The 72089-nt window shown below is 36.3% G+C and overlaps 2 protein-coding genes across 2 annotated transcripts; both read left to right on the forward strand.

The window, feature by feature from the left end:
• Positions 1-22983: 22983 nt before the first annotated feature.
• LOC133825636 (uncharacterized) lies at positions 22984-23985 on the forward strand. The gene has a single exon (XM_062258550.1). It carries the CDS (start codon positions 22984-22986, stop codon positions 23983-23985), a length of 1002 nt encoding a protein of 333 aa, XP_062114534.1.
• A 2561-nt stretch (positions 23986-26546) lies between these two features.
• On the forward strand, positions 26547-27623 carry LOC133825637 (blue copper protein-like). The gene is made up of 2 exons (XM_062258551.1): positions 26547-26730; positions 27184-27623. Exons 1-2 carry the CDS (start codon positions 26547-26549, stop codon positions 27621-27623), a joined length of 624 nt encoding a protein of 207 aa, XP_062114535.1.
• Positions 27624-72089: the final 44466 nt, after the last annotated feature.

The following is a 72089-nucleotide window of genomic DNA, read 5'->3' on the forward strand; positions in this document are numbered from 1 at the left end:
TACAGGGTGCAACTGTGTTCATACACTGTTTTCTTACCTCTGGTTCGAGGGAGAATTATTATATGAACGACCCCTGAGAACGATCAACCTTTAAATTCCTTGACGGTCACCTGGTCATAACCAAAATATAGGATTCATCAATAAAAATGATAACTGAGGGTTCCCAAACCAAAATCCAGCCTCCAAAATGACCTTAAGGGTCGCGGCCCTCCCTTGCTGCGCCACGACGCGCCCTCCAGACAGAGAGGGCCTTCCCTGCCAGCGCCATGAGCCGCGGCGCACCACAGCCATGCCGCGGCTCAATACCCAGAATTGCCAAAATGGCAGCACGCACCAGAAATTCTCCCCTGTGTTTTTCCTCTCAAACCAGCCCTTCAAACCAACTCAAAACCTCCTCCAAACACTCAATTTAACCTCTAAACATCACCCATAACTCACCCTCATCAAAACCCAACCAAACATACACAAAAACTCCCCTTGATCCCCACTTTCTACATCAAAAACCATAAGCTGAAAACTAAAAGGAAGACAGAGCACAACCTGAATTCAATGGCTAGACCTCACCTTAAAACCAGCTTTGAACCTTCCTCAATGGTTGAACCAAGTCCACAACCTCAGCCCTTGAATTCCCTAGCTTGAAACCCCACTTAGAACTCAAAACTCCAATGAAGGAAATGGAGAAGGGTGATGTACGGGAAGGAAGAAGAATGTCCCTGTTTTGCTCTGTTCTTTCTACAGCCCTCCTAAGTCATATATATCCAAACCCCAAATGACCAAAATACCCTTAAGTCATCAAAAGCTTCTCAAACTATTATAAGGGTAAAATTGGTACTTTCCACTTATCCCGTTAATCATAATTAACGCTTCTCAATTCCCGCTAATCTCAATATTCTCAAACTCCAATAATTCATATCCCGTTACCCTAAAATCCTCGATAACGCTCTAATCATTAAAATCACCCCCGAGACTCACCCCGAGCCCCGAGCTTAAACCTGTTATGACCAAACCGATAAATTATATTTAGAGATCGTCTCATGCCGAAATACTCAAACCAATCCACATTATAATGTGGTCTCACAATATATCATTGACATGCAAACAAGTATACAATTATACCCTCAACGGGCCAAATTACCAAAACACCCCTGTAAACAAATGTGGACTCACAGGCATGCATTTAACATCATATTATAATATAATTCTCATGAACATGCATAAACACATTTAATGGCATAATTAAACAGTTATGGCCCTCCCGGCCTACTAAACCAGCCATTAAACCATATTAGGGAATCCGGGGCATTACACAAGCCAAGGAACCAAGCTGTGATAAGCTAGGGTTGTGATCTACCATTGAAGAGGGCGTGTTGCTGAAATTGAGGTGATTTTTTAGCCATTAGAACTCTTGTTCTTGCTCTGTTTTCTTAGTTGAGTTTCAGCTGGTTTTTGAGTTGGAAAGTTGGGAATTTATTGGAGTTTTGGCTAGGGTTCTTGGGGTTGTGGGGCCTAGGACATGTGGGGATGTTTTTTGGGTTCATTTGGGACTTAATTTGATGTTTGGAAGCTTTTGGTTAGGGTTAGAAATGGTGGAATCAAAGGGAGAAGTTTCTGGGCAACTTCAGGCTGGAGGTAGCGCTACAGCGCCCACTAAGGGGCGCTACAACGCTACCTGATGTGGCTCTGGGGCGATTTTGGTTCTGCCTTGAGCGCTGGGGCACTAGGCGGATAGCGCTACCCTGTTTCTTCAGAACCCCGTTTTGAGTGTTTTTAAGAGTTTTTGGCTCGGGGTTTCAATCTTTAAGGCCCGGGATCGAATCTACTCACAGTGTGAGTACATTTCGGGGTCTCGGGAGTGGGGTTTAGACCAATACTCTATTTTTGTTGATTTTCATTAATCGAAGATTGTATTTGGTTATGACTAGGTGACCGCTAAAGGATTAAAAGGTCGATCGTTCTCAAGGGTCGTTCTTGTTCTAATTCTCGCTCGAACCAGAGGTAAGAAAACTGCACCCCATATGTGACATGCATGGTTGTTCTTAATGCATGTTGGATGTTTAAATGTGAACATTGATAGCATATCAAATGCTTAGCAATCTTGCTCACTTGTGTATGATTATTATTGAGGCATGTCAGGTGATTAAATGTGAGGCATATGATGCACGAGAAACATGTGTTTAGGGCATGCCATGAATGTTGAATATGAGACTGATCAAAGCTTGAGTCTCTGTGAGTGTGCATGATCATAATTGTGCTAGCAACTGTTAAGTAAGCATGTTGAATGCCCTACGTTTGGATATTTGACATATGATATATGCCTGGTAGCATTGCTTACTTGTGCGTGGCATTGACTCATTAGTTAGAATTGGCAATGGTGTCAGTGTCTACTATAAAGCTGTGACTCATTAGTCAAGTTCGGCAGTGGTACTGAGTACTGGTCACATGGGATTGACTCACAAGTCAAGTACGGCCTTAGCGTGTTAACGCAAGCTAATAAAAGATTAGATCTAATTGGCATCTGCATTGAATGAATCAAATGAGCATTAATGTCGGACCGACCTTAAGTTCGATGAAAATTAAAAGCGCTTGTCTAGTCTAAGGGCTAGTTATTTAGAGCCAGAGCCAGAAAGGCTAAGGTGACCTACATGTCACATGGCTGGGAGGGTATGGGACCTCCAGAGTGTGACTCATTAGTCACCTATACAGAGTGAGACTCATTAGTCTTCTATACAGAGTGTGACTCATTAGTCACCTGGACAGAGACAGACTCATTAGTCTTCTATACATAGCGTGACTCATTAGTCACCTAGACAGAGATAGACTCATTATTCTTCCATACAGAGTGTGACTCATTAGTCACCTATGCAGGGTGTGACTCATTAGTCACCCACTCCGAGATTGACTTACTAGTCATTTATTCAAGAAGCAGGTCCCCAGAGATTGACTCATTAGTCATCTATTCCGATGCAAGACCCCATATTCATTTGTTTGCACCTGCTTGCATGCATGAGGAAGGCTATTATTACTAGGCATGCACATTATGATTTGATGACATGTTAATACTGTCCATGAGCATATTGAGTTTTCTTGCTGGGCTTGGCTCACAGGTGCTATGTGGTGCAGGTAAAGGCAAAAGAAAGCTGGACCATCCTTGAGTTGGAGAGCTTAGGTGATGACGTGTACATATGCGGCTGCTCGACTGCCACGGCCGAGGGTTGAAAGAGGAACTAGGATAAAACCATGTTTTGCTGCTTAGATCGGCTGGTTGTAAATATTTTCTTGTAATAGACCTTTAAATTATATTTTTGGGATCCCATTGTATACAGTAAACGTTCTAATGAAACATTATATCTTAACCAAAAAATTTAATCCCTAAACTGCTAATCATACTTAGTTACACGATTTTGGCCAAATGACTCGATTAACGAGTTTAGCACTGTTTACAAGGCACACCTTAACGGTCCCTGGAGTTTAGGGTGTTACAGAGGGACAGGATCCATCTGAGTAGTGGTGGTACGGTTCTGAAATAACGGCGTACATTCCGTATGTAACCTCTTCTGTAGGTTAGTTGTGGGGACAAAACTCCGTGTTTCTCGAGGTGATGTCAGTGTCAGAAACAATTTTTCACGCCAAACCCGGTCGCCTGTTCCGGGTTCATTTACTAACATCCTGATTCATTTACCAAGACACTGGTTTGTGTACCAGAGCCCAGGTTCATCCATTATTGGCCCAGTCCATTTTTAGACTTGGAGGAAACATCATCCTTATTGCCCCCCGGATGACACCTTACAAGGGGTCCGGGAAGATGAAAACATGCCAACTTCGTGGTCCCGACTTACACTCCGAGACAATGTTGGGATTACTGATACTTGGGCCACCTAGACTCACTTCTTCCGCGTCTATTGGGCTCAGTCTGGGCCTTGGGTCCCTTCAAGATACCCATGGACCTTATGTACGGGGTCGCACGTGCGGCGAGGAAACAGGGATAACATATAGGATATTATTATCACATAGTGATAATTAGGGAGACAGAGAGTCATAAAATTATGACTATCATTTCCCTCAATTTAATACAATTATTAGTGTTTTCTTAAATATTTTAGTTGAACATATCGAGCGATAGAAGATGGATGAGTGCTAGGAATCGATGGTCATCGGAGTATAGAAATGGTGTTAAGGAGTTCATCGAAGTTGGTCAAAATGTGATGAACGATCGGAGTTCGACTCGTTGTCCGCACAAGAAATGTGGGAATGTTAAGTTCCAGTCTCTAAATGCAATTATGATGCATTTATTCAACACCGACATCATACAGTCCTACAAGGTATGACAGCTATGGAGAGTAGCTGGCGCCACCACGAGATGTAGTATGAGATGAGGATAGAGATGAGATGGCAAATATCCTTAAGGATGTTTACGTAGAAGAAAACACTCCTGCCGGAAATTTTAATGATCCTTGAAGAAAGTCAGTCATTAATATGGCTTTTGCCGGCGCAAAATTGCGCCTGCAAAGGCTAAGACTTTTGCCGGCGTAAAATTGCGCCACCAAAAGTGTTTTTCACAATCCAGCTTAATTTTTTTTCTCGGCGTGGCCCTTTTTTGCTGACGTAGTTCGTTTTGCACCTGCAAAAATCCTATTAACGACTGACTTTCGCATTCGGTCTTTGCTGACGCAAAAATGTGTTGGCAAAGCTCGAATGGCTTTTGCTGGCGCAAAAACGTACCAGCAAAAGCCATCTTTTTTTGTAGTGCTTTAATGTATAAGTCAGAAATAAAACTCTTAATTTTAAGAGAGTAACAAATTGTAAAATGAATTAAATGTCATTTCTACAAGTAGAATCTACTATTTATAAGCAAAAATCAATTATATATATATTTATCTTGATTGGTCCATGTCATCAAAAAAATTAACAAAATATTTATTTCTTTCTTCAAGATTCTAGATTTGGCGGTATCAAGTTCCACTTCCACTTATATATGCAAAAGTGGATCATCTAAAATTTCGAACAATATTTAGTTGTTATGATTTCACTAGTAGTACTATTAGAAGAGTAAATACCATTTTAGATCCTGTAATTTACAAAAGTTACCGATCGGCCCATGTGTTGTGTTAAATGACAAATCGAACCCTGCGTTTTACAAAATGGAACAAAAGAGTACCTTATACCTAATTTTTGTTCCAAAAATTTCAATTATAAGATCAATTCTCAGATCGTTAGTAATGTGATAAGTTCAGAGAAGCAAAGAAAGTAATCGAGGAGTTAAGAATGAAATATTATATTTGAATTTTTTTTTACCAAATTTGAATATAAGGTACTATTAACTTTTATAACACAATCCAAAATGGTATTTATTATATATAACTATATCTGTTATTAGTCCTAATAAAAAACAAGAGCACGAGTTGATGTGGCGCCTCCCAATTGGAAGGTGCCTTGTAATTTGGTAGCTTTTTACAAGGACACCTCTAGATTGGGAAATGCCACGTCGCTACACAAATATCATCGGCGACATACATATAATTCCCTAAAACAAGTGGTTAAAAGTGGAGTTAATAAGAATGAGTTGTAGTATTCAACCTTTTGGACCAATCAATACATACAAATATGAGGAGTGCATAAATGACAGAGCCAAAAAGAGAGAAGAATATAATGTACCTCCAAGACGGTTTACTGTTATACACAATCAAAGAGGTATCTATGACGCAATATATATAAATGGTCTCTTCTTAAAAGTACTTAGAGTAGGGTTCGTATGACCCTTTAGATTACTCAAATAATTAGTCATGAGTACATATTAATCTTTGCACAAATTAATTTTATGTAATATATGTTATTCCACATTTTGTGAAAGACATGACATGTTTCTTATAACATAAGAATTTTGTCCATAATTCATAAAAATATAAATTTAATATTTTATTTTACCTGATATATATTATTGATTTTAGAATATTTTATTATTTGAAAACACTACTTTACAAATTTTAGAAGAAAAAGAATAATGTAAAATATATCTATTTGGGTGAAGATGAAAATGCCAATTTTTTATTTTTTTTCATGACTGATCACCCATTCCATTTGTTGAGGTGCATTCGTTAATATATATAACCTAATTTATAAGAAAAATAAAAAAGAGTAAAACTTTAGTTGGCACTTGGCACTAATATATCCGAATTTTCTTCACATGCTTATCACGTGAGCAATTTGAAAGGAAAAAAATTACGAAACTAATGTATGCTTTATTTTATTTAAACATTTATTATCTTTGGTTTATTAATAGAGAGTTCAAGATTATTATTATTATTATAAAGCCATAAATTGTGATTTACAAGGGTAGGGAACTTGGGAATGGAAGGGGCCCACATAATCTTCCTAGTCTTGATTCACAGCTCAACTTGACAACTTGGCAGACAAAATAAAAAAACACAAGTTGGCAAAACATATTTGGAGATGGTCGAAAAAATTGATGGGTATGACTCAAAATCTGAATTGACATCGTCTTTATATGTTTTTCTTAAATCACATTATATTATTTATATTAGTTAATACAATAATTACTTTTAATAATAAAATGATGTTAAACTTTATGATAGACAAACATATGATAGAAACACGAAGTGTAGTTGTCGTATTTTTTTTTTGGAGCAACTACAATACATATATTTTTTTTTATAATAACAGTGCATTATTTTTCTATTCTTGGTATTTAGATAGAAATAATTCAAATTTTTTTATATGAAAGTGTACATTGTAACTATATACAACTTCCTATAAATTTTTAAAATTTTTTAAATAATTTATGATTTCGTAAACATGGTTGAAATAACTTGTTGCGCACGTGTTTATTTTTTATATACGAGTGTAAAAATCAGCTGTTTGTATTTAGAATTTCATGAACATTTGTAAAGTATCTTAAATAATTACAATATACATTGTGATATAAAAAAAATTAGAAAAAATGACGAAAATATAGAAAACACAAACTATTTGAATTGATATTGTCAAAAAGAAGTTGAGGCCCTTAATCACTCCCTATATATTTATTAATATGCCACAATTTTAAACCGATTATATTTTTCAAAATTATAAATTTCATTAATGTAAGGTATGTGCATAAAAAAAAGTATTCAAATCGTTATTGTTTATAAAATAATTGATAATTAAGAAGTAGAACAAGGGAAAAGCTTTTACTGACCCCACCAACGGGGATCGGTGGGTGGCTGTTCCCTGGGGTCAGACACATTGGTCCATTTCGAAATAGATATTTTTCATTATGTTAATCAAGATAACACTGTTTAATTATTCCTGTTCTCTTTTTCGATTGAAGTATTTAATGTAAATATTACTGGTATATATAACATTTGATTTTATAATAATAATAGACAATTAATAATATAGATCATAATATAAATACTCCTTTTTTTTGTTACACTAATTGTTCTTCGATTAAGTTATTAAAATTTTCAAATAACAAAAAGACAAAAATAATATAGTCAAAATATAAATCTCAAAGATAGATTTTATAAAAAGTACCAGAAGAAAATTAATCTATTGTTAAATATAAATAAACTCATAGAATTTATTTTTTCTTTTTTAATTTTAATTTAAGATTTCTATACTTGATTTATAAATTTGATATATGCTTTTTTTTTTCTTTTTGATTTGATTTTTATTGAAGTATCAATTAACTGATTATGCATAACTAGTTAAGTTATAAAGAATGATAAAATTAATGTATAGACAAAATATCTTGAGAGAGTACTTATTAAAATTCCTAGTTGTTTTGAAAGTTTGAGCATTGCTATAAGGCACTTATGGCATTCAAATACTACTTTATATGAATTGGTACAATTTGGTATTGACCCCACATATTATATTTAAATTAAAATATATCCTGATATTAAATTGTACTATGTCATATAATATTAACTTAATAATACTCTGAAAGTTTCGGCTAACTTTTTCTTATGTGAGGGAAAAAATTCGTTTTATTATTGGTGAGGTTTTCACCAACACCGGCCTATAATTATAGGCTTCATAAATGCATGCAATATGCACAAATTTAATTAGAGCAAAGACAAAAAAATAAATATATGAGAGAAAATTTTCACATGTTAATGGCTGCTTTATTTGATATTTTTCATATACAATACTGAGTACAATAACTATCTGCGAGTGCTAGTACCATAATTAAAATTTAATTATATGAGAATATATTATTGTAAAACTTATTTGTACTAGTGTGTGCTTAAAGTTTAAACACCATAATTATACATTTAAAAAAAACCATAATAAGAATATAAATAGAATAGTTTATATGGGAATTTAATACAATAGAACTTATCTATATTAGTTATTAGTGAGCGTGTTAACACTACATTTAGTACATAAATGGAACATTATAAGAATTTAGTAATGTAAAAATATTAGTCGCGGTAGTGCTTTATATTACTTATAATATTTCCTATTTATATATTGAGTATAATTCCGATTGAGGCAACATGCAGTCATCAGATTCTCTAACCATTAGCTTCTTTAATAATGTATTTTTATTAATTAATTAAGTTTATTGATATAATTATTCGACTAGATTTTGAAAAACTTTATTGTCTGTTTACTAATTTTACTCTTGTTACTTTCACTTTAAGATCAACATTAATCATATATGTTGTAAAATTTATGTGCTATCTAATATCTTAATGCTTATTTGTGTACTTGATATTCTTAACTTAAGACTCATGACTTATATACTTGTTTATAATTATTATATGTTTGCAAATATACAATTATGACATATGAGTAAACGTATGGTTTTAATAATAATAGTAAACTATTAATATTTTTATGTTTATATATATATATATAAAATATGCATATACATACACCACGTGGGATGGTATAAATTGTACTCTACTATTTGTATTACTATTTATGTAAGATATTATCTAAAAGCATATGAATCATTCGGAAATAAAATTAATAGGATCATCACAAGATAAAATATTAAAGCGGCTTGATACATCAGTCATTGATTTTGATACATTTGATCTAAGAATTTTAGATCTGAAAAAAAAAAAAGAATTAGTGAAGGTAAATGTCTTTCAAACTCTCACTAATGGACACTAAATTTGGAGACTAGAATCATATTTTTATATAGAACTACTTTCTATCAAAGTCTCTGTCACAATTGATGTCAGAATATTTGATAATCAATAATATATAAAATATTAAGTAACTCAATACATAAAAATTGACTAACTGTATTAATGTTGATCATATTAAGAATATTTTTCAATTAATTATAATATTAACTTTAGTAAGGATTAATTAGAATTGTGATTTTTATCCATTATGGTTTTTGCTATTTAATATTATGTATATTTCGGACTACATTAACGGTAATGACTTATTTGTCAAACTATTATATTTATAGATTATAATGACACTAAAAGAAAATGAGTAGAAACATGTGTCGTCTTTTATGCTGTGTTAGACCTAATTAGAATGTCTAACTGTTAAAACTTGTCATCAAATGCTCTATTTTGTAGTAGTGATTCCTTCCACATGCTTTTGAAATAACTAATTAATGACCACTACAATGCAAAAGATCATTATGATTGGTTGCACCTGAAATTATACCATTATTAATTTAAAATATATTAAATAAAAAATTTCAATTGATAAGATTGTATATGTAAAATATATTATTAATGGTGAATGTGTATATTGATTTGTCTCCATTTTTATTAATCAAATATTGTTATCTTCAGGAACAATTTTATAGCGTCTTTTTAAAAGTATATGATGATATTACAGAACAGATTGACTGTTCTTCTAAAAGTCACGTTTGACTTTTAAAATGCTAAAAACACTTTTAACGTTTATTAGGTTTCTAATGCACTTTAAATTTTAGCTCTAATTTTTTTTTAAATTAACCTCATCAACTTTTTGAGTAAGTTTTTGGAAGGCTAAAAATTAAATCAAAGCTTAGCCAACAGGTCCTACATCTTCTTCTTGCTGCCATAATAACGATGGAAATAAGCTTATTAATAATGAAAATCGCTTGACTAAGTCAACGACATTTTCCTAAAGTAGATGCAATTATTTCATTTAGTAAGTACTTGTACAGTTGTGTTCAAGATAAAAATTATTCTGGCCAATATTTATTCATGAAGGTTAAAAAAAGTCAAACAAATAACAAGAAGACAATAATAAATGAAGAAATATGAGAAGAAAAACCAAGAAAAAAAAAGGGGTAGGGGTGGGGGACTAGGGAAGATTCGCAAAACAAAATAACCTTTCCAAATATTGTAAGACTTTGGCCATAAATGAAGCATTAAAAGACATTTACATGTACGTATATGATCTATTGACATTTATCAAGACTCCTAAAGAAATGACACGTGGATAAAACTTGCCTGATTTGTTGACTATTTATACTACTAATTTAAATTATTGAAATTTTATGGTCAGAACTCCTAGCTTGATTGGTAGCCAACTATATTATTATCACATATATATGTTTCCTTTTTTTATTGATAAGATCTAATTATTAAAACAGATCAACTATTTGTGTTTCACTTTTTAAATTTGGATTAGGAAGGCCTTTTAGGGTTATGCGTTAAAATAGAACACAAAAATAGACAAACATAATGACACACAAAAAAGTGCACGGATTAAGCATAATAAAATGTTAACCGTACTGACCATTTTAACAAACGAGAATGTCGCAAACAGAACAATCAATGTGGAATGGGCATAAATAAAGTGGGTTAGGTAAAGAGGGCATTTCTAACTCTTTAACACTGTATATAGTATTGTACGAATACTAAAATTAAATAATTTTAGTACTATATATTTTTTTTTCTAACTACAATATTAAAAATTATACCAAAAAATATATTCTTTATTATTATTTTATTTTAATAAAATAATATATATAAGATATAAATATATATTTTAAAAAAGATATGATATATATATTAAAATAAGAAAAAAAAAAGTATTGCTTTGTGAACAGTGTACAACATATATATATCGTGACACTGTTCGCATATTGGTGTCTAATATGGGGTTGGGTTAGAGACCATTTAAAGTGTACAATATATATATCGTGACACTATTCGCATACAGCTAAATAGTGTCTAACATGGGATTGGGTTGGAGACCATTTAAAGGAATATTAGCATATATATGCCGTTTTGGGGTTGGATTGGAGTTGGCCTGAAATATGAGTTGTCTTTTATGATATAGAAATTTTATTGTCTAGATTTTTAGGAGTATCTTTTTTCATGTTAGTTGCAATTTTAATATTATGGTGCATGGGCTAACTAAGTATGTCCTTAAAAAAGATAATTAACTTTGTTGGTTGGAAGTGATCCATCCTCTCATTTATAGTAATGTAATTTTAATCTAATAAGGTAGATTTTGACCCAAAAAAAAAAAGTAAGGTGGGGCTAGCTAATGATAGTTAGGGGAGAATTTGACCTTTTGCTAATTTATTGTGAAATTAAGTTTACATAACTAACATAATTTAAAAATTATGTCATCTCCCTACTCATTAACTATTATTATAATCATGCCCCCACTATATTACTAAAATTTTCATCATGCATACCCTATTGATGTCGTAAAATAAAAATTATGTGGTGGTAATTATATCCTCTATCCTCTTCGACTCTTTGGTTGATAGCCATTTCGAGTACCACAAAAAAATCGGTAGGTCTTTTTTGGTTCTCTATTATATATGTCTCTCTAGGAGATTTTATTTTAGGAAAGAAAAATTTGCTACAGACACAACATAACAAATAACAAATGAATACAAGAATTAGTCCAAATATAATCATTTAAAAAATTAATAACAGAAGTTGCAAGTACATGAGACATTATAAGAACTATCATCTACAATCTAAAATTATAATGGTTTTTAAAATTTATTTATAAAAATTGAGAATTACAAAGCTAGAATATAAAATAAATAGATAGAAAAGAACTCATACAGACACTCTTATCATATCTCAGTGGTATTAAACACGTCATTGTTTGTTCTAACTACTAGAATTAATAATTTACTTTGAAAAAAAGAACTAACCATAAAAAATAATAATACATATATATATATATAAATATATATATGAAAATAGAGTTTGTTTCCTTAGCCAATGCTCATTTTACCTCAAATTTTTGTTCTTCTTTTAGACTTAGACAAGTGTATGACACAGTTTATTAATTAATAATTGTGATTGAACAAATATGACATATTATATGAATGTGTCTTTTCGTCTAAATTCTAGGAACATACAATATGATGATTATACATCATCTAAACTACATTGTTTCTTTCTATAAGAATAATGCAAAATCAGATCACTAGTAAAGTAGTTAGCAACTTCCAATTTCTCTCTTCAAGGTGTATAAGATATTATAGGTTAATGCTGATAAATATGATTGTATAGGCGAACTTAGCCAAACTCGATCCACTTTAGGTACATAATGACAATATACACTAACAAACAAAACAAGTAAATGTCATGATCAAATAATAGCCAAACCCCTCATCAATATAACATGCGAAAAAATGGCTTTATTAATTCAAACACATGAATTCATAGGCTTTAAACAAAAATTTAGAGGGGCAACATATATTGGTACAGGTACTGTGTACGTATCAGTATATCTCTTTTAATTAGTACATAGGTGTAAATATGTCCTATATTTATTAATTATAAGAGATTCACTACAAGAAAATAAGACATTAGAGGGGTAACAATTAGAGGTGGACTCAGTCCGCCTATATTATACAGCTTATTAGTAGCGGATTAGGGGGTCCATTGCTAATAATGTATTAATATAAAAAAAAATTAATATTTTTTATTAGCGGCAGACTTACCATTATTCGTGGTGGGTAGTCCACTGCTAATACACCAAAGAAAATGCCTAGGAAAACAAAATGACTTTATTTTTAGAATTATTAGCAGCGGGTAATGACCTTTATTAGCGGTAGACTATTCGCTGCTAATACTATTAGCGGCAGGTAATCACCTTTATTAGAGGTGGACTACCCGCCGCTAATAATATTATTAGCGGCGGGAGAATACGAATAGCGGCGGGTCCCACTGCTAATATTCTTGAATAGTTTAAAATTTTATCACAAACCCTCGTCCGCCCCTCTCTCGTTCTCTTCTCTTCACTTCTCGTTCTCTTCTCTCTCTCTCTCTCTCTCTCTCTCTCTCTCTCCAGCAGCAGGGTCAATCTTCTTCTCCGGTTCTCCTTGGCGCCGACAACATGCCATCTTCTTTGGTGCTTTGTGGGTTTATCATTACCAGGTACATATACATTTTGTAATAGCTTTAAAGTTGTTAAGAAGCTTTTGTAATCTTCTCAATAAAATTCATCTCGGTGTGTATGCTTTTTCTTTTTCGAGTGCAAGTATATCACAATGATTTTGGAAATTGAAAGTTTAAATTTTGTTTGATAAGTGAAAATTTTCAAAGCCTGCAGCCCATATATTTTTCCCAGAGAAATTTAAACAACAAATGGTATCATTTTCTTTGAATGTGCGTTTAAATTAAGAACCATGTTTCGACTGAATGTGAACAACGTTTGAATAAGTATTGTATTGCTTGCTCTGTTTTGAATCAATAACGGGTTAACAATCTTTTTTTCTTAATTGGGCAGTTTAAGGATTATAGGATTGGACATTTAAAAATTCATATCGACCTCTCCTCTTTTGAACATGTAAGATTCTAAGATTTAGAAGTTATCTTCAAGTTTCATGGGTTGTGAAGAGATGTGCTAGGATTTTTTGGCAGTGCAGTAGACTCCGTGTTGATTTTTTTACCATATGCTCTTGTGATTGTTGATAAGTATGTATATAAATAATGGCTTTTTGCTTATTGCTCGATTATGTACTATTTTACTTGTTTATTTGTATGTGTATGTATGACAAGTATGTTACGAGGGTTGCAAGTTGCTACATTGTCGAGCATATGCTTTTTCTTGGATGTATTTTGATGACATTGTGATAGTTATTGTAACGTCCCAAACTCCAGGGACCGTTACGGTGTGCCTTGTAAACACTGCTAAACTCGCTAACTGAGTCATTTGGGAAAAATTGTGAACTAAGTATGATTAGCGGTTTAGGGATTAAAAACTTTGGTTAAGAAGTAACGTTTCACTAGAACGTTTAATATATATACTGAGATCCCGAAAATATAATTACAGAGTCTATTATAGAAAATATTTACAACATGCCGTTCTAAGCGGCAAAACAGGGTTCAACCCTAGTTCCACTTTAAACCTCGGCCGTGGCGGTCGAGCAACTGCATATGTACACATCATCACCTAAGCTCTTCAACTCAATGATGGTCTAGCTTCCTCTTGTCTTTACCTGCACCACATAGCACCCGTGAGCCGAAGCCTAGTAAGAAAACATAACACTATACATAAACATTATCAAATGATCATCATTATAATCACACTGAGCATAAAACTTTCAAACCAATGAGTGAACATCACATGATTCAAGAGGGAGAGTGGCTGCTAGGTAAGCCACTAGCCTCCAAGCACTTATTTCATTCATCGACCCTCGAGGTCGGTCTAGCATTAATGCTCTTTGAGTCATTCAATGCTGATGGTCGATTAGATCTAATCTCTGTTGGCTTGCGTGATCCACGCTATGGCCGTTCTGACTAATGAGTCAGCGCTATGTGATCAGTGTCCAGTATCACTGCCGAACCTGACTAATAAGTCACGTCTTCACAGCTGATACTAACACCTTTGCCAATTCTGACTGACAAGTCAGTGCAACGTGACCAGTGCCCAGTACCACTGCCGAACCTGACTAATGAGTCACAGCTTCACAGTTGATACTAGCACCTTTGCCAAGTCTGACTAATTAGTCAGTACCATGTGTAAGTAAGCAATGCTATCAACATGTATCATATGCCAGTTATCCAGGAATAGGGCATTCATCATGCTTACTAACAGTTGCTAGCATAATCATGATCATGCACAAACCCAGAGACTCAAGCTCTGACCAATCTCATACTCATCATTCATGGCATGCCCTAATCACATGTTTCTCGTGCATCACATGCATCACATTTAATCACCCAGCATGCCTCAATGATAATCATATGCAAATGGGCAAGATTGCCAGGCATTCATTATGCTATCAATGTTTACATTTAAACATCCAACATGCATCAATCATAGCCATGCATGTCACATATGGGGTGCAGTTTTCTTACCTCAGATTCGAGCTAGAACGATTAAAAGAACGACCCTTGAGAACGATCAACTTTTAGTCCTTTAGCGGTCACCTAGTCATAACCAAATATAAGGTATCATCAATAAAAATGATCAACATAAGTCCCCAAACCAATATCTAGCCTCCGGGACATCAATCCCCACTTAACCGGCTACTAGGTTCAACCCCGAGGCCTATGGCTTGAATCCCCAAGCTAAAACACATGTTTTTGGGTCAAAATGGCCTTAAGGGCCGCGACCCTCCCCTACTGCGCCGCGGCGCGCCTCCCAGACAGAGACCACCCTCCCTTCCAGACGCCTTGAGCCGCGGCGCACCACAGCCATGCCGCGGCTCAATACCCAATTTTGCCTAGAAAACTCAGCACGCACACCAGACTTTCCCCTGCATTTTCCCTTGAAACCAGCCCTTCAAACTTTTCCCAAACCTCAACCTAACACCCAATTCAACCACTAGACATCCTCTACAACTCACCCTCATCAAAACCCAAAGTAAACATCACCCAAACTTCCATTAATTCAAACTTTCCACAAGAGATTCACAAGTTAAAAACTAAAACTCAAAACAAAGTATGAATCAGAAACTTATGGCTGGACTCACCCCAAACACAGTTTTGAATCCTCTTTAATGGCTGAGACAAGTTCCCTAGCTTCCCCCTTTGATCTCCAAGCTCAACTCCTCAAGGTGGCTCCCAAAATTTGAAAAGAAAGATGAAGGAGAGTTTGTACGGGAGAGAAAGGAAGAAAGGATGAGGTTGGCTCTGTTTTATTCTGTTTCCACAGCCTTCTAAAACTCCCTTAGGCTGATATAAATCCTTAGGGTCAAAAGACCATAATGCCCTTAAGCCAAATAAATCCCTCTAAAATCTTCCGAGGGTAAAACCGTCATTTCCCGCCTATCTCGTTAATTAATTATAATTAACGCTCTCCAATTCCCGCTATACTCAATATTCCAAAATACCAATAAATCATATCCCATTACCCTTTAATTCCCGGTAATGCTCTAATCATTAAATTCACCCCGAGACTCACCTCGAGCCTCGAACTTAAACCCGTTATGACTAGACCGAACACTTACATCTCATGATCGTTTCATGTCGAAAAGCTCAAACCAATCCACCTTATAGTGTGGCTATATTAATTAATCACAATCACGCACCCAAAATATACAATTACGCCCACAATGGCCAAATTACCAAAATACCCTTATAATAATAAATTCTCCTATATGCATGCATTCACCATCATATAATAATATAATTCACGTAAACATGCATATAATCGTTAAATACTATAATAAATCAATTATGGCCCTCCCGGCCTCCTAATCAAGGTCCTAAACCTTATTAGGAAATTTGGGGCATTATAGTTATGTTTCGATAGGTTTCAATGCTATAAATAACATAATGTAATTGTTTCTGTTTTGATGCTTTTGGATTAGTTTTTATAATGTTTCAATGCTCATAAATTTTTTGTGGTTGACCTATTATTGTCAAGAAATTAGGTTAATAGAAACCACTTTTCACATCATTTTAATCAAACATATATATATTGCCATCGTTATATATATATATATATATATATATGTATATATGTGATTAAAAAGTTTGGGAGAATGGCCTCTCTAAGTCACCTGACCATTGCACTAAGAAGACATGGAAGGATATTTGTGAGTTGTTTTTTAGCGAAAGATTTTGGCTCGCTTTGCTAAAAACGAAGCAAACAGAAAATAAATGAAGTATGTAACAACACAAGGCACAAAATCGTTGGCAGCTAAGTGTCACGAATATTTAAGTGAAGATGTTTATTTATATTTACAAAATAACACATTCTAAAACACTTTGTTAACATTTGTATAGGAGTACCCAATGTGCATGTTGTTGATACTTGGAGGGATGTTCATATGAAAAAATCAACAAAAAATTTTGTCAACGAGGCAGCTCAACAAGATTATGTAAGCGAATATTATTATGTTCTCACTTTCGAAAAATTATCTTGGTATTTTGTTTCTAATGTTTTCTTTATACAGGAAATTCTGGCGGCAGAGCTTCAGAGATCACAGCTTGATAGGCAGTCTCAATATCAGAGTGAGGGGGTCTGGTAAAGAATCTGGCGTTGATTCATCCCCAATCGATCAATGCGAGATACTAAGTAAAGTACTCGGGGAGAGATCTGACTTCCAAAGAGGAGTGAGTTATAGGGTGAAAGGGAAAGTGAGAAAGTCAACATCTAGCTCTACAAATCAAAGTCAGTCCCAAGCACATACTGCTGCTATGCCTAATGAAGTTATGACTATTATGACTCTGGTGAAGAAGGCAATGCGTGAGACGATTTAGATGGTAACACCTCAGCAACCCAGTAATCTGTATAACCCACAGTTTGACAGCATTTTGCAGAGGTACTTGCCATCACAATTTGAAGGTGATACGTCTTCTCAGAGTAACATCGTCCATCCTGACCTTCATACACCGCCACAGCAATAGTTCCAGCCTCCTCTACAATATCTGCCATATACGTTGTCGCAACAACCTCCGCAGTATCAAAATAAGTACATGTTTGAACATTCTTCCCAGTCTCCTCCACTATATTTTAACTTTATCGACTTTCAAGGAGGATCGATGGAGCATCTGCAACCTAATCTTAGGTAAGGTGAGGTTGGAGGTTCGTTGCAGCAGCAACCATTTGTTAGATTTGGTGAGTTTGGGGGCGGGTCGCAGCAACATGAGCAACCTTTTTTATCCACCCCGATACAGCCACAGCCTCGGGATCAGTTTGGTGACCTCACACTTGGACGATCTTCACATCATTCTTATATTCCTTCACCGCCACAGACACAGCCACCGCCACAACAAAATGTTGAAGCTTAGGATGATTACCAAATTGACCTTAATTATCATATTTAGTTATTAGTTTATGTATTTTGATTAAATTAACAGTGTATTTATTTTTAATGACAATAGCGATATTAGTTAGTTTGATAAATATTAAAATTATATATTAATTTTAATGTTAGTTATGTTTAAATTAATTAATTGGTTATTTTATTAAAATTTATTATGAATTAGTTTTAAAAATATTTAAATTTAATAAATATTAATTTATTTTAAATTAATATTAAAAAGTATAATAAAAAAGTTGAAGATTTACACTCACACACCTGATAATATAAATAATTACTAATTTGATATTGATATTTTAATATACCCATATTATAATATTTATTAACCTAAATAACAAACAACCAAATTCTATTTACTTATTTATTATACCTATTTATATTTTAACATACACTAGAATTACATATAACATATACTAACATTCAATATATTTCCTTATATAATTGTTTTGCTTTTTAAACTCATTAATCATATCTCTTAGTCTCTTCTTTGACTTCTACTACTGATTTAGTATATTACAAGCATAAAATATATTTCTTTATTTAATTGATTTTCTCTTTAAAACTAATCATTATAACTACTTGTAGAAAATCCAAAATAGATGGAAATGGGATACTATTTGGTATCCTTCTCTATTTGTTATAATATATATTATTATTATTATTTTGGATACAACTAAGTAGTTTATTTTTATTTAGAACTATCTAACCATGTTATTTACTTCAATCTCCAAAATTATTTATTTGGATACTATTTGGTATCCTATTTTTCAAGTTGTTACTATTTATTATTTTTTGGTGTTGGATTTATGCATTGTTGTAAGTTGAATCTACACATATTTCAAAATGATCATCACTAGATTTTAATTAGATGTAGATAATGTAGTTTCAATCTAGTTTGAATATGAAATTATATCTCTAATTTATATGATCTAGATTCAATTTCCAAAACATCAATGGAGTTGTTAAAAAAATTAAATGAGCTACCAAATGGTATCAAAATACACCACTCACTTCATAATCATTATAGTTGATAATCTATGTGCTTAACCATTTTTGAGAACATAATGACATAATTAATAAAATGATACTGTATAATATTCTATATAGTTTGATACTTGTTGGTATCCTATAAAACTTATTACTATATATTATATTATCTAATAATATATTTGTTGCGAAATTTAAGTTACGCAAGTATACGTAATCGCAATTTGTACTAATGTATCTAATAATATTATACCTACTTATTTTTTAACATAGACTATTTCCTTATTTAATTGATTTGCTTTACAAGACTAAATCATTTTTCTCCTTATTTTCTTTGCATTTCAAGATTTATTTGGTATATTGAAAGAGGGAGTGTTCAATTCCTAATTTTTGGGGTTTGGTATCGTATATAATCTTACATTATTTTAAAATATTTATATAATTCAATACTATATGCTATCATATGGTTTCATACAATTATTTTTTTTTGCATAATTTAAACTACATACTATTCTACATATTTACCAACTAAATGGTATTCTATCTACACATTTTGTTACTACATGATATTCTACATATATTTATCTACTAAATGATATCCAACACATTTTTTAACACCAAATAACTTTTAGATACTTATGTGTATCCATAAAGTGAAAGTGAATGTTTGAACATTTTATATCTTAATAAATTTTCATGCATCTAATTATATACTTAGTGGTTTGATAAATACATTTATTTAAGGAAATATTTTATGAATGTGAGTAATATAGGGGATTTCTATTATTTTATTACATCAGAATAAATCTGTTAGCAACAATAAATTTATATTTATATACTCAGTAATATATATTACATAAAAAAACTACCTATTAGTATCCAACATTTAAAAATTATAAACTACCATTTGTTATCATACTTACAAGAGCTATTGTTTAGTATCCAATAGAGTCTCAAAGACTACTTTTTGGTATCAAAAGATAATAATAGTAAAAATATATTCTTAATAAAAATGAGATCAAATAAATTGTATGTTATATCTATTATAACAAATAGGATATGCTTAGAATAAACAATAAACAGCTACCAAAATGCTTGTTGTTCCCCTCCTTGGATTATGCAGTCGATGATTACTTGTTTTTTAATTTTCCACTAACCTTGCAGTATAACCATGGTGTTTCTTTATTAATAATAAAACCAAATAAAATAAATAATTAGTTATATTATGTTATTTTAAGAAAGTTGGTATGTTATCGAAAAAGTGTACAAATCAAATCGGTTATATATTAAAATAATTAATACATTTTGGGTATATATTTTTATCTCTAACAAAGCTGTAATTATTTAATTCAATGTGTATAGATATGTAAAGTCTCCTAAAAAAATTTAGCGGCAGACCATGTAGCTAATAATTGCGCCTTTGATACATGTATTAGCGCCGAGTGTGTCAGTCCACCACTAATAAGTATTATTAGCGACCATTAATTAGCAGCGAGGTAGTAGCAGCGGAACCCCACTGCTAATTCCAATTACCTGCGGACCCTGATATAATTAGCGGCAGCCTTGACCACTGCTAATACCTTTTAATGTTGTAGTGGTTTAGCAATATTTGTAGTAGTTTATGCGCGTTTCTCACCTTAGCTTTACATATAATTAACCAAATATATATATATATATATATTTATATATATGCTAGATACAACCAACGTACAATATGCACGTTTGCTTAGTTTTATTTATAATATTAAATAATTTATTTATTTTTATTTAAGTTTATGTTTGTTTTAATTTTTGAATTTGAGAGTGATATCAAGAGATTATACATTATATGTTTAATATAATATTAAATATTATACGTGGATTTTAAATTTAATTTTTTTGTTAGTTTTTTTTAAAGCAATTTGTTACTAATTGATAGTAGATTATATAATATGTATAATATGATATTATTCTAATAAGTGAGTTTACGTTTAATTAAATTTTATTAAAGTTATAAAATGTATGATTTTATTATTTTTAAATAATTATCATTATAAAATATCTCAAAAATATTCTATTTTAATTTATTTAATTATTTATTATTCTTAAATAATTATCATTGTAAAATATCTAAAAAATATCATATTTTAATTTGTTTAATTATTTATTATTTTTAAATAATTATTATTGTAAAAATCTCTAAAATACCCTATTTTAATTTTTTTAATTATTCATTTTATTTTATTTAAGTTTAAGTGTTTACAAACTACCGTTAAATATAAGAATATTCTGTTAAATATAAGAATATTCCGTTAAAGTTAACATAAAAAAAAATAAAAAACCGTTAAAACCAAAAATTTCCGTTATCTACACACTTATTATATAGAAAAGATATATGTATTTTAATATGTCACAAAATTTAATTAAACTTTAAAAATACTGAGCAAGAAAATGCTAAATAAATATACCATACTCGTGGATTCTACAATATTTAATTCACTTGTGAGTATAATTTAGGAATAAAACATTACAGCTCTATTAAGTTATAATCTATAGCGTTTAGAAGAATAAAAATTATTCATTAGTGCTCACTCAACTTTGATCTACATTCTCTTTAGGTACCCTTTAATTTAGGAAAAAATTATGGCAAGCATGATGAGAACCAACAAACTTGGGGTATTTTCCCGACTTTTTTTTCTTCGAATAATGTGATGAGAAGAATGTCTACTTTAAAATTTACACCCTGTAAGAAAGTGAGAAGAATGATAGTTATAATAATTATTTTTTTAATTTAAAAAATAAACGTTACGCATCAATTATTAATATTTTGTTTAATTTTTTTTTTTATAAAAAAGTGTATATATTTCAAATCTAAGTTTGAACATTTTCGGGTAAAAAAAAAAGGTTTATTGTAGGATTTTGAGGGAAAAGTGGCTGCAATAATGTGCATTTGTTAGGCTATGGGGGTAAAGGTGTCATCAGGTGCTGTTACCTTTTCGTTAAACGACAGAGCCGCTAATGCTATAAAAACACCGCCGTTAATGGAGATTACATTCTTCTCTTAATTATAATATAAAATTGTTTAAAATAATTTTGGTGCCAAAATCTAGTAGTAGTAGTATCACCCTTATCCATTGATCTAATCTACTACCCTAGCCTATACCATAGTTTAGTAATTAGTTCCTATAAATAATTACTCCATTATAGGTCGAACAAGTTTGGAGCAATGAACGGCTGAGATTTGATGATGATGGAATACTAGTTAGGAGTATAAGATTAGCACACCCTAATTTGTAATATGTATTCAAGCTTCTAAACCTCTCCTATTGGGGTCGTCCTTGGGACTATTACTACTGTCTGCAACTAAGGAAAAGCTCTTTTCTGGAGCTCTCTCTCTCTCTTTCTCTTTTTCTAAAGCTCTCTCCTGAACCGTACCATTCTTCTTAGTTGTCAGATGAACACGTCTCTCTTCAAATTTCTGATAACTTTTTTGCTGTCTTTGATAGAAAATCTATGATGGGTTTTCTTATTTTCTTCTTCTTATAATAGATCCAGAGTTTCAATATTTGGTGTTCTCTGTTCTTGATATATGTACATATATGTAACAGTGGTTTCATCTTTGCTAGCTTAAGATTTTGATATAAGCTAGCTCAGATTATCAGTCTCTGCAATGATATAAAGAAAAATCGGCTAATTTTTTTCGTGCTGATTTAAGATATCTGTCTCTCTGTGTTTTTCTCTTTTGCATTTTCCTCTGTTTTTTATTTGAGGTTTTGGCAGTCATCATCATCATCATCATCTTCTTCTTCTTCTTCTTCTTCTTTTTATTCTTGAGAGAACCCCCACAAAACGACATGACATACAGTTCCTTTCCGAAAACCAGATTTGAGACGACAATCTGGGCAGGAAAGCTTTTGCTGCTTTTCGCCGGAATGGTATCAACTCTGACATTGGTAAAGGCGGCAGTGATTCCTTTCGTCGTTGATCTGGCTCTCTCGACGGTTCCCCAGATTTGGATGTCGTTTAGGAGCTGGGTGATGTCTCCACTTTACATCTACATCGTCGTCAACTTCATCATCGTCGCCATTGCTGCCTCATCGACCTATCAACCCAGAAACGACGACAATTCTTCCTCAAACGACAATAACAAGAAGACGACGGACCACTCAATTCACTCCCAACAACAAAAAACTCAGTCGCAGCCAACCAATACTACTGCTTCTTCCTCTTTAATCGAAGAGGAGAAAACGGCCACTATTATTGCTACCGAACTATTATTTCCCGGAGTCCCATCACCGGAAATAAACCCAGGCGGCCATTCCGGTCAAAACCCAACAGTTACAGAGGACCGTCAAGAAGATGAATCTGACGAGAGAGCGGTAACCAATAGTGCCACCGACAGGTCATTATTCGCCAGTGACCCATCACCGGAGACAAAACCTGGCGACTATTTCGACAAGAATAGGAGCAGAGTGGAGATGGAAGAGGAGGAAGAGGATAGTAATTCGCTTGAGGAGACATGGAAGGCCATCACGGCGGGACGGAAGCTGAAGAAGAGTGAGAGTTGGGACGTGGCACCGCGGCTGGTGAGAGCTGAGGGAGATGAGAATGACTATGGGTTGAATAAGAAGAAGAATATGAACGGTGAGGATGATCCGGCGGTGTGGGCACGGCGGGAGATGAGAAAATCGGACACTTTCAGTGACAGGGTGTCGTTGAGAAGAGAAAAGTCAATGAGTCCAGAGGAGTTGAACAAGAGAGCCGAAGCCTTCATAAAAAAAGTCAACAACGACATTCGCCTCCAGAGACTCGAATCCGAACAGCGCTTCTTCGACATGGTCAACAGAGGTCTCTAGCTTTCTTTTCTTTTTTTAATTAAATAAAAATATTATGTTATTAGTAAGCTAATGAGTTTGTGAGAGTTTTTTTTTTTTTAGAAATTTATATATAAATATACTTTTGGTTTGTATTTTTTGTGAGTGGTGGTTACTAATGTTTAATTTTGATTCTCATTATTCTGTCTCTGTATCAATAGTTGTTGGCAGAAACCACCAAATTATGAAGGTATTGTTGTTTAAAAGTATTACTATTGCTATTGGTATATTCTGTATATTATATATAATGTGTGTTTTTAGGCTTGTTTTATTAAGTTATATTCAATCATTAACCATATTAATTGTATTTCTCCTGCTTAATTTCCAACTTAATTGAGTGTACTTGTTGTTTATTTGTTTAACATTCGAGAATCATTTCAATATGCGAGCCAACTAAAAGTGCTCAATTAGGAATCTCCTCAACAAACAATATTGGGCTTTAGAAAATAAGCCATCAACTCTCTTTTACATTGTTTATTGTACACTACACACCACCTCTCATTATCTAAATTCATAACAAAAGCATTCGGAAGTTTCTTTTATTTCCTTTGGATTCATTACTTTAAATTTAAATTTTCATTATTGGAACCAAAGGACAGCATTTATTCAAATTCAAATATGATTGGAGTAGGAGCACATAGCAGAATAATGGGAATGGTACTTGCCTCGCATTAGTTTATATATATGGAAAAGATAATTAGATCAAGTAGTGAAACATTATTACTCTTAAATATTATAAGCCTTTTTATCTCAAAATGAGATCAATTAATGGGATTAGATCGAAATAGACTCTAATGTGGTGGTGTGTCCATTCGTGATGGGTATGTGTATAATAGGTCTAAATGCAAAGTTTTCATTTGCCTATACACATAAAATCAATTTGGCTATTGATAAAGTATCTTGTTAAATCAAGCTATTGTTGAATTGTTGGCTTGGCAAGGTCTATGCCAAATTATTTATTACTTATTGTTGTTGAATTGTGAGTGTAATGTCTTAATCAATATAATGACATTCTGTAGCCAAAGGAAGCAAAGAATAATGAGCATATATTTTATTGAACTGCATGCTAATATTATTCAACTCTAAACGTACACTTGTCCAATTATTTCGTAACTCATAAAATCATAATAACAAATTTACATTATACTAATCATATAAAAAATATCCCCTATCAAAGTACATTTGGTTAGATCTTATAATTAGCATGTACAACGTCCTATTATGTCTGTTGTGATTGGAATTCCACAACATCAAGGCTTCTAATCAGTCCTGAAACTCACAGACTATGTAAGCAGCAAGAAAACCAGCTATGCAAAAAATTAGAAAGTGACCGACAACCCAGTAAAACGGCACACCGCTTGAATTGCATGGAGTAAAGCAAAGCTGATGTGTCGTTTTAATAAGACATTAAACAAAACAGTTGTCGTTTTTGGTTTAGGATTACCCAACAATATTATGTAATTAATTACAATGAGAATAGTGAATGTCATGAAAATTACAAACAGTTACACTTAATTGATTGTTGTCGTGGTTTTGAATTTATAGAGAATCTAAAATAAGAGAATAAAATAGCTCGACTCCAGTTATCTTATTTATTTTAAACAAATTACTATGAGCAAATATAAAACCAATATCCCTTTAAATAATTTTCCAATGCATTAATTAATTGCTTCTTTTATTAATTTTTTTTATGGGATTGATCAACTAGAATATTTTTTTTTGTTATAATAAAAAAAAAAAAGAAAAAAAGAAAAGAAAAGCTAATTACTTTAGAGGGGACCGGACCAGACCGGAGCAGCACATGGATCGTCCGAAGCCCAATAATATACGAATTGCAAAAGCAGTTACATTGACAATTCTGTTATAAGCTCAAGCTGAGGTGGCAGTTGCCTCGAGATTGAGCTGGCGAGTACGAAATAATAAACCAGATGATTAAAGCTGTGATGAATTGCACGCGCCTCATACATTACGTTTCGAGAGAATACCACATCGCCTAACCGCTAACAGAATCTTCCTCTGAAGAAAAAAAGGCAGTCAAAGCTAATGACCTCTCAGTAAATAAGAGTGTACTGTGAGCTCATTCATCGCTTCTATAAACATTCTTCTAATATCACGATCTTGTAGTAGCAGTGGTATAGTTTCTGATACAACATCACAAATTAAGCATCGATCGATCGTCTCCTTCAATATTTTTCATCTAGCTTCTGATCATCGATCGTCAGGTATATATATATAAATATATGTGTGTACAGATATATTATAGTTTCTTCATTTTTAATTCAAAGAGAAGTTGAGATATTCAACTTTGTATGCATACTGTGATATATGACGTCATTGAATTGATGGAGGTATATTTCGAATATATTAGCTCGTACTTTGATCTCTTTAATTTATGATGTACAATTATAGAATTTTTCATTATTACTTGGAGTACTTGTTTATAATATAATTTGATCTTAGTGGAACTGGCATACGAATTGTATTTTGTTATTTTAATCTGAAATGTATATATATAACCTTAATATTTATACAAGTACAGATCAATGGAGACATATTTGAGAGCAGATTGGGCTGTGAAGCTAATCGTTATCGTCGCAATCGGATCGGTTTTATTCCACGCTGTCTCCGGTGCAAACATCACCGTCGGTGGCTCTTCTGGTTGGGATCTTACTTCAGATCTTCAAGCTTGGACTGCAGAAACTCCATTTCATGTTGGCGACTCACTAGGTTCGTACTATATATATATATCAGCTGTGCATGCAAAAATTCAATTCATATATTCACATAATTTTTTTTTTCTTCTTTTTAATGCTTAATTCTTCAGATCTTGTAAATTTATACTGTTTAATGCCTGTTTGGGTTGACATGAATATATTAACGTAAGGACGATTGATAGTTATTATTGACTACGAATAAAGCTAATTATTATTAATTACAGGTAGTCAAAAAACATTCATCTTCCTATACAATTATATATACACATTTTCAAAAGATCGTTCCCTGAAGGGTTTTTTAGATTTTTGAAATAATACAATTTCAATCTCTGGTGCATGCTGAAGTAAAATCACGTTTTTCAGCTGAAAAAGCAGCTGCAGCAAATTTATTTGTGATTGGTGGAAACAAAAAGGCAATTAGTTATGGATTAGTTATATATGTGTGCGTGCATGGCATATATGGCAGTGTTCTCCTACGCTGGGGCCCACGACGTGCTAGAAGTGCATGAAGAAGATTACGAATCGTGTAACATCTCACACCCAATCAAAACCCACAACGACGGCGACACTGTGGTCCCACTCAATCAGCAAGGAACCAGGTACTTCGTCTGCGGCCGCCAAGGTCACTGCCTCATGGGCCAAAAACTCCAAGTCCATGTCCTCCCGCCCTTTACAACCCGCGTAGACGACGGCGCTGACACTGACAGCGCGAAAAACCCTGATCGTCGTGGCGGCGGCGGCGGCCGTGACCGAGGCAGAAGGCAACCTAGACTATCTCCTACTCCTAGCAGTCCTAATAATGAGACAGGCAATCAACCATCAAATCCTCAAGACCCCGACTTGTCGTTTTGGGTCCTCTTCCTTGTCTTTGCAGCGGTGTTCCAGATACGGTGGATGACCACTTGACCACACGCTGGTGATTCTGATTTCTTCCTTGTGGCCTCTTGATCAACTTGGTGGATTGGATCCCCTTGGTGTTTTCCATCTCGTCGTCTGTTGACTTAGTGATCATCTAATAATAATAACAATACTCTGTTTCAGCTATGCCCACTGCGAACTGTTTTACTTACTAATTTTCGTTTGGTTTGATATGTGATTTTGGCAGTACTGAAAATCTCTAATTGAGCTACTTAGAACTAACTAGATACTTCTGATATCATGTGATATAATTCATTGGCTTTTATTAGTTGTAAAACCACAAGCAGAAAAATGAGAACTTCGCTTTATTACTGAATAGCAAAAAGTGTCGAATAAAAGAAAGCTTAAGCCCACCTTAGGAAAAGAGGTTACAGAGCTTGTAATAAGTAACAGAATTGGGTAACAGTAGTCTTAACAACTAACAGCAACTGATTAAGGTGTTCTTATAGAAACGGTTAAGCTAACTAATGAAATAGCGAATTCTATTTCTAATAGCTTTCATTTGAATTTGATGATGATGATCATCACACATCGGTTTTTTTATTTCTTAAACAATTAATCTTTTCAGCATGAGTAACTTACTATTATAATTTTAATTTTACACAGTAAAAAAATAAAGAGATCGAAAAGCCGCAACTTACAGGATATATTACGGATTTTGAGAGCTAATTAATAAAAAGTTGGGAATTTTTGGCGAGTAAGTTGTGTATCGGAATATGGTAAACAGGGAATGAGATTTTCCTAAAATACGAAATACTCTTATTTGTTAAGGTAATTTTTTAAACATTTAATGAAAGATAATATCAAAAAAAGTTATTACTACACTAAATATGCTATTTTTCAATACACGCTTGATATTTGTGGTATTTTTTAGACTTTTTTTTACAAAGTTATTTTTTAGACTATAATTAAACAAATGTTGGGAGCTTTTATCATATAATGGTCATCACACTATACCATTTCTCAAAGAGAAAAGTCAAAGGACACCGGAAGCCCAACACCATATGAAGTTAACATATTATTATTGGTGTAATTCAATATCAGGACTCACACAATTGAGTTTAATAATAAATATAGAGTATTGTTAACCAATCGTGAGAAGTCACCTCATGTGTTGTTGGACACCTTAAGATGCATAATAGCAACACTCTTTGTCAAGAGGCAATTAAGATTTGTATGATATTTTTTTTACCAAGCACCCTATTCAAATATGTGGTAAATATGTGGTATTTAGCTATAGAGAACTTTAGATAAATATGGGAAATGCATAGATACTTTCTATATTTATGGGTAAAAAGATAATTACCCAAAATATGGTCATTGACTGAGAAAAAAAAATTGAAATATGAAATGTCCATAAATTAAGGAAAATGATTACCATAACAACTTCAAAAATTCATGCAAAAAGAGTTTTATCTCAAAAAAAAAAAAAAAAATTGCATAGCACCAAGAACCACGTAACCCATAAGTTCGCGTTCAAGAATATTCATCCTAGAAGGTTTGATCGTCGCATACACCACCACCAACTAATCTAATCATCTCCTGCTTCTGCTTCTTTTTCGTCTTCTTATTCTTCTTGGTTTTAATGCTATTCTTCTTTTTTTTCAAATATGATTTTTCATTTTAAATATGATTTTGTACTTTAGATCTGATTTTTTTTCTTCTAGCCCTAATTATAACCAGTTACTATCACGATTTGTTTGGGTTTTTTTTATCGAGATCCAATTTTTATCTCTGAGCTATTTAAGTAACTAAGTACCACGATGACTGATTCTTTTTATTCATATTGATTTTTTAGACCTAGCTATAACCAATTACGAGAATGATCAATTTAGATTTTTTTTTGTTTATATTTGATTTTTTTTTCACACTTGACTAAGTAACCAGGTAACATGGTGACTGATTCTTTTCTTTTGTAGATTTGATTTTTTTTCCAAACCTACCTGTAACCAATTACGATTATGATTAATATATATTTTTTGTTTGGATCCTTTTTTTTCTTCAAGTCTGGCTAAGTAACCGGTTACCATCACAACTTGTTATTCTTTTTTTCAGATTTTTTTCAGACTTAGTTGTAACTAGTTACCTTCACAATCAATTTGGTTTATTTTTTCACATCACTTTTTTTTTTCAAAATCTCACTAAGTAAGCAGTTACAATTCAGTTGGTATTTTAACAATGGTACATTACAAAAAAAATCAAAATTATTTTAATTGTAACTAGTTACCACAACACCACTTAAAAAATAAAATTGATTTTGATGGTGGTAACCAGTACCACACATCACTAAAAAAAATTGACAGTGACATACGATTACTACCACATAAAAAAAATTCAAAATTATTTTGATAGTGATAACCGGTTACTACAAACAAAATGTTGGAAATATAAAGAATGAAGAAGAAGAAGAAGAAGAAGAAGAAAAAAGAAGAAGAAGAATAAATGAGAATAAAAATCATGGTGAAGAAGGTCTCATTTTTTTTTTTCAAAAAATAATGTTAAAAAACATTTTATAAAATATGAATAATAAAAAAATATTACAAATAGAGTAAAATTATTAAAATAACTTCAAAACATATTAAAATTGTATAAAATAAAATATAGTATACAAATAAAATATTTCAAATATATGGGGAAAATCTCCCATAAAATTGTAAAAAAAAAAAATACCATAAGAAACTTAAAAAAAATAAGTTGCCATATTTTTTAAAGTTTAAAAATATTACACTAATACAAAACACAACATGGGATGACGATTGTTAACCTGCGTCCCAATCATGCCAATTTTTTTTTTATCTTGATATGCATTGGGATGTCAATCTTCTCTTACCAAGACTCAAAATTTATAGAACCAAACATCATTATCAAGAAATTGATGTTTGGTGTAGCAAAATTTCATGCACCTTCTTAGGAGCCGTCACCAAGGTGTTGAAACCAGAGAATAATATGGACATGTAGTTCTTAGTTATGATAAATTAATTAACTCAAGACTTAATAAATTAATTTATTAATTATGAATTATTTTAGAAACTCATAACTGAACACTCAAAACTCCAGTCATATGTTATTAAAAGTTGTAATCATTACATTGTGTAAAGGGGGGAAATTCGTGTCATCGTGTCATGTCTAATTGGTAAATCCTAACCAAACATGTTTATGTTTTGTGTCAAAAAATCTTAACCCTAACCCGACCCATCGTGTTCTCGTGTCGACTCGTCGTGTTCACGTGTCGACCAAAACCATCCCACACTACTTGTAGATCGACATAATTAGTATCAAATTTTGATTTATTTATATTTTTTATTGCGTCAATCTGTTTTACTCATTTGACTAATACACTACACAAAATTTATAATAAACAAAGTAGATGTATTAAATAATTTATCACAAAATATCAACACAATAAACAAATTTTTAATATCAATTAAGTATAAGTGTGGATTAGTTATGCTATATTATTTTAAGGAATTTTCGTTCTACTTTAGATTTATCTTTTGTGGAAAATAAATAATAGCTTAACTATAAATTAATAATTTTAATGGTATACTGAACATCAGTCAATTCGTTCAGTTTCGTGTCACATGGGTTGATCCTAACCCGACCCAAAAAATTGTTGTGTCAGATGGGTCCAACCCATTTATGACCCGTACTTAATTTTCCCAATTCTAACCCGCAAAAAATGTGTCATTTTCGCACAACTACAAATATAGGTTTTCTTTGTGCTTTTTTTCATCCTTAAATAAAAAGCACAGACAAAATGTTTGAATGACTCTCAAATATCACATTTAATACCCGCCTAAAAATATACTATATTATTGCGATTTAAAAAAAAACATAATTAAGAGTTGTAAGTGTGGGGAAGCATAGCTTTTTCTCAGCGGTTTTTGTGTAAAACCGCACAGAAAAGTTGTAGGAATTTTCTCAGTGATTTTTAAAAGGGGCATTTTCTCTGCCTAAAAAACCGCTGAGAAAAGTCACTTATATTGACTTCATCATCCCCGACTCCTCACAGACCCTCATTTCCCCCATTTTTACAGTTGCGCGCGAACTCTTCCCCAACCACGGTGAGACAATTTTTCTCCATTTTGTGTGTGTGTTTTTTATTTTCTTTCACTATGAGTGCTTTAAATTATGTATATGTTCATAAAAATGGTTTATTTTGAAGTTTTAGGGCAAAGATGAAGAGATTTTGAATGGGTTTAATGAGGTCTTAAGGTATGTTTTATATGTTGATTTTTTTTTCTTTTCATTTTTGAACGTTTTTTAACGCTTGTGGAGGATTAGAAGATATTTTCAAGCTTCAAAATAGGCATAGATCACTTAAACTTGACTTTGTTATTTTTTTTCTATATATGTCAAATTTTATATTTTTTATATTATTTACACAATGTATATATTTTTAAATATTGTTAATATTGATTATGAATGTATTTTTCATTAATGAAGCATATATTAATTTTCAAAAGATTTTTTAAGTTAATTTTTGTTAATTATTTTAGGAATTTGAATTTATTATTAATTTATCACTAATTTTCTAATTATAGATTAGTAAATTTAATTTTAGTAGTTTAACTAATTTATTAGAAAGTTACTAGTTACAATTTGAGTTGACTTGTTTTAATTTAATAGGTAATTTTGAATACTATAAATTATACAATATTGTGAAATTGTTGAAGATTAATTTTGAAGGCCAGTAATAATTACTAGTTAATATTCTATTTTTATTTTTGATATTATACAAAATATTGTTAGAGGAGTTTGAATATATTAGATATTCATCTGTAGTGAAGTAAGTTCTGAGATAAAATTGTGTGTTGCGGAGATAGTTGAAGGTTGAGAACATGTGTGTCTTAGTGAAGTAGGTTCTGTGAATTCTGTGTGATGTTATGGTTTATGGACGAAATTATGCATGTTGATTGTTTTGTTTTGTTTGAATTGAATTTATATGTACTAATAATTTGGGATGTGCTATAGAAACAGAGGAAACTCAGCTCATTTTTTTAGATTAATATATTTCTTGTACCCTGATTTTAGCATGAGTTCATTCACTCAGCTCGGGTACAACTGGCAGAAAAATACATGGAGAAATAACCAAGGAGAATAATATCTTCTTATTATCCATGTGAGCAACTCAAGATTCATAGTGGTCATACGTGGTGTTAGGCATCCTGAGTTTATCCCGAACTAAGGATACAATGGCTGTGAAGCACGAGCTTGGGGGAGATATCTAGCTCGTGGTAATTCAAGAATATTGCATACTCAGGGATCCCCAGAGACTCGGGATCTGTTTACATGTTTATTTATGACCAAGTTATCATATTTATTATCCGAGATAACAGGAACCTGTTATCTTGTTATCAAATCATATCCCAATATAAATGGGAATTATTTGTATTAAATGTAGACATTATGTAAATGCGTGATTGACTTATGCGGTCACTCAAACTTGTCTATGGAATTCCCCTATAAATATTGGGAATATTGGACAGGAAAGGGGACCATTATTCTGTAATACCAAAACTCTGCCAAAATAGAGAGAAAAACATCAATAATATTGACTCGTGGACTAGGTGGATTTTAACCACTGAACCACGTAAAAGTTATGTGTTCTTGAGTGAATTCTTTTTATTTTTCATTACGATTTATCATTAAGCACTAATCTGCCTTATTATTTCTTAATACACTGTTGACGAAAAACCATTTCAACAGTTCGGTGCTTTCATTGAGAGCAAATTAGTGCTTCATCAAAGTCCCAGTCGATTCTCATCATGGTGCTCACTCGCTCAATGCACGATAATGAGATAGAACAGCTCGGTGAGTAGGAGGCCCATTATACCGCTGTTTCGAATGAACATGTCCCTGAGATTCAGAAACGTCCAGGAAAACAATTGGCAGGTCATGGCGACACTGGGAGTTCAACGTCAGTGGCGCTGAATCCAATTCCAAATTACCTAACAATCATTGAGTTGGAAAACATGCAATTGAGATGCCATCTCGCTAAGGAAAACAGGCAGATTGAGGAGGTTTTGGCTCAGTTACCCCCTCTTGCAATCGATGTTAATTTCGAAAAAAGGCAAAGTGGGTCTCACAAGTCCCACAAGAATAATCGATCCAAACCAAGTCGATCAGTCAGAACTGCCACTCCAAGTTCTGTACCTGTGGCGCGAGATCACCAAAATGCTCGACCCAGCGACCATCACAGGGGTCATCAGCATGTCAGTCGGTCGGTTAGGACTGCAGCCCCAAGTTCGGTGCCTTCTTCACAGGTCCCCAGGAATGCCCATGGAAATCCATGAGGAGGGGCTGTGATAGGCTCACAAAGACAAAATGTTCCAACAAACCCTCCTACGTTGCGATCAGATCGCCAGGAACAGAGAACTAGAGACATTGGAGTAGAACATAGGCGAGCTAATTTAGTCCGCCCTGATGGAACGAGGATAGCCTCACCAATAAGGCATCCCCCGTCGCCTATAAGACATCTGACACCACCTCATCCTCAACGAGACATTCCAGCTTATGGAGATAGTAGGAGGAACCCTCCCCTATCTGCCAATACTTACGTCCCACAGACACGTGTCGAAAATCCAGATTCTCGGCCCTAATCGCGAGCTGTAAGCTTTGAAAATGGGAGTTACTGGAATGAAAGTCGTCATAGTGTTAGGTCCGAGGGTGACCTAAGAAATCAGTTGAGTTCAGCACAGAGCCCTCGGTACGATCCACAACCCGATTTGCACGATCATCTGAATTCGCAGAGAAGAAATCCAGCTCAGAATGAATATATTAGTTATACTCAACAAGAAAGAGGTCCGTCCATAGTACGCGATAATGGGAATGGCCCACAAAACCAAGCTCGAGCTTGGAGGGACAATAACCCATCAAACGCATACGATAGGATGGGAGTTTTTGAACAACCCCCAGGTAACCTAGGGATTGGGGATCAAACCCTCGAAAGATTAGCTTTGATGGAAGAGCAGATGAAGAGACTTTTATCTGGAAAAGAAAAAGATGATTGCGACTCAGAGGACGAGCTCGAGCCTTTCGCTCCAAATATTGCTGCGACCACATATTCGGTGGGCTTTAGAATGCCACACTTGTCAAAATTTTATGGAGATGGAGATTCGTCAGATCTTCTTGGAATGTTTAACACCATGATTATGGCTCACAATGTCGGGCTTGATTTAAGGTGTATTTTATTCCATGCAACTCTGATAGGGCCAACCAAGCAGTGGTTTAAGCAATACAAGAGACATTTCATAAGCTCATGGAAAAAGTTTTCCTCCAAGTTCAAAAAAGCATTCCGAGCTTCACAGGTAGCTCGAGTTGAGGATGATTCATTGGCCAATGTAAAGCAGAAACCTGGCGAGACATTGAAGGCATGTCTAAGTAGGTTTGCCAATGTCGTTGCACGAGCTAGAGATGCTAATGACAGCTCCAAACTCATGGCAATGAGGACAGGAATCCCTGTTGGGGGCGACCTGTGGCAGGAACTCTAAAGAAAAGGAGTTAAGAGTGTGGATGAATTCTTAGCCTGAGCTCAAGAGTGGATTAACCTAGAGGAGGCGCGAGCCTCCGTCGCGGGAACCAACCAGACCCCTGTCCAGCCCGTTGGAGCGGCAACGGACATTGCAGCCACGGCTTAAACCGATACCCAGAATAACCAAGGGAGAAATAACAAAAGGAAGGGAAATGGAGAGGGCAACCAGAGTGGAATGAAGAAAAATAAATATGTGGAGAAGTTCAAACCTATTTACGCTAATTATACCGACCTAACTGACACCAGGGAGCACATCTTCCTCGCAAATTTTACTCGCCTTCCATGGAAGAAGCCAGAACCGTTGAAGAACCAGAGGGGGAAGAAAGATTCTTCAAAGTTCTACCAATTCCATAACGACACCGGTCATAACACTGATGACTGTCGACAGCTGAAGGATGAGATCGAAACTCTCATTAGAGTCGGTCAGTTGGCCCAGTACGCCCGAAATTGGGTGGTCCCTAATCAACCCGCTGGACCAAACCCTCAATCAGTTCCTAAAGCTCTAGTAAGTAAAACCGGAGCTCAAGCAAATTAGGTCAATCCTCCTCCGATAGTAGGGGAGATATAATCACCATTTCTGGAGGACCTCATTTGGAAAACACGAGCAGCGGGGCCCAGAAGAGGTACATTAACGAACTGAAGTGCCATAACGAGGTGGAGTTCATCCCGGAACATCGGTTATCGAAATAGCAACGATTGGAAAAGCTACCAATCATTTTCACAGAAGAGGATGCTAGCTACGTCCAATTCCCACATAACGATCCGTTGGTCATAACTGTTCAGCTCGCCAACCGAAGGGTCCGGAGAACACTAGTAGATAACGGAAGTTCTGTGAATCTACTTTTCAGGTCCACCTTGGAAAAAATAGGGTTGCTTGTAACTGATTTGAAGGCGACCTCAATGACTCTGTACAAAATTTTTGGTGAAGGGTCGACAGCCATCGGAACGATCGAATTGGTGGTGACATTGGGAGAAGACTCGTGAACTGTTTCCAAGTTACTTGAGTTCGTGGTAACTGATTATCCAGTTACATACAATGCGCGACCTACGCTAATGGTGTTTGAAGCCATAACCTCTATCCGCCACCTAGCAATAAAATTCCCCTCAGCCGCAGGAATATGCACCGTCAGAGGTGATCAGCTCACTGCTAGAGAATGCTATATCATTTCCATGAAGGGAAAATCACAACCCGGGCAGCAAGCAATGGTCGTAAATGATGGAGGTGAGGAGTCCCAGGAAGTAGAAGTTACTTGCGGGACGGAAAAACCTCAACAAAAAGAGGATAGTGACGTCGCCCAATGCGATGAAATTAACCCACGGATAGGCGAAGACAGGTCATAACTCCAAGCCATAGAGGAGCTCGAGGAAGTAAACATTGACCCCAAAGAAGCTTCAAGAGTCATAAAGATTGGGAATAATCTTGACGATAAAAGGAAGAAGGAGCTAGTCGATTTCTTACAGGAGAATCTGGACGTTTTTGCTTGGTCACATGAAGATATGGTGGGAATAAGTCCGAATGTAATCATGCACACCTTAAATTTGGACAAGAACGTGCCTACAAAATCTCAAAAACGGAGACGCTTGGGGACGGTCCGAGCTAAAGCTCTTGAGGAAGAATGTAATGCCCCAAAATCCCTAATAAGGTTTAGGATCTTGATTAGGAGGTCGGGAGGGCCATAATTGATTTATTATGCCATTGAATGATATATGCATGTTTATGTGAATTATATTATTATATGATGATAAAAACATGCAAATGGGTCCACATTTCATTATAAGGGAATTTTGGTAATTTGGCCCGTTGAGGGCATAATTGTGTATTTTCATGCATGTTGGTGAATTTTGAATAAGACCACATTATAGTGTGGATTTTTTTGAGCCATTCGGCATGAGACGATCTGTGAATGCAAGTTATCGGTTTGGTCATAACGGGGTTAATTTCGGGGCTCGGGGTGAGTCTCGGGGTAATTTGAGGATTAGAACATTACCGGGAATTAAAGGGTAATGGGATGCGATTTATTAGCATTTGAGAATATTGAGAATAACGGGAATTGGAGGGCGTTAATTATGATTAACGAGATAGGCGCGAAAAGACGATTTTGCCCTTGGTGGCTGTTATGGGTTTTAATTAGGCATAAGGGCATTTAGGAATTTTCACCCTAAGGTTATATTTAGCCATCAGAAGGTTGTGGAGGTTAACCAAAACAGAGCATCTTCTTCTCCTCAACCGATCACCATTTCTCTTCCATTTTCTTTTGAATTTTGAAACTCTTTTTGAGGAACCAAGCTAGGGAGTCAAGTCTTGATAAGCTAGGGTTGTGTTCCATCATTGAAGAGGGTGTAATTCTGAGCTTGGGGTAAGTTTTTAACCATAGAATCTCTTGTTCTTGCTCTGTTTCCATTTGATTTTCAGTTTGGTTCTTGAGTTGGAAAGTTGAGAGTTCAATGGGGTTTTTGGCAAAGGTTACTTGGGTTATGATGCCTAGGTCATGTGTATATGGTTTTTGGGTTCAATTGGGGGTTTAAATGGAGTTTGGAAGCTTGTTTTTCAGATTGGGAAAGGAGGAGTCAAAGGAGGGTAGAACTAGGGCAATTTGTGCCTGGTCCTAGCACTACATCGCCCAAAGGGTGGCGCTACAGCGCTAGCCAGGGCAAATTTCCCCTGGTTGTAGCGCTGGGGCGCTAGGGGGGCAGTGCTGTAGCGCTACCCTATTTTCTCTGATGCATAGTTTGGGTACTTTTGAGGGTTTTTGGCATGGGGTTTCAATTCCTAAGGCTCGGGATCGAATCTACTCACCATTTGGGTACAATTCGGGGTCCCGGGAGTGAGGTTTAGGTCAAGAACCTTTTATTGTTGATTTTCATTAATGGAGATTGAAATTGGTTATGACTAGGTGACCACTAAGGAATCAAAAGGATCGATCGTTCTCGAGGGTCGTTCAATTGTTATTTCTCGCTCGAACCAGAGGTAAAAAAACTGCACCCCATATGTGACATGCATGGTTATTATTGAGGCATGTTAAGTGTTTAAATGTGGACATTGATTGCATATCAAATGCTTAGAAAATCTTGCTCACTTGTAATGGCACTAACTTATTAGTTAGAATCGGCAATGGTGTTGGTATTAACTGTGAATGTAACGCCCTACTTCCTTATAGTCGTTACTAAGTGATTTATAAATGTGCCATTAGCTCGCTAATTGAGGTTTAAGACTAGAAAGTGTGTTCGGATAAAAATAAAGACTCATTTAATAAATACTAAGTATAAAAAGTTGGTCTTTTATTGAAATTCATAAAAATATTACATTGGGATCCCAAAACAATGTTTTGAAATGCAATCACAAACCAAAGATACAGTACAGTCGACCTAAGCGACAAAATCGAACATTATCACGTGTTCCTTAAAATACCCCTGTGTGGTGGCCAGGTAGGCCAAACATGTACACACCGCTCCATGCCCTCCAACTCATGGTTGTAAGATCCAGCTTCTTTGCACTTACCTGCACCACAGAGCACCCGTGAGCCAAGACTCAGCAAGAGAACTTCAAACATATCATGCAATAAAAATATATCTCAATGAACCTTACTCAATCAAAGCAACAAACAGATACCAGACCCTACTAGCATGCTCAAAGACACAGCATCCAAACCAGCTCAAAAGCACAATAGCATAACAACCTATTAATACAACAGTCTAATAACACATTAGCACTATAACCAAACAATGTAGTAATACAACATTATATTCACGCAGTAGCTCAGTACAAACACAACATATAATAAAGCAGCCAACAGGCTAAACACATGGCGGCCATGCCGTCCCAAGCACTTTACCAAGCCCTGGGTTCGCGGTCCACACCATGAGGATATCCCAGGTCTCCTTTAGGGTCTCGCCCTGGAAACTCGCACTCCACGAGCTAACGCTGCTCTCGGCCCCTTGCAGTACTCGGCTCTTGCCTCTCTCAGCTTCTACTACTCCTGACTCTTACCGCTTCCGGCTCTTGCCGATCCCGTCTTCTGCCACTCTCGGCTTTTGCCGCTTTTGGCTCTTGCCGATCTCAGCTTCTGCCTCTCCCGTCTTCTGCCGCTCCCGGCTCTTGCCACTTCCGGCTCTTGCCGATCCCGGCTCTTGCCACTTCCGGCTCTTGCCGATCCCGGCTTCTGCCACTCCCGGCTTCTGCCACTCCCAGCTCTTGCCGCTTCTGGCTCTTGCCGATCTCAGCTTTTCATATATGACATACACACCACATAGCTCTACAGGTACAAGCAGTTCTCTTACCTGTGTTCCGAGCTTTCCAAGCACCGATGTCCCGAGCACAGTCTCCTAGTCTGAGCCTCGCTGATAACCTAGTCACAACACATCAACAACGTCCACCCATCAAGTTCTAATCCACTAAATAACTTTGGGTTACAATTCTAATCCCCGAAACCTTGAATTCTATCAATCCGGGTGATAAAACCCATCCCGAGCCTTAACAATTAGGTTCGCAAGCCAAAAACCCACAAAACAGCCAACACCTTGAACCAAGGTCGCGACCCAACCCCTTAAAGGCCGCGACATGCCTCAAAACAGGGGTAAATCGCTTCCTGGAAGGAGACACGGGCTGCGACATGCTTAGCCAAGCGCTGCGGCGCACCTCAAGAACAGAGGCCTCCCCAAGCTTCACGCGCATACGGACCACGACTTGACTTGCAAACCCAGAAAACCAGCATTTCTTTCAAGTTCTTCCTCGAGCTTAATCCCATTTCTCATACCCCAAACTTCAACCAACCCCAGAATTAAGTCTAGAATTCATATCCATATTTCCTAAACATCCCAAGAAGCTTATAAACTAATTCTTACACTCATCAAACATACAAAACCAATCTTGAGAATTAGTCCATGCATGCGTAAGTTCTAGCAATCAAACCAGCAAAATTTCAACTTGTTCATCAAGTTTAAAAGCTTACCTTTGAGCTTGATTAAATCCCTGAATTACTCCTCTAAGTTCCAGCTTCTAGCCCCCAAAGTATAGCTTTGAATTTCTCCCTTGATCCCAAAGAAAATCAGCTTCCTTCTCCCTTCTTCTCTTAGCTTCTGCTTTCCTCTAGAGCTTTCAAAGACAATTCAGACATATACCTAAGTGAGGAAAACGTGAATGACTTATCCTCAACCAAGTTTATCCATCCTTAAAGCCAAATTACCTTTTTTCCCCTTAAACCTATCCTTAACCCTTAAGTAACCCCAATGGCAATTTAGTCATTTCCCAAATCCTGTTAAGTCCCCGAGGGCAACATAGTAAATTTCCCCAATATTCCCTCCTAAACATTCTAACCTCAAATATATCTCCAAATATTTATTTTTATAACCCTATAACCCCATAAAACGCCTAATGCCCGAAATACCTCTCGACTCGCCCCGAGTCGGGTATTCGACCTCGTTGTGACTTTCTAGCTGAACATCTCCCTAAGACTGTCTCAGATCGTGCAACACAGATATATCACAAATATATCACAATATTCACAATTATCACATTTATGCCCTCAACGGGCTAAAATTACAAACATGCCCCTAATAACCAAACGGGGCTCACATGCATATTTAATTCACATAAACATGCATCTCTAATCACATAATTACCAAATTCATATAATATCATAATAAATCACTTATTGCCCTCCAGGCACGCTAATCAAGGCCCTAAGCCTTATTAGCAAATTTGGTATGCTACAGTGAAGCTGTGACTTACAAGTCAAGTTCGACAGTAGTACCGAGCACTGGTCGTATGGCATTGACTTATGAGTCAAGGATGGTTTTATGTGTTTAATGCAAGCCAATAAAGATCAAATCTAATCGACATCAACATTGAATGACTCATCATGAGCATTAATTCCGGACCGACCTCAAGTTCGATGAAAACTAAAAGCGCTTGTCTAGTCTAAATGCTAGTTATTTAGAGCTAGAGCCAGAAAGGATAAGGTGACCTACACGTCACATGGCTAGGAGGGTATGAGACCTCAGAGATAGACTTATCAGTCATCTGACCGAGATAGACTTATCAATCATTTGATCGAGATAGACTTATCAGTCATCTGACCGAGATAGACTCATCTGATCGAGATGGACTTATCAGTCATCTGATCAAGATAGACTTATCAGTCATCTAATCGAGATAGACTTATCAGTCATCTTACTGAGATGGACTTATCAGTCATTTGATCGAGATAGACTTATCAGTCATCTATTTAGAGAATGACTTATTAGTCAACTGTTCAAAGAATGACTTATTAGTCATCTACCTCAAAAAGACTTATTAGTCATCTACCTCAGAGCGAGAGACTTATTAGTCATCTACTTAGAGCGCAGGACTTCACAAATATTTATTGTACCTGCTTGCATGCATGAGTAGGGTTATTACTGCTAGGCATGCCTATTATGACTTAGTAACATGTTATTACTTGTTCATGAGCATATCAAGTTTTCTTGCTGGGCTTCGGCTCACGGATGCTTTGTGGTGCTGGTAAAGGTAAAAGAAAGTTGGACCATCCTTGAGTTGGAGAGCTTAGGTGACGATGTGTACATATGGGGCTGCTCGACCGCCACGACCGAGGGTTTACAGAGGAACTAGGGTTAAACCCTATTTTGCCGCTTAGGTCGGCTGGTTGTAAATATTTTACTGTAATTAAACTTTAAATTATAGTTTGGGGATCCTAGTGTATACAGTAAACGTTTTAGTGAAACGTTATATCTTAACTAAAAATTTTAACCCTAAACCGCTAATCATACTTAGTTACACAATTATGGCCAAATGACTCGATTAGCGAATTTAGCACTGTTTAAAATGCACACAGTAACTGTCCCTGGAGTTTAGGGCGTTACAAAGAAGTAGCTCGACTATTAAAAAGTGGGTTTATCCGCGAGGCAAAATACCCGATCTGGGTCGCCAATCCCGTGCTGGTCCCGGAACTATATCGACTTCTCCGATCTGAATAAAGCTTGTCCCAAGGATTTTTTCCCACTGCCAAGGAATTATCAGTTGGTAGATGACACGGTAGGTCACGAGCTCATGTCCTTCATGGACGCATATTCCGGATATAACTAGATCGCTATGAATCCTGCAGATCAGGAACATACTAGCTTCATGACCGAACATAACGTATATTGTTATAAAGTTATGCCCTTCGGGCTGAAGAATATCAGGGCTACATATCAATGTTTGGTCAAAAAGATGTTCGCTAATCAGATTAGGAGAAGTATGGAAGTGTATGTCGATGACATGCTTGTCAAATCAAAGACTGCCAATAACCATGTGTCTGATCTAGAAGAATGTTTTGGAATATTAAGGAGTTATGACATGAAGCTGAATCCTCAGAAATGCACTTTCGAAGTGGCATCAGGAAAATTCTTGGGGTTCATAGTCAACACAAGGGGGATAGAGGCGAATCTTGAGAAAATCAGATCGTTGTTAGAAATGCCCTCGCCCAGGTCACGTAAAGAAGTTTAAAGTCTAACTAGAAGGGTGGCGACTTTGAATCGTTTCATTTCAAAATCCACTAACAAGTGTCTGCCATTCTACAACTTGCTCAGAGGAAACAAGAAATTTGAGTGGACCGAGGAGTGCAAATAGGCATCCCTCGACCTAAAAATGCACCTGGCCGAGCCCCCGGTATTATCTATGCCCATGTCTGGAGAACCTCTGTTCCTTTATTTGGCAGTAACAGTAAAGGCAATCAATGCCGTATTAGTTTGAGAAGAAGACCGTGCTCAGAAACCAGTTTATTATACAAGCAAGAGACTTCTGATATTGGCTTCCAGAAAGCTTCGGTCATATTTCCAATCCCATTCAATCAACGTCATGACCGACCAACCTTTAAGGTAGGTTTTGCAAAAACCTGAAATGTTGGGACGTCTTTTAAAATGGTCTATCGAACTTAGCCAATTTGAGATATTGTATGTGCCACGGACCTCAATCAAAAGTCAATCCCTTGCTGATTTTATGGCTGAATGCACTGGATTCCAAGAGGAGCTCTTGAAGGAGCCGGTGCAGGAGTTATGGAAAATCTTGTGGATGGATCATCAAATGAGAATGGATCGGGAGCTGGGATCATCTTAATCTCACCAGAAGGGCATCGATTTCATACAACTCTGAGATTCGGATTCGAGGCATCCAACAACAAAGCTGAATATGAGGCCTTACTAGCAGGGCTGAGAGTGGCAAGGGAACTCAAGGCGAAAGCCATCCAATGCTATAGTGATTCTTAACTCGTGGTCAATCTAGTATCGGGAGAATATCAAGCTAGAGTTACCAAGATGACAGCCTACCTAGCTAAGGTAAAGGGAGAACTGTCTGAATTTGAGAACAGTTATGTTGAACAGATACCCTGCGAGCAGGATTCTAATGTTGACACTTTGGCATGACTTGACACCACAAAAGAAGCTGAAACGTTGAATGTAGTGCCGGTAGAGTTCTTGGAAAGCCCGAGTATGACAGAAGAAATGATAGAGGTCGAAATGATCGACATAAGACCGACCTGGATGACTCCCATAATGGAATACCTCACAATAGGAAAGTTACCTGACGACATAAAAGACACAAGAAAAATACTTCATCAAGCTCCGCAATACGTAATAGTAGATGGAACCTTGTATCAACGTGGTCATTCATTGCTTCTCCTACGATGCGTTCTACCTGAGGAAGCCAAAACCATTTTACAAGAAATACACGAAGGCTTTTGTGAAGATCATGCTAGGGGACAAAAACTAGCACTGAAGATACTGAGGTAAGGCTATTTTTTGCCCACTTTAATGAAAGGCTCAATCTTGTATGTTTAGAAGTGGGGCAAATGCCAGCGTTTCACCATAGTTGCCCGAGCTGCTCCAATTGAGCTAACGATGATTTCATCCCCATGGTCATTTGTGGTATGGGGAATCGACCTAATAGGTTCCTTACCTATGGGAAAGGGGGGGGAGTTCATTATGTGGTGGCGGCGATCGAATATTTCACGAATTGGGCAGAAGCTGAGCATCTGGCAACCATCACTTCAAAAAGAGTCCTGGACTTCCTGGTGAAGAGTACTATATGTCGATTTGGGCTTCCTAAAAAGATCGTGTCAGACAACGGGACACAGTTCGACAGCGATCTCTTCACTGACTTTTGTGAATTATATGGCATCACTAAGAGCTTCTCCTCAGTAGCATATCTACAGGCCAACGGGCAGGTCGAGGCTGTAAACAAAACCCTTAAGGCAAGCCTGAAGAAGAGGTTAGACGAAGCCAAAGGATTATGGCCCAAACAGCTCCCGCAAGTACTTTGGGCCTACTGAACTTCTCACAAGACCTCCACGGGGCATACTCCTTTTTCCCTGACTTTCACAAGTGAGTCCATGCTTCCAATCGAAGCAATGGTAACTACTCACAGGCAAAAGACGTTTGATCAAGAACATAATAATGGATTACTTAACGCATCCCTCAATCTGATCGAAGAAAAATGAGAGGAGTCGAAACTACAGCTCGCCCATTATCAACAAAAGATCACTCACTGTTTCAATTCAAAAGTCAAGGGTTGTAGACTAGGGTTAGGCGACCTAGTTCATCGAAGGGTCTTTTTTGGTAAATTAGGACCCCAAGGAAGGTGTATTAGGCCGGAACTAGGAGGGACCATATCAGGTCGTTGAGGTTTTGCGTGAGGGAACTTTCAAGATGGCTCGGCTGAATGGGGAGGTAGTCCCACGGACTTGGAATGCTCTACATTTGAAAAAGTATTGTCAATAAGTACCACCATCCATGTAAGGCTTATTTATAAAAGCCGTTCTGATTAAATAATAAATGAATTGTTTATTTAATAACTATTTCTTAGTGTTGTATTAGCTCGTGTTCTCATATTTGTAGAAGCAACCAAGAAAGTTTATACATTCTGGTTACTTGGGGGGCACATAACCCGAGGTCTGTTCGCTTTCCTCCTTGGATTTTTCTTTGGCCTCGAGTAATTTTGCCTTGAACTCGCTAATCTTGATCTGAAGACATTCAACAAGATGATTCTCCTCGGCGGTTTGAGCTTGGGAGGCAGATAGCGTGGTCTTCACGGCCTGCTCTCTTTCCTAGGAAGAGGTGAAAGTAGCCTGGGCAACCTGCTCATTCTTTTGAGCATTTTTTAGGGTAGCTTTGGCGGCCTGCTCACCTTCCTTGGCAGCGTCTAGCTCAGCCTAGAGCTCTTCATTTCTGGCCCTAGCACGAGCTATGTTGCGGTATTAGGCTAGGACAGACTACAAAATAACATAACAAGTAAAAAATATAAGGTGAGCACAGTAAAAGAAAAAAAAATTCACCACCAAGTATGGGAAAGGAACTCACGGTGAGATTCATCCCCATGGCGGACTCAAGGACATTCTTGGGACTGCGCTCTTTAATGGTCCTTAGGTCCTTCGCGCTGGCTTTAAAAGCGTGACTCACCATATGAGTCGCGGTCTCGTATATGATACCCCGAAAAACGTCAGGGATCTTTTCTAGGTTCTGAGGATTGAATGGTATTCTGACGATGGGGGCCTCGATTTGTATTACTTGACGAGGCATGATACAAGGTGGGGGAGGGGGAACTTTCCCAATAGTGACAGAAGTCACCAGAGCTAGTTCCCGAGCTGATCCCGTGTCCTTACCCTTGGCGGGGGATTTTGAGGTATTCCTTGTTGAAGGGGTGGCCTTCTTTGCCACCCAAATCCTCTTCACAATGGGGCCTGTGCCGGTTTTCTTGGCTTGAAAGGCAGTCCGCAGGTCGGGAGCTCCTGGTTGTTCCATCTCTTCACCTATAAAGAACAAAAGGAAGTTAGTTCACAAAAAGTTGTGTAAAAAACATTTATAAAGAAAGAGAAAACAAAGATCCTACCCTCCGGGCTAAGAGAGGAGTCTATTATCACCAGCTCGGGTGTTTTGACCGGGATAGGCACGACCTCCGACCCTTGATTTAATGGAGGAGAAAGGGAGTTTGAAGTTAATATTTCTTGGATCCTAGGGGGTTTGGGTTCTTCCTCGGGGCTGAATTCGTCTACGTATTGTCTGAACCCAGGGGCAAATGCACCCTGGAGAAAAGAAGGCCAGGTCCTACGGTTTGTCCCATATTCCTCAAAAATGGCAGATCTAAAGTTTAAGGTGTTATCAACTACTATTGTGCCCATAGGGTAGCTATTGTCGTAGTGTACCACTAGGTGGTCTACGCATTGGAGAAGGGTTACATTTAGATTCGGGTTGGAAGGATGTCGGCTAACGAGATGATTCGAGTTATAACGAATTAACCTAAAGTTGGCAGTAGCCAGATCTAATTTCCTAAAAAGGTGTGGGTTACCTTGGTCGGAAGGACCGGCTACTGCCCCAGAAGCAGCTCGGTCAGAATTAGGTCTCTGGTCTGCTTTACGGGCTCGCCTTTTTCGCACGAAAGGCACCTCGTCCACTTCTTCCTCATCATCCTCAGTGGCTGGCAAGGCCTCTTGAGAGGAGGGGAGCTCGGGGATCACTGGAAGAGGAGCCCGGGTCCTCAAGGCCAGTGTTTGACCCTCGCCAATCAACTTACAGGCCAACATCGTGGCGTCATTCATGACCTGGCGATATTCCTTTTCACTGGGGGGAAGTCTGGACAGCTTCTCATACTGATCCCCGAGGGTCACAGACTTTTCCGTCCTTACAAATATGGCTACACGAGAAACAAATTCAATTAAGACATGTACAAAAAATAAAGAAATATTTTAAAGGAACAAAAATTCACGAGCTGAATTTACAAGGATGGAAGACTTACGAGGACGGTTGAAGTACCGGTGTTCACAGTTCTTGAAGCCATTCGACATAAAGAACAGATCTTTATAGTCGTTTGGATGATTGGGAAGCTCAATGATGGGGGCAGAGTTGGGAAGCTATGTGAGGTACTAAAATACATCACCTCACCATCTCTGATCAGGGCTAGCCTTGAGGCAGAAGAAGTATAGTATGTCTGCTGGGGTGGGGGCCTCCCACTTGTGTTTCAATAACAGATACTTCAGCTCCGCCATAAGCCTGTAGGAGTTTGGGGGGAGCTGGAATGGAGCCAGTTTCATGTAGTTCAAGAAGTCTGCGAAGTACTAGTCCAAAGGAAGGAAGGCGTCAACCATCAGATGCTCGTCGCTCCAGGCCGCGTAATCATCCTGGAAGGGGGCGCACGTCCGTTCCCCCTCAAACATAGGTCGGGCGAGAAGGTTGTTGGATCTTACTTCTATGTTGTGACTCAACAGGATTTTGTTGACCTTCCCTTGAGTTGTGATTTTTTAGACTATACGCTCAGCCTCAAAATAAGCATTGGGGTCGATAATGAGCTCCTTCTTCACCACCGAACCAAAGTGCGGGATGGGAGTATCGGAGCTGACCTGCTTCCCCTTGTTCTTGTGTTGAGAGGATGAGCTCGAGCCATTTTTCTTTGGAGCGCTCTTCTTTGGAGGAGCCATCAGATCGCCTGATGACAAAGTGGCATAGTTTGTAGGCGACCTAAGATGATCTATAACTATGACGCGAGAGTGCGGAGGATGAAACATGTTTATTTTGGTTAAACGAGCTAAAGTTTTCCTTAGCCCCATCGCGTGATGCCACACAATATCCTAAGTTGCGTGCCTTGGTTTCCTAACAGTCCCCTGATATTTAGGGATCCGTGTGTCAAAAATATTAGACCCCTACTTTCCTTGGGAAGCGGTTTAGTGCAAAACCACCCAAGAAAATGTAACCCCTAAGAAATCTGGTTTTAAACCTGAAAACCCTTCAGTTTCATTACCCCGAATGGGTATTTTTAAAATCAATTCACCATTATGGTTACCTAGATTTACCCAGAAATTTCCAAGTTTTATGGGTCTTATTTCTAAAACATATCTGGACTCGCCCATTCAACCTAATCAAAACCTATTCCCTATGAACATTTAGAAATAGGCTAATAGTAACTATAATGTGTGTTGTGGATGAAAAAAGTTAAGAACAGAAACTCCATTGAAAAAAAGAGAGGAAAAATTGTTCAAACCAAGGGATGAGATACTTATAGGAAAATACACTCGCTAATTAGAGGGAGTAGACTCAGCAATGGGAAGCTCTTAGAAAGCTTCTGAATGTCTGGGCACGATGAACAATTTTGGAGATTCTGGGAAAGAAGGGAAGCTTGGAGTTCAGAAAAGGGAAATTTTTAAATGCAAAGGTGGTGAGGTTTGAAATTTGGCCATCCTATTTATACGTAAATTATGGAAATTAATCTGGGCCATCCAATTGGGTTAGTTCAAAAATACAAGGGGCAAGATTAAATAGACCAAATGGCGGCAAAAAGTTGATAAGACAATTATTGCAGTCCTCAAAACCCGAACAGACGCCAATTGCAGTACACCATGTGTCCAGTACTTGAGTTGTAGGCAGGCATGTTTTTATGTAGCAGAAGTCTAAAAGCCCCTACTGTGTAGGTTAGAAAGTGATGACATCATATATGAGCAGGAGCTTGGGGGGAAAATGTTGTACCCTGATTTTAGCACGAGTTCATTCACTCAGCTTGGGTACACCTGGCAAATAAATACACGGAGAAATAACCAAGGGGAATAATATCTGCTTATTATCCATGTGAGCAACTCAAGATTCATTGTAGTCATACGTGGTGCTAGGCGTCCTGAGTTTATCTCGAACTAAGGATATGATGGCTGTGAAGTGCGAGCTCGGAATCAAATAGCTGTCGAAGCCCGAGCTTGTGGGAGATATACAGCTCATGGTAATTCAAGAATATTTCATACTCAGGGATCCCCAGAGACTCGGGATCTGTTTACATGTTTATTTATGACCAGGTTGACATATTTATTATCTGAGATAACAGGAGCCTGTTATCTTGTTATCAAATCATATCCCAATATAAATAGGAATTATTTGTATTAAATGTAGACATTATGTAAATGTGTGATTGACTCGCGCGGTTACCCAAACCTGTCCATGGAATTTCCCTATAAATACTGGGAATATTGGACACGAAAGGGGACCATTATTCTCTAATACCAAAACTCTGCCAAAATAGAGAGAAAAATAGCAATAATATTGACTCGTGGACTAGGTGGATTTTAACCACTGAACCATGTAAAATTTCTGTGTTCTTGAATGAATTCTGTATATTTTTCATTACGGTTTATCATTAAGCACTAATCTGCCTTATTATTTATTAATACACTGTTAGCGAAAAACCGTGTAAACAATATTGATTGAACATGTTTTATAGGTTAATATATGTAATAGTTATGTTTGTTTATGTTGAAATTGTAAATACATATGAATTTGAGATATGTTATTGAAACAGAGGAAACTCTGCCCATTTTTTTTAGAATTTATTAATTTAACATGGGTAAATACCATTTTGGACCCTGTGTTTTGTAAAATTTACTGATTGGACTCTCTGTTTTGTTAAATGACAATTCAGACCATGCGTTTTGCAAAATAGAACAAAAGAGTACCCTGAGCCTAATTTTGGTCAAACTTTTTTTAAATATGACCAAAATACCCTTGAGATTTATAAATTAATGAATGATTTAAATAATAAAATAAATATTAAATAAAAATTATATAAATTTATTTTAAAATAAAAAATATTATAACCTTTAATTAATTATAAATTAACATAAATGACTAAATATATCATTAAATTAAAACCTAATCAACTCCAAAACAAATCACAAATGTAATTTATGGTCTAAGTAATTACGTGAAAAAGAAATTAATATAAACCATCTTAACTCCCAAATATCACAACTTGAATATAAATAAAAATTGTGTTTCTGTTCATGAGTTCATCATTGTTGACCCAAATTCAAATCATGATCCAAAACCCATAAAAAATCGATCAATTTCATTCCTTCAATACCCCAATTTCATAAAGAAATCATGAACAAAAATCCAGTAAAAACATGAACAAAACCCAGTACAATCTTCACAACCCAACACAAGCTTCAAAACCCAGTTGACCAACCACCTTTCAGATATACCCTAGTCACACAAGAACCCTTGCCCAACCAACTTTCCAATCTGGTCCATTTGCACAAGAACCATCTGTCTGCAACTATGGTTATCCCTGTTCCTCTCATGCATCCCAAGCTTCAAATATGGACATTTCCTCTGTCAAATGAAGCTGCCATCCCGACCATCTGCCAAAATATTACCACCATATGAAGATCTCAAATATATATATAATTAAACCTTCAATCTTGGAATTTGCATGTGCCTTCATCCCCAGCCGTTGCCCTAATGTCATCCTCGGTCTCGATCAAAGCCCCATCTCAAATTGGTCGTAGCCTTTTCCTAGATCTTGTGTCCCTTCTCCAAGTTCTAGGGCCTTTGTTGTCCACATCGCCTCACTAGACCTTCTTGAGATCTCGACCTCAACCCAGCTGACCCCAACTTTCCTTCTCCATCTCCGTTCTTTTCTCAGTTGTCGTCCCCAACCTTTACCCTAATGCACTCCCTAGTCTCGATCAAAACCCCATCTCAAATTGGCCGTAGCCCCTTCCTAGATCTCGTGTCCCTTCTCCAAGCTCCGGGGCCTTTGCTGTCCACATCACCTCGCTAGACTTTCTTGAGATCTCGACCTCAACCCAGCTGACCTCAAGTTGCCTTCTCCATCTCTGTTCTCTTCTCTGACCTTCAGTTCGTGTAAAGCTTTGAAGCCTTTTTTTTAAAAAAAAAAAACTAATCTAATTACAGTTTAAGATATTAGTTACAAGGTTTAAGTGTTTATTAATGGTTCAATTTGTTTGTATAATGTAGTTTATTAAGTTTGTTTTAATTTTTTGTTTAAGTTTAGAGTTATGATTTTAATTTTGATTTTTTGTTTATTAAAATTTTGTTTAAGTTTTAATTAATTAATATATATTTTTTATTCCATTTAAAAATAAAATTTTATTTTATTTTTATATATTTTTTAAAATTTTATATGAATTTTTTAAGTTATTAAATTAACTTATTTATAAATCTCAGGGGTATTTTGGTCATATTTAAATATAGTTTGACCAAAATCAGACTCAGGGTATTATTTTGTTCCATTTTGCAAAACACATGGTCCAAATTTTCATTTAACCAAACAAAGAGTCCGATCGGTAAATTTTGCAAAATACAGGGTTCAAAATGGTATTTAACATATTTTTGTTCAATTACAATATTTATTTTCTTTTCTATATCGACTTAGGAATTAGGTAGATATTATCATTATAGATAAATCATGCATGCTTGAGAGTAGAGAAACACAACAATTTCAAGACGAATTTCACCAATTTTTAGAATTTCGCTAAACAAATTGTAGTGATCCGGAAAGAATTCATTGTCCATGTATAGATTGTGGTAATTGATCAAAAGGAAATATTACCATGATAAAGAATCATATATTTTGTCAGGGATTTGGTACAAGTTATCGTACATGGTATTGGCATGGGGAATCATTGAAAAATAATAATCCTTACCCATTCGGGAGGCGAGAGATTAATGATTTGGATTACAGTAATTTTGACGATCATCCTATTGAATTGCTTGATGAAGCACAACAAGAGTTTGTTGATGATCCTTCAATATTCAATAAATTAGATAGAGATGCAGATAAATCATTATTCAATGGTTGTCCGAAACAAAGATTGCCAACGATGGTGAAATTTTACAAAATAAAAGCAGAAAGTGGAGTGAGTGATAAATATTTTAGTTAATTTTTAGTTGCTTTTAAGGAGAATTTTCTGTCAGATAATTGCTTCCTTGAGTCTACGTATGAAGTGAAGAAAATTTTTAATTGCATAGGTTTGAAGTATGAGATGATCCATGCATGTCCGAATGATTGTGTGTTATATCATAAAGAGTATGCAGACATGGTCTCTTGCCCAGAATGTGATTTACCATGCTACAAACCTAACAAGAGTAAAGAGATTAGGAAACTTATTCCTCAGAAAGTGATGTGGTACTTGCCTTTGATTCTACAACTTAAGTGGTTATATTGAAGTACAGAACACTCTGAAAACTTAATATGGCATGAGACTAGACAAGTGAAAGATGGCAAACTCCGACATCCTACAGATTTGCAGGCCTGGAAAAAAGCAAATTACTTAAATTCAGAATTTAAAACTGAAGTAAGACATCTTTGTCTAGGTCTAGCTGCCGATGGAGTAAACCCACATAAATCTCTAAGTAGTAGGCATAGCTCATGATCTGTCTTCCTTGTTCTGTACAATCTTCCTCCGTGGTTAGTGATGAGAATAAAGTTTTTATCACGTTAATGATTTTAGGCCCAAAACAACCAAGACACGATATAGATGTTTATTTTGCACCATTAATTGATAATTTTAAAGATTTGTATGAAAATGGTGTTGAGGAACATGACGATTTTAAGAAAGAAGTCTTTAACTTAAAAGTTGTGTTGTTGCAGATTGTTAATGATTTCCCGACATATGTTAATCTACCAGGGTTAAGCACAAAAGGTTACCAGGGACATCCAATATGTTGCACTAACGCAGTGGCTCGTCATCTGCCGAATGGGCACAAAATGTGTTATATGGGTCATAGACATTACTTGCCCCTAGATCATCGTTATAGGAAAAAAAAAAGCATTTCATGGTACTAAAGAACAAGGTGTTGCTCCTTTGCCACTATCGGAGCAATAAATTCTTAAAAAAGTAGAGAAAATTGATTTCAAGTACGAAAAAATGAAGAAAAATAAGAAAGTAAATGGATGTTTCCAAAGGAAATAATTTTTTTTTTGTCTTCCTTACTGGAAATATTTACATGTTCGACATTGTTTGGATGTCACGCACATAGAAAAAAATGTGTGTAAGAGTATTATAGGTACATTACTTGATATTCCCTGTAAAACTAAGGATAGTTTGACTAGTCATTCAAATTTTGTTGAAATGGGTTTAAAAACTGATTTGGCACCTGAAGAGAAAGGTAAACGCACATATTGACCTTCTTGTTTCACGTTGTCCAGAGAAGAGAAAAAAGTCATGTAAATCATTTGCACAGATGAAAGTGTCAGATGGATATTCATCCAACATTCGAAACTTGGTATCCATGGGGGATTTGAAGTTAATGGGTATGAAATCACATGATTGTCATATGTTAATGCAACAATTAATTCTGATTGCCATCCGGTCAGTATTACCAAAAAAAGTTTGAGATTTTTTGACAAATGTTTGCATATTCTTTAATCATTTATGCTGAAAAGAATTAGAAATGAAAAAATTGGATGCATTGCATGGTAAGATAGTGGAAACTCTATGCAACATTGAATTTTTTTTTTCCGCCATCCTTCTTTGACATTATGATACATTTGATGGTTCATCTAGTAAGGGAAGCCAAGTTGTGTGGACTGATTTGGGCGAGATAGATGTATCCATTTGAAAGGAATATGAAGGTGTTGAAAGGTTATTTGTGTAATCACTATAGTCTTGAAGCTAGTATGGTTGAATGTTATACATTAGAAGAGGCAGTGAAATTTTGCTTAGAATACATGGGCGGGGTTGAAACAATCGCAATAATCAAACCACGAAATAACTCAGATGTGGTTGACAAAAGACTACAAGGGAACGAAACAGTGATCACCGTATCTAGGACAGAATTAGATCAAGATCAATTAGTTGTGATGCAAAATAATCCCGAGATTCAATCATATATAATGTTAGTAATTTATTTTAAAGAGAATACCTTTCAATCACATATATAAGAGTAGTGATTTTATTTTTGTTATTTAAACTTGTGTGTACTCTTTTTTCTATTTTAGTGATCACATGGAGTTATTACAGTCGATGACACCAAATAAGGTTAAAAATAAATAGAAATCAGTTATAGATGAACATCATAAAACGTTTTGCTAGTGGTTGAAGAATACAATTTTAACAAAGTTGGGAGAACAAAATCATGGAGTGTTGAATGAGTTGAAGTGCATATCTCTTGGAGCAAGCATTGAAGTAATAAAGCACCAAGCTTACATTATTGGGGGAAACGATTTCATACTAAGTCAAGAGATGATGCTTGACTGGTTCAAAATATTGGAGTAAGTATAGTCGCATAAGCTATATATTTTTCCAGTGCAAAAGATAATAACTCGATTTCATGCACATTGACATACTACGAGGTTGTTGAAGAAATATGGGAGCTAGATTATTCATTGTTTCGTATTTCTTTTCTTAAATGTTCTTGGGTAGACAACAATACTGGAAATAGAACTGAATTTGTATTCACTCTGGTTGATTTAAGAAAGAAAGGAAGCAAGAACGATCATTTTATCATCGCTACCCAAGCAAAACAAGTGTTTTATATAACTAATCTAGTTAATTATAAATGGTCAGTCATTTTATCAGTTCTTGAGAGGAAATTCTTAGAAAATGAAGATGACGATGAAAATGATTATTTATATCATGACTGTTTCATTGTTGGACAACAAATGCATGAACACGTTCAGGAAATTAAGAATAATGATAATGATAATGATAACAATAACATTAACGATGATCGTGAATATTGTAGAAACGACATCGAAGAAGGAATATGGGTCGATTGTGAATCGACCGAAAAGAAAAGAAAACATGTTTAGTAAGTTATATAATAATACTTGTGTTTATTTATTTGTGTAATGCATGAATTTAAAATAATACTAATGAAATTGATTTATATGTTGCAGATGACAGATCAATATTAAAAAGGGTCGTGGTAAAACAAAAATGAGTTACATGACCCAAGAAAAATCCAAAGGAATAAAGAAAGATCTTGAATGGAATGATCTGGGACAACCAATAAGTTATGGGTATACACATATGATATCATACCTTGGATCTAGAGTACGAAGCATGATTTTTGTGAAACTTGGTGATTGGAGGAAGGTCTCAACCGAATTCAAAGACAGTCTATGGGGGGATATCATTGTAAGAAATTATTTTTATGATATTTATATATTCGAGTATGATATTCAAATTCAATAATTAATTTTCTTGTTTGTATTCTCAGGTTGATCACAACGTTCCTCAGTCCTTTAAACATGAGCTTTTGAAAAAATGGGTATGATGGAGGAACTCAAATTTTCCTCGGCTAACTATAAATATGTACTTGGTGAAAAAGATTGGTTAGAATTCATAGCTGACCATCTAAGTTCAGAGTTAAAAAAAAAGCATAAAGAACAAAAATCACGTGCATTACAACAGAAGTCAAGACATCGAACATCTCGTAGAGAAATGGCTAATATAAGAGAAGAATTGATAAGTATAATTGATATTACTGTTTAAACAATACTTGATATTATCTCATAATAATTTAATTATCTTGTATGTTGTAGAAAAAAGAACGAGGTATTCAAAATCCGAAGTGGTATGAAATTTGGCTTAGATCACGTGAAAAGAATAAAGTTCTTGTGATAGACTTGGACCGAAAGATTGCTAATAAGATAGTAAATGTTCTATGACATTATAACATATTGGTTTTATTTATATAAACTAATTTAACCAAACAATATCATGAATAGGGGGAACTCAAAGAAAAATTGAGTAGTGGTGAAATTACAACTTAGGGTCGGGATGACATCTTGACTCAATCGTTAAGGACACATAGTTGTGTTCTTTTAAGAATTATTCATCTTGATTTATTGATTGACTTGGTTGATTATTTTGTACGTTCACTGCGAAAATATCCAAAATCTTTGGAAAATCACTGAGGAAAATGACAGCAAAAAAGGAGATTGCTTGGCTAAAAGCTGAGATTGAAGAGCTAAAGAGACATAAATCTACAACAGAACAAGAAATAACTTGAAATGAGGAATACAATGAGGAAAATGATGATGGGGAATACTATGATGAAGGACAATACTATGAGAATCCAAATGATGAAGTCTATCCACCTGCCGCCTACGATGCATATGATCCTTTTCATCAAGACTATCCTATTAATGAAGTCTATCGACCTGTCCCCCAAAATGCAGAGGAAGTCTTTGATGAATAATATCGACATGTTCACCAATCCGCAGATGATCCTTTTGATGAAGATGATCAATCAATCTATGACTCCCCCTCACTGCCGAGCCACGAATTGGAATTGTGTTATGACAATGTAGTGGCTAAGGGTTTCATCAGTGTACGAAACTTGGGTAGTCAAATGACCATCCATGGAGTTATACTTGATGATTCAGTTGCGAGGGTTTGGCTTATAGATGTCTTACAAGAAGAAGATGAGATCTTGATTCCCTTTGGTAACATACGATACGTTGGTGACACACGAGACACATTCCTTCCTTGGCCAAAACATTTAATCGTGATTGATCAGGTATAAAATAATTTGCTCAGATGTTTAAACTCTATTCTTACATGGGTACATTTTATTGATATGTTAAATGATATTATGTAGAGTCCCCTAATAAAGAACTCTGAAATGTCACCATGCCTATCGAAGTCTAAACGCATATCTCTTTCACCAAGCCCACATTTATCATCAACTGGATCTCACGTAGTTGTCCCTGATGAAGGAGCTCAATTAGAACCTTCAAAATGGTTAGTTGATGACAAATGGAACAAAATTGACGTTAGTCTAAAATTTATAGTGAGGAGGTTCTTTTCCATTAAAGGATCAAACGCGGTTGTACAAGTTCCTGTTGCCCCAAAGTTTATAGAAGATCACGAGGCCATCTTCCTCACATCGGAAGACATTTATCAAGTAGCCTCCATGGATAATATTGGATCCTCAGCTATTATAACGCCCTCCTAATCCAGGACCGTTATACTGTGTATTAAAATTAGTGCTCAATTTGTTAAACGAGTCATTTGGACTTAAATCGTGTAATTAAAACCAACACAAGGTTTTAGGTACTAAATTTGTTGGTTAAACAGTAACCACTTCATTAAATGAGTTTAAGTTTGGTACACAAGATCGCAAAAGAGTTTATAAACCAAAATAGATACAACATAAATACAAGGGCCACCCTAGGCGGCAAAATCAGGGTTCAACCCTAGTTCCAACAAGTAACCTTGACCTTGGTGGTTGAGTAGACCGCATATGTACATCCCGCCCCTAAAGCTCTTGATAACTCTACAAAATAGAGTTATTTTACCACTTTTTATGTGCTAATTGTTGCTTAGTTCTTGAGTTCTTAATTGATTTATTAATTTTTTAAGTAATTTTGCATTTTTTAGTCTTATTGTAATTTTCAAGATTTTTATATGTTTTTATAGATATTTTATTGTGTTATGTTGTAATTGAATTATTTAAAATTAGTATTGTTAGTTTGAATGCTAAAAATATGATTTTATTGAAATTAAATGTTATGTAAATTAAATTTTAATTAATATTTTCATGGGAGTTATATGGTATATTTTATTAATGAAAATATTTAATTTTAATTTAGTTTATAATTTATTTTGTAGGAAAATTATTTCATTTGTGGCTCTTGAAAAGCAAGGAAATCAAAGGAAAGGTGGTAGTTTTGAAAGAAAATAACAAGAAAAGTGGCATTTTTCTTAGGCCCAAGGAGGCCTGCCGAAGCCCAGCCCACGAAGATATCCTTTCTCAGCAGCTCCCCACGCCTACTACCCAGCTGCCGCCACCTGTCCCAGCCATTTCCTCACCATTTGGCCATTTCCTCCAGCAGCAGCTTCCACATGCTTCAGTCCACGCCTGCCTCAGCTGAAGCCTTCACCTCTCAGCACACCCAGCCCAATCGTGGGCTTGCCTTCACAGTCTCCTCCCTGCCATCCCACCACTCGACCCAGCCCACAAGCCCAACGCATGCCAGCCGCCTGCCACCAGCAGCCAAATAGCTGCATTTTCCCATTTTGAGCCTAAAATTGCCTAAGTGTACCATTTGTCCCCTATGTTCAAAATGCCAACTTTTTACCCTTGTCTCTACACATTTTCACCACAATATCATCACTACACCCTATAAATTACCTCTACATACCATATTTATTTTTTAATTAATCTAATCAATTTAATTAATTTAAATTGATTATGTTAATAATATCATTTTAGCTATAAATATGATATTTCAAGACCATTTGGGGCGCTTAATTTTTGGTTACCATCTTCCTTTCTCCCATTTTCTCTCTACCATTCTCACTTCCATTTTGAGTTTTTCAAGAGCATTTTGCAAGTATGTATGTCATTTATTTTGTAATTTCTACTCTAGTTATGTGCTTCTAATCTTTTTCATAAGATTATTAAGATCATGATGAAGCAACTTCTAACTAGGTAATATTTATGTTGTATGTTGATTTCCCTTGTAATGCAACAAAGTTTATGGATTTTTCTTCTTCATATATGTCTTTCATCTTTAATATATCATATTTTGGATTGTTATATAATATGCACTTTGTTCTTCATTTTGCAAAAACATAATATTCTTTGTGTAAGATGTGTCATTAAATTGTACACATCCATGCTTAGAACAAAAATATCATGTTTTGCCTTATAAATAATGTTCATTGATTTATTTGTTATTTCATTAGATTAATTTACACTAAATGCTTTGAAATTATAATTTTAAAAAGTGAAGAAAAATCCTATATTTTTAGAAGTAATTTGTGCTTAAAATTATAAATCTATTTGGAAAATGATAATTTGAATTATTTTAACTATCACTAAAACTTGGGAATCAATATACTAATAAATATTATTAAACTTACATTTTGTGGATTCTAGTATCTTAATAATCTTTCCTTTTAACACTTATTGTCAAATCATTATTGGTTTATTTCAATCTTTTATTTTATGTTCATAATATTAAAACCCATCAATCTTTGGAGCTAGGTTAGAATTTATTACTTTTGATTTAAAATAGTTTTCTTTTTGATTTTAGACAACTCCTTTGGGTTCAATCTTGTGCTTATACGAACACTATATTCCATATTCGATTCATGCGCTTGCGAGTATAAATTTTTAAAACATACCCGTTTTGGGTTCATCATCTCTCCAACTCGTGGTTGGTCTAAATTTTCTTTTCCTTTACCTGCACCACGTAGCACCCGTGAGCCGAAGCTTAGCAAGAAAACATAACCATGCTTATAAGCAGTTAATCAACAGATTTTAGAATCATAAATAGCATGTTTAGCAATTATAATAGAACTCAAGCATGCATTCAATCTAGAAAAGCGGCCATAGAGCCACATTGGGACCCCCTTGCCCTATTCCTTTTTTAATCAGGCTTAGAGCAAGCCAAGCATACCTCGCACTTTATATTTCAGGCAGCCATAGGGCCAGTAGTTTATGGATATGATAGGTGACATTTTTCGCATTTTCAAGGCGTGAAGATATTCTAGACTTGTTACAAAGGATTGAAACCCAGTGTTGGAAAAAAACTTGATTATGAGTATCATGTGGAAATGTTACAACTCATGAAAGTATTGAAGTAAGATCAATATGGAAGAAGGGTAAGGATTTAAGGTAACAAGATTTCTTAGTGATAAGAATGGATTGATTTACGGAAAAATGTAGTTTATTTATGCAAAAAGAAGATCGTGATGAATTGATCTCAGAATTGGAAACAAAGGAAAAATGAGTTAAGATTTATAGACATATTTGGATAGGATCTGTAAAATATTTAAGACTATCTTCAGGATTTGTGAAATTTTTTAGAAAAAAATGGCTATAGAGATGAAGGGCAGCTTAGACCCTTATTATCGAATGAAAGGATAAGTGAAAGATAGACTTGTGTTCTAAGAGACATGATATATATATTCAGTTTTTTATTGTATTGGAATATAATGTATGTATAAACAAGTTTATGCTACTATTTTAGCTAAGAGATTATAAATTTTGGACAACACCTTAAGCAGTGGGGTAATAAAAGATGATAACCACTCATTCGATTGGACGCATTGGAAGCAAGGAATTCAAAAGGGTCAGAAGTGAATGACTACTTCTGAGGGTTAATAGAAAAGTCACATACATGGATAAAGTACTTGGATGAGTACAGTGGAATTGATAGATTGCAAGATTGAGAACATGCAGCAAGTACTTTTATAAGTGTCTGTAAAGAAAGATATTATAAGGACAAGCTGAAAGGAAAAATGATATGGGCATTACGAGCTTTAAGTGTTGCTTAAAAGGATTGGTGAACATCTAACGTTAGAAGACGTTTATGATGGAATCTATGAATATATGTATCAAATGTAAGTTACATGGTTGTGTGATCTAATTGTTAAGGGAAGAGGAATTAAGAGGATATACCTTGCATGCCAATAAGGATTATAGACAAAGAGGCAAGTATGAGTATACACATAAATGTTTTGGATACTAAGGAGCTGTAGAGAAAGTTTCATGGATTATGAAATTGGAATTATGGCAACAGTTGCTGAAACATAAACTAGAATGGATATGGATGGGTTACTACTGGAATGGACAGAAAAGTAATAGGAATATCAAGTGGCAAATAAGTTGAAACTTAAGGAAAGAATAAGTGATACAGTGAACCAAACCAGATTGTGGGTGATGTAACCCGACAATGTATATGGTTATATGATGGTTATAATTGAACGTGGCTACAGTACTTAGCCAAGTTATATCGTGATGATCCTGAGTAGCAGGGATCAGTTATGATGAAATGATCCTATGGAATTTTGAGGTGACAAGGAAAGGTTGAGTTACTAGATGCTCTCGAGGATGAGAGAATCTTGAAATGTTTTGGCATAGGAATTTCGAGGACAAAATTATTTTTAGGGGGGGGGGGGGGGGTTAGTTGTAATATCCGTCTTTGCATCGTAAGGGTTTTGTGGTAATTTTGGCCTTTGAGCACAAGTTGGTAATTATGTTGATGCATATGATTTTTTTTATTTGTTATTTTCATGATAATATGTGATTTATTTCATGATTATGATATGTGTATGTATGGCAGCGTCAAAACACGGCTCCTTCAAGTATCAGGGGCTTAAGTGCCAAAGATATTAAAAATTAGGAGTTAAAGATTAATTATGAATCTTGTGGTAGAGATTGTAATTTTCGTAAGTGAAAACTATTAGTTTAAGGGGAAATTACAAAAGGACTTAATCCTAATTATGAGAGGGTTAAAATTAGGGGCAAATTGGTCTTTTGGCTTTAGGGTTAATTTTTGCAGACTAAAATAAAAATAGGTTAAATCTATCGTACTATTGTCAGTCATTGTATCGATTAAAGCAAGGATTCTCTTTGAGGTTGAGGTCTAGAAGGTTGGAGAACTAAGAATCAACTTGAAGGTAAGATCTTATTACTCTTTATAATCTAGGTCATATTTATGATTATTCATGGGGTTTAAGGGCATATGTTATGAATTAATTGTTAGAATTTCATGTTAGGGTATTTTATGAATATATTTTATTGTTATAAACATGCTATGGGAGAATAAATGATTAAAGGGTTTATACTTTTTTGGACCCTGTGTTTTGTCCCATTACTTGTTTGGACCCTGTGTTTTGACAAATTACTTTTTGGACCCTATATTTTGTAAAATAATTAAAATAGAACCCTAAACTCAATTTTGATGAAAAAATTGAATATAACAACACAGTTTTTAAGGAGAATGATTTTATTTTTGTTCTGAATTGTTAGTTTGGTAAATTATTTGTGATTTTAGTTGAGAAAACATTGACCAAAATCGGGTTCAGGGTTCTATTTTAACCATTTTACAAAACATAAGATCCAAAAAGTAATTTGTCAAAACACAAGGTCCAAACATGTAATGGAACAAAACACAGGGTCCAAAAAAGTATAAACCCATGATTAAATAAGGATTGGTTTTGTGATATATGTTCATAGCTTAGGAAGAAGAAGTTTCATTGGATCAGAATTGTTAGGGTTATGGAGTTAGGCGCTTTTCATGAATTTTCGTATTTTATTAAGCTATAAGAATTGTATGATGATATTGAGGGATTCAAGATGAGAAAAACGCAAAAAGAATCGTTAAAATCTTATTTAAATTGAGAGAGTTATGGTTGTTTGAAGAAAAGTCACGATTTGGGTTCTCCGTCGGGCGCGATCGCGCCCAAGGGGTAGCGCGATTGCATTACATGCCCAAAAAACATGTTTTTCATCATTTCGATGGTTTTGGTTGGGGTTTTGATGGTATAGTTTAAGAATTCTTTATTTGGGGATTTTAAGACTTTCTTAAGGACACCTTAAAGTTGTTAGGAGTCCTAGAAAGTCCAAGAGCGATTGCATAAGTCTAATATGATGTACGGACTCTAAGTTCAAGCTTGTATGTTGTTTGACTTAGGAATTGCTCAATGATACTTGAATGGAACAGGGAATGTGTTTTGGAGCACTGTTGGTCCTGAGGTAATGTAATATTTGTCTTCCCGAAAGGGTAATTTTGTAATTTTTCCACTGAGAGTATTTTGTCATTTTACATATTTATGGTTTTAGATATGTATAGATTCCAATTACAATAATTATTATTGGTTTCTTTTGTTTAAATATTTGGAATGATAGTTGAATTTCCAACATGAGTATAATGCCTAGTAAATAATTAACGACTCGGGATAAGTTATTAATTATTTAATTGAATATTATTATTATTATGGGAATAATAATAATATGCATGAATTTATTTTATTCTATATGGTTTAGCATATTTTATGTTATCATATGGTTTGATGCATTATTGTTATTTGATTGGATTAAATAATAAAAACTTTGTGTGTTGACCCTCAAATTAGCCAACGACATGGAGTCAAATATACGACAGGAAATAGCACGATGCTTGAAAAGATAATCTAATGGAAAGGAAAAAACACCAAGAATTATAGTGGTTCGACCCCAGTGATTGGTAATGACCTACATCCACTTTATGATATTGTTATTATAGAATCCTAAAGTTGTGATCAAAGAACTAGGGTTCTTGAGTTTCACAGACCTTAGGCGTAATACAAACAATCTGATGGTAACAACTCACCTTAGCTCCTTTTCTCTCAGTCTTAACCAAAAAAGCTAAAATGAATCCAAAAGTCCTTTCCTTGAGCTATTTCATGTGTATTTATAGGCTCAAGGAAGGTTACATATGATAACATGTCTTATCTTATCCTCAATAACCGCGTATTAAGGATAATTATCAAGAAATATTCAAATGCAGTTAATATTAGATTACAACTTAAAAGGGAAATAAATCGGGCTTCATGACCAGCCTGGTCATGACAATCATTAACTTCGACATGGAGGCGCGCTTCTGGTCGATAGCCGAACAACACCTCTGCCCTTTAATTCTGCAATGTGTCAATCTATGTGCAAGTAATCTTTGCCACGTCATCAGTGACCTTTTTTGGGTAAATATTTGCCCCCAAGTTTATTTATTGCGACCAGCAATAAGTAAACTTAGGAAACTAACCTTTCGTATACCCCACGAAATTTGTCAGAACCGCCCATGCCTTTTCGAAAAATGTGACCAATCATGTCTAATCAGGTCCTTTCAGTTTCCCAAAAGTGTGTCTGGCGGCTATTCCACTTCCCCATACTTAGAAAAAAGTAAATCATGATTGCCTCTTTTAACGTGCCTTGGTCTCCATAAATAATCCTCAAGTTACCATTTTTACCTTTTACTTGTCGTTGCCTTCTTGAAGAACGCTGAAGAACTCGTGCCCCAGAGCCCAGAAACTTTCAGACATCTATACTCAGACGCTCAATAGCTCTCATCTTTGGACTTCAATCTTTACCTGAGTAAGTTTTACGAACTTTATTGTCCTTTTAGTTGCTATTCAAAACTGCCTTATGCATGTTTTTATTTCTGAACCCCTTCATGTTCTTGGCCGAAAATATATGGGGATTGTTTGCATGCTGACAGATGATTAATAGGGCAGTGAAATATTATTTTGTATGAGCTAGGAGCTAGTTTGGTAGTCAAGATTGTAGATTTAGGGCGTAAAATCGAAGTAAAAAATTTAAATTTTAAGCTAGGTGAAAAACTGGGTTTTTCCCGCCCCTTCGGAGTCGAAAAAGCTTTTTCTCAAAAAACTTTTTACTTCCGCTTTTCAATCTGTTTTTCAAACTGCTCATATAGAGCTTAGTATTTCTGTTAGAATGCTGCTGGTCGTATACGCAAGCGACGTTATTCCAACTTTCAACATAAGCTTTCAAGTTGTGCGTCTTATCTCCTCCTTTCTCTATTCGCAACTTTCATGCAAGATCCATGGGGAGGAGAAAGACCTATCGACGACGACTTATTGGCTCAGCTGCTTGAGGACGAGGAGCAACCATCATCGCTAATACCTAACATTCCCTTCTCTCGTGTCACTTTAAACACTCCATTTATCCTTATTCAAAATATGGTTCGAGCAAAAACTACAACCCAGAAAAAGAAAACTCTCAATCCTTCAAATCAGCCTGCTCCTCGGGCTGAAATCCCTCAACCAGTGGTTGAGCAGAAAATATTCCTTACCCCAATATCCAAAATCACGCTTATCCCCGAAATTCCATTCAACTAGATGCTGAGTGGTATGTAGCACCTGAGAGCCGAGTGACGATCAAGATGATCGCCAACTACATCAAGAAATATGGATTCACGGGAGTAACATTAGTTCGACCCAACCAAGATCAACGGGCGAACCTACCCGGAGGCGCCTTCAGCGCCTGGTCGAGGTACCATATTGAGGTAGGGTCTACCTTGCCTCTTCATTCATTCTTCCAAGGGGTGGCCAACTATTTCGGAGTTGCCCCTTTTCAAATAACTCCCAATGGGTATAGAATGCTTGCTACACTCTATATCCTTTACAGTCACAAAAAATGGCCCGTGCCAAGTCCTCATGACGTTAACTATTTGTTCGACCTCAAATCCAACCCCAACCAAGAAGGTACGGGGTTCTTTCACTTTTTCCACCAAGAGACTGGATGCACCTTCTTGACCGAAACCACTCACATCTCGAACGCGGGGAGGTACTACCAGGAGTATTTCCTTACGACCGACATGATCGCGAAAAATTTGGCCTTTGCTCAAGGAGGTAAAACCTTGTACCACTGGCTGTTGATCTTTATTTAGTGTTTCCTCCACATTTTCTTAGACTTTTAATGCCTTTTAGGCCCACGGCTGCGACCAGACCCAACTCCAGACATGGAGTTGAGATCAGCCCTCTTGGCCAGTATGACTGACATGGAAAAAAGCGTCAAACATCTAGTCACAGAGGCTAACCTTAGGCTGGTCAGCCTTTTGGCCCCTCATCAGGACATGAGGGAGTCAATAGCAGGGAGTGTTACTGGCGGAGAAGTTCCCAAGCAGCACCCGGACGTGGAACAAACTCCTCCGAGGAGGGCCACCGGAGTAACAATCAGCGAACCTTCCAGCACCCCGCGGGCTGCCGCTCCCCCTATCCCAAAGGGAAAAGGGAAAAAGAAAGCTACCGAACCCCTCGAGCCCCTCAACGAATCTTCAAACGAGAACGGTACTATTCTCTCACTCTTAGATATCTTGCCAATTCCCTATCAGTTATTTGACGGGGACGACAATTTTAAGTACGCTCCAAATTTATATTCATCCTTCTTCATTCTAGAGTGTGAGTATAAGACTAGTAGAGTTTATAATGTAGCGACCAGTAATGATAGCTCGAGTATTTCACTTACAATTTTTTCTGTTTCTTTTCCTGGCATGACATATTTAATTGTTTATACTGTCTCATTGCTCGAATGTTTGCTTCTATTTCAGATATGGACTCCGAGTGTGTGTTCGACATATACAGCGCCCCCGAGGCACCCGCGGCTTCCTCGAGCAAAAAGAAAGCGAGCAAGAGGCATCATGGGGAAAGCAGTAAAGTGCCTCAGGCTAAGAAGCCTCGCACTACAGGCCTCCCGGAGGATGGACCCTCAGCCAATGCAACTTAACCACCTTCTCCTCATGAGCAGCAGACTCTCTCTGCTCCCGCCAAGTTGACTCCATCTCCAGCGGCCCAAACTAACCAGACTCAGCAGGTCAGTCCTGCTTCCACCGGGGGCGACATAACTAGTCGTGCCTTCAGATTGGTCAAGGACAGGATCACAAAAATTGTAAAGCACGACCGCTGCCGAGAGATGATGGCCGCAACTGAGACAATGGATGTCTACCAGATCCTAACCCGTGCTTTAAATGAATTTTCCAGTGTAAGTTATCTTTTTCTGTGGAGACGGCTTCTTGTATACTTTACTGTCAGTCTAATCTTTGCTCTTTTTGCAGGCAGTTCTAACCCTTACCGCTGGCCGGCTACGCTAAGGTACTATAACCAAGCAGTCTAAATCCTTGGAGCAACAACATACTAGAGAACTCAAAGATGCCGAAGCGAAATATGCTGAACAACTTGCAGCGGTGCTCAAGGAGAAGAACAAACTGGCTGAGGAGTTGAAGGAGAAGAAAAGTGCTCTGGATAAAGCTATCGAGCAGAGAGAAAACTTTAAGGAGTCTAACCACATCAATTACCGCGCGGCTAAAAAGCTCGAAGAGGACTTGGTAGCAAGCAGACATGAGACTATAACTTTGGAGGGCTGGGTCGAGGAGTTTGAGAAAGCCAATGCCAGCAATTTGGAAAGGTACAAGAATGCCACAAGTAAGTATTTTTATGACTTCTGGAAACACAACCAAGGGGCAGACTTTAACTACCTTCCCGAACGCGCAAGGCAAGCCGAACTAGCCTGCTGTGCTGCTCGACTGGCATAGGAGGAGAGGGCAAGAGTACCTGCTTTGCCCGAAATCTCCTTGGCGACCGGCATGGACGGAGCGGATAATGAAACTGTAGAAGTCGTCGATCAGGGCCCCCCTCAAGATCCTCCGACCCCTTAGTCTTTTTCTTTTCATATTTCAAGTACCCGACCTACGGGTCGTAATGTAAAGACATTAATTTCTTATTGCTGCATGGGCAGCTAATTTCCTTTTAATCAGACAATTACATCCGAGCAGTAGTGCTCATGGTGTAAAGTAATTTGTTTTTGATATTATAACATCTTTTTATTTTATCATAATATCTGTTCGCATGACCGAACTTAGCATAGCACTTTGGATTGATTTAACAAAATATAACTTTTGAAAAATACTCTAAGTACCCTAGCATGCTTTAACTTATGTTGCTCATGTGTTTACATATCTTTTAACGATATGCTTTACTTAATTGTACCTTATATGCCCCCCAAGTGATCGAGGAGCTTTATGTCCTTGGTCACTTGCCTTGACCAGAACCTGTTTGAACATTATGCTCGTAGCAATATAATTAGAATTATAATACAGCAAAACAACACACGTAATGAGCAAATACTTGTAATAAATACAATAATTGGCAAGAAATGACTGGCTGCGCACAGTCCCTTATATTTCTTGTAATAAATGGACTAAACATGTCTGTACGAGTGATCAATAAGATCTTACACTTATAAGCGATTAGTCACATAAAATGACCAACCTTTTTTCAAAACTTGTAAAAAGTAAAATTAATACAAGCCAATTCTTTAAGAAGAATTGTTTATTTGTAATACTTGCGCAGGTGTTCTCCATTCCAATAGCGAGGAACAAGTTCTCCATTTAAGCGTGCAAGTTTATATGTGCCTGGGTAAAGGACTTCATCAATCTGGTATGGCCCTTCCCAATTAGGTCCGAGTACTCCAGCAGCTTGGTCGCGGATTTTTAGAAAAACTCTTCGGAGTACAAGATCTCCAACATTGAACTTTCTTTCTCGCTCCTTAGAGTTGAAATACTGGGCGACCTTCTGCTGGTACGCAGCTACTCGGAGTTGGGCTTGTTCACGTTTCTCATTGATTGAGTCCAGGGATTCCATCAATAGCTGGCTGTTTGAATCTTGATCGTACGTTATTCTGCGATGCGAAGGCAAATCTAACTCAACAGGCAACATAACTTCATATCCATAAGCCAAAGAGAAAGGAGTATGACCCGTTGCTGTTCGGTGGGAAGTTCTATATGACTAGAGTACTTCAGGTAATTGTTCTGGCCACGCCCCCTTAGCTTCTTCTAGCCTTTTCTTCAGTGTATCCTTCAGCGTTTTGTTGACTGCTTCAACTTGTCTATTTGCTTGGGGATGAGCGACTGAAGAGAATCTCTTGATAATACCATGTCGCTTGTAGAAATCCATGAATAAATCATTGTCAAACTGAGTTCCATTATCCGAGACGATCTTCCTTGGCAATCCATAGCGACAAATGATGTTTTTGATCACAAAATCTAGCACCTTCTTGGTCGTTATGGTTGCCAGAGGTTCAGCTTCGGCCCATTTGGTGAAGTAGTCGACGGCAACCACCGCATATTTGACACCGCCTTTTCCCGTGGGCAAAGATCCGATAAGGTCGATACCCCAAACTGCAAACTGCAAACGACCATGGGCTTTGCATTTGTTTAAGCTCATTAGGGGCTGCTCGTGGGATTTTGGAGAATCTCTGGCATTTATCACACTTCCGCACGAATTCCATCGAGTCTTCATTCATCGTTGGCCAAAAATATCCTTGCCTTAGGATCTTTTTTGACAAACTTTGCCCCCAGCGTGGTCTCCACAAAATCCTTCGTGCACCTCTTTCATTAACTCTTTGGCTTTCTCCTTTGTAATACATCTGAGGAGTGGCATTGAGTATCCCCTTAGGTACAGGATTCCATCGACCACGATATACCTAGCAGCTTGCCGCTGAAGGGTCCTGACTTTGTTTCTGTCCGTTGGTAACACGCCGTTTGATAGATACTCTACTTATGGTGCCATCCACGTATCCGCCATCTGGATTACCAGAGTGGTCTCTGCTATTTGGATGCTTGGTATAGATAGTCGCTCGACTGGCACTATTGTAATGCCTCGAATTTCCCCGATGTGTTTAACGGTGTGAATAGTAGGCCGAGAGGGCCATACTTGCTTAATTATGTTATTAATTGATAAAATGCATGTATATGTTGATTATATTATTATATGATGTGAAATGCATGCATGTGAGTCCATATTTTTAATTACAGGGGTGTGATGGTAATTTGGCTCGTTGAGGATAAATTGTTTATTTGGATGCATGTTGGTGATATATTTTGAGACCACATTATGATGTGGGTTTGTTCGAGCCATTTGGAATGAGACGATCATGGTGTGTTAATTATCGGTTTGGTCATAACAGGCTTAAGCTCGGGGCTCGGGGTGAGTCTCGGGGTGCTTTTAATGATTAGAGTGTTACCGGGCATTAAAGGGTAACGGGATGTGAAATATTGGTGTTTGAGAATATTGAGATTAACGGGAATCGGGAAGCATTAATTATGATTAACGGGATAAGTTGAAAGTACCAATTTTACCCTTGAAGTGGTTTTAGAGGCTTTTGATGACTTAGGGGTATTTTGGTCGTTTGGGGTTTGGATATATGTGAAGTTTGGATGGCTGTAGAAACAGAACAGAAACAGAGCAAGAAATCCTCCTTCCCGTGCATCCATTTCTCTCATTTCTTCTTTCGAGTCTTGATCTCAAAGGGTGGAATCAAGCTAGGAGATCAAGGGGCTGAGGTTTTAGGCTTGGTTCAGCTATTGGAGGGGATTTAATTCCAGGTTTGAGGTGAGTTTTATCCATTGAGTTTCTGGTATACCCTGTTTTCGTTTTCAGTTTTCAGCTTTTGGTTTCTTGATGGAAGTGTGGATGTGAGGAGGTTTTAATTGAAGTTTAGGTTGGGTTTTGATGGGGGGGAAGTTATGGGTGATGTTTAGGGGTTTAATTGTGTGTTTGGAGGAGGTTTGGAGCTGGTTAGAGGGTTTGGTTCCAAGGGAAAACGCAGGGGAAAAACTGAGTTCGCGTGTGGTCATTTTGCCGGTCTGGGCTGAGCGCCGCGACGCGGCTGTGGTGCGCCGGGGCCCTTGGCGTCTGGCAGGGAAGGCCTCTATGTCTTGAGGGCGCGCCGCGGTGCAGCTGAGGAGGGTCGCGGCCCTTAGGGCATTTTAGGCCAAAATAGTGTTTCTGCATGGGGATTCAAGCCTAAGGCCTCGAGGTTGAACCTACTACCCGGTTGAGTAGTGTTTGAGGTCCCGGAGGTTAGGTTTTGGTTTGGGAACCTTTTATTATTCATTTTATTGATGGAATCCCATAATTGGTTATGACCAGGTAACCGCTAAAGGACCAAAAGGTTGATCGTTCTCAAGGTTGTTCTTTTATTCATTCTAGCTCGAACCAGAGGTAAGAAAACTGCACCCCAAGTGTGACATGCATGGGTTTTCATGATGCATGTTGGTTGTGTAAATATGGACACGGATTGAATATAGAATGTTTAGCATATGTTGCTCACTTGTGCATGGTACTGACTCATTAGTCAGATTTGGCAAAGGTGCTAGTATCAACTGTGAAGCTGTGACTTATTAGTCAGGTTCGGCAGTGGTACTGGGCACTGGTCACATTGAGCTGACTCATTAGTCAGGACGGCCTTAGCGTGTTAACGCAAGCCAACAAGATTAGATCTAATCGACTATCAGCATTGAATGACTCAAAGAGCATTAATGCCAGACCGACCCCGAGAGTCGATGAATGAAATAAGCGCTTGGAGGCTAGTGGCTTACCTAGCAGCCACTCTCCCACTTGAAACAGTGACATGCTTGATAGTCACTCAGTATGGTTTACCAGAACCTGTTGAAGGCTAGTGGCTTACCTAGCAGCCACTCTTCCATTTGAATTAGTGACTTGCTTGTCAGTCACTCAGTATGGTTTATCAAGACCTCATGTGATGTTCACTCATTTGTTTGAAAGCTTTATGCTTAGTGTGTTTATAATGATAATCGTTTGATAATATTATTGAAGAGTATTATGTTTTCTTGCTGGGCCTTGGCTCATGGGTGCTATGTGGTGCAGGTAAAGGAAAAGAAAAGCTCACCTAGCCTTGAGTGGAGAGCTTAGGTGGTGATGTGTACATATGCGGCCGCTTGACCACCACGGCCAAGGAGTTCTCAGAGGAACTAGGGGGTTTACCCTATTTTTGCCGCTTAGGTCGGCGTGATTGTAAATTTGAAACAGTAGTGACCATTTTGTACTGAGAACAACTTGTAAACGTTTTGTTTAGCTCTGCAGAGCAGTTTGTAATGAAAATCTCCATTTCCTTTTTATTGGTTTTATACCTTAACCTGTTAATTACACTTAGAGCACGTTTTTGACCAAAGGACTCGAGTAGCGAGTCAAATTTCTGGTCCACCGTTCACCGTAACTGTTCTGGGGCAACCAGGGCGTTACAACTATGTTCAGAGTATCAACATCCTTCGCACTTGCCAATTTGCCAAAGCGTCCGCATTGGAATTCTGATCACGAGGTACTTGCTGGAGACTGTATCTATCGAAATGGGCTAACAGATCCTTTGTTTTGTTCAGATAAGCAACCATCTTTAAACCTCGCGCCTGGTATTCTCCCAGGACCTGATTCACCACCAGCTGAGAATCACTATAGATGTCGAGCGCTTTTATATTCATATCCTTGGCTAACCGCAATCTAGCGAGTAGTGCTTCATACTCGGCCTCATTGTTAGAAGCAGCGAAGTCAAATCTGATTGCACAGTGAAATCGATGCCCTTCTGGCGTTATTAGTATTACTCCTGCCCCAGCGTGGGACTCGTTAGAAGAACTGTCTGTAAATAATTTCCACGTGGGAGCTTGTATTTGACATTCAGGTTTGCTGGGCTCTTCACTCTGCTTGCCACTCGTAAGTTCAGTGAATTCCGCGATGAAGTCGGCCAAGGCTTATCCTTTTATCGCTGCTCGCGGCAAGTAAGATATGTCGAACTACCCAAGTTCGACTGCCCACTTTAGCAATCTACCTGCAGCCTCTGGATTTTGCAGGACTTGTCGAAGAGGCTAGTCGATCAAGACCATAATTGGATGAGCTTGGAAGTAAGGCCGCAACTTCCTAGAGGCCAAAACTAGGCAATAAGCTAGTTTCTTGATGGGTGGGTATCACTGTTCTGCTCCAATTAGCCTTTTGCTTACGTAGTAGGCAGCCTTCTGCACGCCTTCTTCTTCTCTTACTAAAACAGCACTAGCAGTGTATTCCGTGATTTCCAGGTAGATGAACAAA

The sequence above is a fragment of the Humulus lupulus genome, chromosome 3 (assembly GCF_963169125.1).
Source record: "Humulus lupulus chromosome 3, drHumLupu1.1, whole genome shotgun sequence".
Lineage (NCBI taxonomy): Eukaryota > Viridiplantae > Streptophyta > Magnoliopsida > Rosales > Cannabaceae > Humulus > Humulus lupulus.

Coding starts and splice junctions, on each gene's coding strand:
- LOC133825636 (XM_062258550.1), top strand. CDS start 22,984: ATGACATACAGTTCCTTTCCGAAAACCAGATTTGAGACGACAATCTGG.
- LOC133825637 (XM_062258551.1), top strand. CDS start 26,547: ATGGAGACATATTTGAGAGCAGATTGGGCTGTGAAGCTAATCGTTATC. Junction 26,731..27,183: donor TCATGTTGGCGACTCACTAG/GTTCGTACTATA, acceptor CATATATGGCAG/TGTTCTCCTACGCTGGGGCC.